We start from the raw sequence: 63276 nt of genomic DNA on the forward strand, positions 1-63276 counted from the left end.
AGAGAGAGAGAGAGAGAGGGGGGGGGGGAGAGAGAGAGAGGGGGAGAGAGAGAGGGGAGGGGCAGAGAGAGAGAGGGAGAAAGAGACACAAGTATTTCTCATGCACCTTACATCTAGCCTAGTGACAATGACCCCAAAATGTTGAGATACCCCTACCGGAGGTAGAACAAAACACAACCATGTTTTACTCATCTCTAAGGTCTCCCATATATGAAATGGATTCTTGTATAAAAATATTTTACTGCAAAACTTGTTAAATTGATAGATATTGTTATACACCCCCAAAGGAAAAAACAACCAAAATATAGCCTGGCCGTATGGGAGTTGAGACATATAAACTCATGTAGATTAATAATACAAGCTCCAAGAGCTTTCAAACTTGACATGCTAGCAGTCAGACAGTTGCTTAACCTAATAGAAAAACCTGGATGTGAATATCTTTATGCATGTAGGAAATATCTACCTATGTACACATACTTAAAATAAGCGGAAATGTAAAAAATGTATATCTATGCAGAATGTTCTCATTTACTTTGTAGTAGCTCTGCCATGGATTGTCATAGAAACACAGATGAGGGCTTTCTCGGAAAGGTGTGGTTGTGCTGAATCCTGCAATACCACATGTGTAAATATAGCATGCATGGTCAGGGAGTTACATCAGTAAATGTATGAGGTGTCCTAAATTAAATAAAATGAAACATTGACATAATGAAGTCTTCAGTCCAAAGCCCATTATCAGTGGTGAGAAGCATGTTGACAAATTCAATGTTACTGCAAAGTAAAGTCACTTGAGGTAATGTTCTGGTCTATAATGTTAATATATTTATGATATATTACATGACATTTTATGATACTTCATATGGAAACAAAGATCCAATTGAATCAGGTTGAAATTGAAATAGAACACCTTTATTTCAATCTACTGCATTCTGAGCCCCCTACTGTATTCACTGTACACACATGACTGTGTGGCGAGGTTCAGCTCCAACTCCATAGTGAAGTTTGCGGACGACACGGTGGTGGGGCTGATCTCTAACAATGACGAGAAGGCCTATCGGGAGGAGGTTGATGAACTGGCACGCTGGTGCCGGGATAACAGTCCTGAACATTGGTAAAACCAAAGAGCTGATCGTGGATTTGAGGAGAATACAGCAGGTGACACACACGCCACTGCGGATAAATGGGGCTATCATGGACAGGGTGAGCAGTTTCAAGTACCTGGGAGTCCACATCACAGAGGACCTGACATGGTCAACACACACAGATTCTGTGGTGAAAAGGGCAAAAACAGCGCCTCTATCACCTGAGACAGTTAAGGAAGTTCAGAGTATCAGGGAAGATACTCCACTCCTTCTATTCTGGGGCTGTAGAGAACATTCTGACTGGAAACATCACTGCCTGGTTTGGAAACGGCACAGGACAGGAAGGCCCTCCAGAGAGTGGTGCGCTCAGCAGAGCGTACTATGGGTATTGCACTACCACCCCTGCAGGACTTATATAACAGGAGGTGCAAATCCAGAGCCTGCAGAATAATGAAAGACCCCCACCACCCCAACAACAGCCTGTTCAAGCTGCTGCGGTCAGGCAAGCGCCTATGTACACACGCTACGAGCACAGAGAGACTCAGACTAATCTTCTTCCCCCAGGCCATCAGAACACTGAACACTGAACTCTCCACTCACAAGTACACATAAACACACACACACACACACACACACACACACACACACACACACACACACACACACACACACACACATGCTGCAACCGCTTTAAACAATCACTTTAAAGAAAATGTCACTTTAAACAAAATTGAAAAATCACTTTAAAGGAATGAAGAGTATAAAAGTCACTTTAAGGAAAGAACAGATGTGCGACAGTGGGCGACAGTGGCTCGGGAGGTAGAGCAGTCGTCTGGAAATCCGGAGGTTCCCGGTTTGATTCCCGCTCCTCCCGGGAAGCGTGTCGATGTGTCCTTGAGCAAGACACTTAACCCCTAATTGCTCCCGATGAGCAGGTTGGCACCGTGCATGGTTGCCTCCGCCGTCAGTGTGTGAATGTGTGAGTGAATGGGTAAAATGTGAGTAACATATTGTAAAGCGCTATATAAAAAAGCAGCCATTTACCATTTACCAGATGTGGTTCTTGTATAGTATAGTTTAGATATAGTAAGTAAAACATAATGACGGAGTTAAAATTGTATATTGTATAGTAGTGTACATAGGAACCAGTGCTTGAACTATGACCTCTGCCAGTGGGTCTTGGACTTCCTGACGGGCAGACCCCAGGTGGTAAGAGCAGGCAACTGCACCTCCTCATCCATCACGCTCAACATAGGGGCCCCCCAGGGCTGTGTTCTGAGCCCCCTCCTCTACTCCCTGTACACACATGACTGCGTGGCACAGCGGAACAACAACACAATCATCAAATTTGCTGATGACACAGTAGTGGTGGGCCTGATCTCTGCCAACGACGAGAGGGCCTACCTGGAAGAGGTAGAGAACCGGTCACAGTGGTGTCAGGAGAACTGCCTCTCCCTGAACGTCAGCAAAACAAAAGAGATGATTGTGGACTTCAGGAGTGTTACGTCTGGTACTCTAGCGAGTGCCAGCACTTTAACTAGTGTTCTAACTATTGCGACAGTGTCGTGTTATTCTGTTGAGTTTCACGTTACGGCATATGGCCGAACGTGACGTTGACGTTGATGTTCTGGTGTACGTGACAATGCATGTGTCTTGAGTTCAGTAAACACCGACATGCTGAAACTACGTGTTGTCTGATTCTTCCAACATAACATTGGCGACGAGAGATGGCTGAATTATCTATCCCACCCCCTCCACCCTTCCTACCGCTGCCCGGTGAGCCGCCCGTCCCGTGGGCGCGTTGGATTTCCTCGTTCGAGACGTATATCCTGGCTACCGGTTTGGACTTGTCCGCGGTGAGAAAACGTGCATTACTACAGCACTGTTTAGGCGTGGAGGGACAGCGTGTGTGTGAAACGCTCGGCACATTAGACAGTGACACATATACGTCGGTGGTGGCGCTCCTAAAGGGACATTTCGCCACTCCACAGACTGCACTCCTCCGTCGAGTTGTGTTCCGACGGAGACATCAACGTACTGGCGAGTCAATAACGCAGTACGTCGCGGACCTACGGGGCTTGGCTAGCTCATGCAAATTCGGGGCATTACAGGATGAAATGGTGAGAGACCAACTCATATTGAACACTGACAGTGATAAAATCAGGGAAAGACTACTGTTGGAAAATGACGAGCTGACATTAGCAGTAGCTATTAGACTAGCAGTGCAGGTGGAATCTGCTATGAACTGTGCAGCTAGTTTGTCTACCTCCCCCAGCCCCAACACACACATGCCAGTAGAGGCTGCGAGCACGCTCAGCTCAAGGGTGTCCCTCCTCAATGTGAGTGCAGACGACGGCGGGGACAATATACTGCTAGCCTCCCAGTCACGTGACCGCTCACGCCAGCCGTGCGGGAATTGTGGCTTCCTTTCACACAACTCCAGAGCCCAGACCTGCCCTGCCCGTGGCAAAGCCTGCTCCAACTGCGGGAGGCTAAACCACTTCCAAAAGGTCTGCAGGTCAGCCCCAGCTAGCGCTTCCAAGCCACCGACCACTATCATCCATAATGTCAGCTCAGGACGAGTGCCATTCAAAACATGCTCATTGGTGGTTGGTGACATCACACTGCCCCTCCTCCTCGACACTGGAGCCACAGTGTCTCTATTGAATTGGGCGACATACTCTCAATTCTTCTCCCACAAACCACTGGGCCCGCCCACCACCACCCTGCGAGGCTACGCCGACTCCAAGATTGACATCGTTGGCTCCCTCCAGCTGCCGGTGAGGTACGGAGAAAGGACACTGCCTGCTTTCAATTTCAACATCGCACGCCGAGGGACCAACCTCCTCGGCCTCGACCTCTTCAGTGGCCTCGGTTTCTCTCTGCTGGACACCACAGGCTCAGAGATCCACACCGTCACCGCTGTCTCCTGGCAGCAACAGTGGCCGGCACTGTTCAACGGCGTGGGCTGCCTCCAGGGTTTCGCTCACCAGCCCCTGCTAGACCAAAAAGTGACTCCGGTCATCCAGCCCCTTCGTTGCTCCCCCCTGGCTCTCCGTGAGGGCATCGCCACCGAGTTACAGAAGATGCTGGACGACGACATCATCGAACAGGTGAACGCGTCACCCTGGATCTCCAACTTGGTGGTAGCAAAGAAGAAGACAGGGGACCTGCGACTCTGCGTGGACATGAGAGCGGTAAACAAGGCCATCGTCCCTGATAAATACCCCCTGCCAACCACAGAGGAGCTCACCGCCCAGTTCCACGGGTCCAAGGTGTTCTCTAAGCTGGACCTTCGTCAGGGGTACCTCCAGGTGCCACTACACCCAGAGAGCCGCAACCTCACCGCGTTCATCACCCACAGGGGGGTCTTCCGTTACAAACGCATGGCTTTTGGCTTAAGCTCCGCCCCCAGCTGCTTCCAAAAGATCATGGCCTCCGTCTTCGCCGGGATCCCCGGGGTGGCCATCTACCTCGATGACATCGTGGTGCACGGGGCCAACGCCGAGAGTCACGACGCGAGCCTCCACAGTGTCTTAAGTGCGATGGCGAAGCACCACCTCACACTCAACGGCGAGAAGTGTGTCTTTGCCACCACGACCATTGACTTTGTTGGGTTCCGCCTCTCGGCTGACGGCATGTATCCGCTCCAGTCAAACACAGAGGCCATACACAGTGTCCCAGAGCTCACCTCAGCGGCCCAGGTGGCCTCTTTCCTGGGCATGACGGCGTACTACCTCCGCTTCCTGCCACACTACTCCGACACAACGGCACCGCTGCGGAAGCTGTTGAAGCAGGACGAGCCCTGGCTCTGGACGCCTGCCTGCTCGAAGGCTGTGCGCCTCCTCAAGTCCCAGCTCACCTCATCACCAGTCCTGGCGTTTTTCGACCTAGACAGCACCACCCTCGTCACGTGTGACGCCTCCGCCGCAGCCGTGGGCGCGGTACTGTCACAGCTGCACGGGGGTGTGGAGAGGCCGGTCGCTTTCGCTTCACGGGCCCTTAGCCCCACAGAACAGAGGTACTCAGTGGGGGAGCGAGAGGCCCTGGCCTGCATCTGGGCATGTGAGCGCTGGCATATGTACCTCTACGGCCGCTCATTCACGCTTAGGACGGACCACCAGGCTCTCACTACCCTCCTCGCCACGTCAGGCACTGGCCACAAACCGCTCCGCCTCCACCGCTGGGCTGACCGCCTGCAGCAGTACAACTTCGGTTTGCAATTCACGCCGGGCCGGGACAACGTAGTAGCTGACCTACTGTCACGCGCCATCCCCAGTTCCCCCACGGCCCCGCCCTCGACCCCCGATCGGGATCAGGCTGAGCATGACCTGGTCCAGCTCCTCCACACTCCCCTCCAAGAGACAGTGTCGCTGCAGGAGCTCCAGGACGCCTCGTCTGCTGACCCTGTCCTCTCTGCGCTCTCAACCTACATCAGGCAGGGTTGGCCGGCGAGGACACCTGACGAGCTGCTTCCCTATAGCAGACTCCGGGACGAGTTGTCATGCTGGAACGACTCCTGCGTCGCTCGTGGGCTCTGTACTGTCGTCCCGAGTGTCCTTCGGGCGCGTGTCCTTGCTATGGCGCACGAGGGCCACTTGGGCATAGTCAGGCTCAAACAGCGGTGTCGTGACTTGGTGTGGTGGCCAGGCATCGACAGGGAAATCGAGACCCTGGTCAAGGACTGTACTGCCTGTCTTCTGAGCGGGAAGACCAGGGCCCCAGCCCCGCCCCCACCCATGCAGCCATTGGACTGGCCGTCCCAACCCTGGGAGCACCTGCAGCTCGACGTCTGTGGTGAACTGCACGGGGTACCGCATCACCAGCGTTTCCTCGTTGTGATCTACGACCTCCACTCCAAGTGGCCTGAGGTGGCGCCCGTGGGCTCGGTCACAGCCGGGGTGCTGATTGAGATTCTCGAGTCCCTGTTCACACGCTGGGGCCTGCCCAAGAGGATCACGACAGACAATGGGCCCCAAATGATCTCCCACGAACTGGCCTCCTACCTGGGGGGTAAGGGGATACGTCATATCCGCACGTCGTTCTACAACCCGGCTGCGAACGGGGGGGTGGAACGGCTGAACCAATCCCTGAAGAATGGCATCAGGGCCCACCTGGCACAAGGGTGCACATTCATCAACGGTCTCCAACAGACGCTCCTGCACTACAGGGCCACTCAACACGCCACCACAGGCGTCTCCCCAGCCTCCCTCATGCTAGGGCGCGAGTTTCAGCTGCCCCTGGACAGGCTGCGCCCTACTCTGGCTCAGGCTCCAGCCCACCCGCTTCAAGCCACAGTCAACGCACGCCAGCGCCGGATGAAGGACCGTTTCGACAGGACCCGACATGCGAGACCACCTACCATCGCCGTCTCAGACTGGGTCAGGATTCGGCGACCCCACCGGGACAACAAGCTCCGGTCATTCTGGTCTGACCCGGTCCAGGTCAGACAGCAGCTTGGCCCGGCCTCATTCAGGCTGGCTGATGGGACGCGTTGGCATGCTGGCCGACTGCGCAGGGTGCAGGCTCCCGCTGCCCCGGGACAGGGTGTGCCCGCGGCTGTAGCTCTGCAGGACAGACGATTCAATGACGTTGCAGCCCCAGCACCCGCGGCTATAGCTCTGCAGGACAGACAATTTGATGATGTTGCAGCCCCAGCACCCGCGGCTCAGCCTGAGGCTGCGGGACCTCCGCCGTTGGCTGTTGCAGTGCCCGGGCCCCGCCCACTCCGAGCGCGCAACAGGCCTGCACACCTGAATGACTTTGAGACTGAGTATCACTCCTAGGTTGAGTGAAGGGGGGGGAAATGTTACGTCTGGTACTCTAGCGAGTGCCAGCACTTTAACTAGTGTTCTAACTATTGCGACAGTGTCGTGTTATTCTGTTGAGTTTCACGTTACGGCATATGGCCGAACGTGACGTTGACGTTGATGTTCTGGTGTACGTGACAATGCATGTGTCTTGAGTTCAGTAAACACCGACATGCTGAAACTACGTGTTGTCTGATTCTTCCAACATAACAAGGAGGTCGGGGGTCAAGGACTACAGCCCCCTCAGCATCGACGGGGCACCGGTTGAGAGAGTGAACAGTTTCAAGTACCTCAGAGCCCACATATCCGAGGACTTGACATGGACCACACACATTGACAGTGTTGTGAAGAAGGCACGACAACGCCTCTACTTCCTCAGGCGCCTAAGGAAGTTCCAAGTCAGTCAGAAGATCCTTAGGAACTTCTACTCATGTACAATAGAGAGCATCCTGACTGGCAACATCACCTCCTGGTTTGGGAATAGCACTGCACAAGACCGTAGCAGACTACAAAGAGTGACACGTTCAGCCGAACGCACAATTGGAGGGGGGCTTCCCACCCTCCAGAACATTTACAACAAGCGGTGCAGGGGGAAGGCGAAGAGAATCATCAAGGACTCCAGCCACCCGAACAACTGCCTCTTTGAACTGCTGCGGTCAGGCAAGCGATACCGGAGTCTTAAGGCGAGCACAGAAAGACTCAGAAGAAGCTTCTATCCCCAGGCCATCAGGCTGCTCAACGAACAATAAACACTATGCAACAACCATCAAATGCACATAGCACACACACCCCCACACGCACACACTCACTTAAACAAACAACACACGGCAGCACCCACTCTCCACACTTTAGATCACACAAACACACTTTATATTTATTGATAAAGGATTTGCACTACAACTCGTACACCTACTGTAAATTGTACCTAAATTGTACCTCATCCCATTTCTGCTTTGCACTATATAGTATTGTATATTAGTACACTGCATAGTATATTGTTATATGGTAACTCAGTTACGTCTATTATGCATCGAACATTGTACATATGTCTATACTGAACACTGTGACCTAATTTTTTTTTTTTTTTTTTTTATTATTGCAAAACAAAAATTATTAAAAGTCAGTACTCAACACACAATGCATAATGATACTTTCAGTAAAGGTGGTTAAAATATATGCAAGTACAGAAACAAGATAAAACAAAATTAGTCTATAATAACATTTTAACCGTATACAGTGTATATCCAGCGAAATTACAATTATATAAATGTTAGTATATAATATACCCCTAATACCTATTTTCTAAAACCCTACACACATATGCTCCAGCTCGAACCCCCCCCTCCCGGACCCCCTCTTGGATAGTACCTCCATTATCCCTCACTCCTAACCAGACACTACCATTATAAGCTAGCTTTTATTCTCTCCACCACTTCTAACCACATTGACATTTTGGATTCATTGAGACCCAGAATTCTTGCTGTAGATATTTCTTGATATATCACATCGAGATATGTAAGAAACCACACTTTTCGGCAAATTTTTTCCGGTTGAAACCAACGTGATGCGATCAGTTTTTTAGCTACTGTGATACCCGATAAAACCAATCTCTTTAGTTGTGGATTCACTGCAAACTCAAAAACATCATTCAATAGTAATACCGAGGGGTGTACAGGTATATTCCAAGATACGAGTATTGATAATTGTTGGGACACATCTTTCCAGAATGCCTTAACTGGTGGGCAGTCCCAATACATGTGCATAAATGTTCCTTCGTCCCCATTTGTACATTGGGAGCATTTGGAGTCTTGTTTAAGCCCCATTTTGCACAGCCTTATAGGAGTCAAGTATGTCCTGTGAATATAGTTCAGATTGATTTGTTGATGATCCGGGTTCCTTGATGTAAGTCGGACATTTGCCCAGGCTCCTTGCCAATCAAAGTCATTTTCCAGGTCTGGTATATCCCTCCTCCAGACAGTGTCTAGTTGAAGGGTTTCATACGAGGACGTTAGTAATTGATAATAAAAACCTGATACAAAACCTCCCAATGTTTCTCTTTCATAGAAAAATTTGTGGTATCTGTGGTGTTCAATTGGTATGAGTAATGGAACACCGTGAGACCTCAGACAAAGTCGTAACTGTATGTAAAAAAGCCATGTGGACTCGGTGAGGTTAAACTTTGTGCATATTTCGACATAACTACAGAGGCCCTTGTTATTAAAAATATCCCCTAATGAGTGTATGCCTTGCTCTTCCCATATAGGGAATCTTATAGGGCGTTTTCGCATTAAGAGTGCATTATTATTGAATATGGGAGTGTGATTATGCCATTCTTGAGGGTTAGGATATTTCTTTTGTGTTTCCCGCCATGTTCTGATTGCATGGGTAATTATTGGGCCAAATTCTCGCTCACAATGCTTGATTGAAAGTTTAGTGTGTGCTATGTCTTTTAGTCTCTGTGGGGCTACTATGTTTTCTTCTAAATCTCTCCAAGATACCAAAGCCTGGGGGTCAAACCATATCTTCAGTGGTCTTAATGTGAAGGCCTTAAAATATTGTAAAAAATCTGGAACTGCCATGCCACCGTCTGCTTTATTTCTCTGTGCGGTGGATCTTTTTATGCGAGGTGGTTTGTTATTCCAAATAAATTTGTATGTGGAGGTTTGTAATCTTTTCCAGTAGCCCTCTGGAGGAGGTAACGGAAGCATTGAGCTGAAGAAATTGATTCTTGGTAATACATCCATCTTAACTATTGATACCCTTGCCTGTACTGAGTTTTTAAGTTTTGCCCACCTGTCCAGGTCGTCTTTGATTTTGTTCTGTATTTTTGTGTAATTGTGCTTCACCGTTTGTCTTATGGTGGGAAATATTTCCACTCCCAAGCATCTAAAATGTTTGACCATGGGTATCGCACCTGGGAGGGTTGTGTCTTTTTTTGCACTGATGTTAAGAGGAAGAAAAGCCGACTTAGGCCAATTTATTTTAAATCCCGATAAATCACCAAAGTTCTCTATCAACTTGAGTATATGCGGCAATGTGTTGTTGGGGTTTTGCATGAACAATATTACGTCGTCCGCATATAAACTAATTTTATGTTGTGTGCCCTTGATTACTATTGGTTCTATGTGTTGGGATTGTCTTATAAATTGTGCTAAAGGTTCTAATGATAGATCGAATAGTCCGGGACTAAGAGGGCAACCCTGTCTGGCTGAGCGTGATACCGGAAAGATATCGGAGATGAATGTGCCTGTTGTAATCCTGGCCGATGGGTCCTTGTATAGTACTTTAATCATATCAATGAATCCTTTTCCTAACCCCATCCTTTCTAATACTGCCCATAGAAACGACCATTCCAACCTGTCAAATGCTTTCATAGCATCCAGGGATAGCATCGCCTTAGGTGTGGTGTCCTCTTTGTCTGCGTCTAGTACGTGCAGTATTCGCCTTATGTTATCATTGATCAGGCGGCCTTTTATGAAGCCTGTTTGGTCCGGGTGAACTAAAGACGTCATATGCTTTTGCAATCTGATGGCTAATATCTTGACATCGGTTCCGAGGAGGCTTAAAGGTCGGTAACTACCGCACTCAGTGGGGTCTTTGTCTTTTTTGTGAAGAACTGAAATGAGTGCGATATTTTGGTGTTTATGGAAGCTTCCCTCTTTGACTGAGTATAAGATCATATTTAGTAATAAGGGTCCAAATATGTCCCAGCAAGAAATGTACATTTCTGATGGGATACCGTCAATTCCGGGAGCCTTGCCGTTTTTCATTCCGGATATGGCCTTCTTGAGTTCTTCTAATGTGATCGGTGCTTCTAACTGTTTAGCGTCGTCCTCCGAAAGTTTAGGGAGAGTAATTTGATTAAGATATGTGTCTAATTTGTCTTGATCAAAGGTCGTCTCTGAATTATACAAATCGGAGTAGAATTCTTTGAATGTATCGTTTATTATTCCGGGTTCTGTTACTAGAGCTTGTTGTTTCCTAATGGCAGTTATATCTGCAAATTTTGCATTAACTCTTAGTCGCATGGCTAATAGGTGACTAGGTTTAGATCCTTGGAAGTACTGCTGTTGTCTTGTGCTGCGTATTTGCAGTTCCGATTTTTGTCTGTATATTGCTTTGATCTCTGTCTTTAGAATGTTAACTTGGTTTTCTAGTCTAGTAGAGTTGTTGTATTTTAAAGAATTAAAAAGAGTTGAGTAAAGCGTTTCCATTTCAGACAGTTTTGTGCATTGATTTTTGCGCAATATGGAGGAAAATCTATCCGTGAAATCCTTGATCATACTCTTTACCGACATCCATAATATTCTGGGATCTTGCACCGAGTTTGCATTATCCCGTAGGAATATTGTGAGAGCTTCTTTAATTTGTGTAATGAATTCCTTGTTGTTAAGCAGCATAGAATTAAAACGCCATCTTGGGGCCCGGGAAGATAGTGTACCAAATGTTGCTTTCAGGATTAAGTAGCAGTGATCTGATAACGCATTGGGTGTCATTTCCACTTCATATTTATCAAATATTCTCGGGGATGCAAAGGCGTAATCAATTCTGGATAGTGTGTTGTGTCTCGCCGAACGACAGGAGTACTTGCGGGTCATGGGATTAAGTGAACGCCATAAATCAATTACCCCTGTTGATTTTGACCAATCTTTTAATGCTTTAGATGAATTTTTTTGTTCGCTGGAAAAGGAAAGGTAAGTTTTGTCCATCCTTGGGTTCCAAATGGCATTAAAATCCGCACCTATTATATATGAGTACTCGGGATGGTTTAACATTTCTCCGGTTAGTGAAGTAAAGAAACCCACTTCGTACAAATTTGGGGCATATACCGCTGCCAACGCAATTTTCCTGTTATTGTGTATAATCCTAGCTATAGTTATGCGCCCCTCAGCATCCGACCATACCCCTTTCAATTCGATATTTAATTTGCGTCTGACGACTATGGCTACCCCTCTAGTTCTCGTAACAAAAGATGAGTGACTAATATTATGGTATATGTTATCCGCTAACGTATTTATGTCTTCCTCTAAAATGTGCGTTTCGCTTAATAGAGCCACGTCCACATGTTCTTTTTTCATCAGTGTGAGCACGCTTTTGCGTTTGTGTTGTTTGTTTATCCCACCGGTGTTCCATACCATTATATTCAAACTAGCCATAATCTATGCATGTTTTTGTGTAGTTTTTGGTAATGCTTCTGGAGTGCGAAGCTACAATAGATGTACATCCAATTAGTGAGGTCCCGTTGAGAGCTGAGCTTAAAAACATATATATATACAAGTAAAAATCCCCTATTTTCCCCTCACCCAGAAAGTCGTACAGGCCTGTGTTCCAAAAACACATCCTCCGCTATTGACTTTCTCCCATAGTCCGCCGGATTGCCCAAAATGAGCATTGTAATCTTAATCTTCCTATGCTAATTGCCATAGGATCTAACATTTCCATTCTATTGCAATAGAATGTCGCTTTTGGTCTTGCACCTTCCCTTACTGTAATGAAGTATTGTGATAAATGACAAAATAAAAATGTGACCTAATTTTTTACTTCTAATTTACATGCTATACTATGTTATTTTATTTCATACTTATCTTGTCTTGCACAGTCTCTGGAGCGTAACAGTAAGAAGCATTTTGTATAAAAGTATTCTGTACTTCTGTATGACAACTATTAAAGAAACTTGAAACTTGAACTTGAAACTTCTCAGGAATTTAGCATGTCTATTTTTATCATGCACATCTTATGTCTTACCTGTTTTTTTTTCTATGTCTATTTTATTATTGTATTATTGCACAATCGATGCGGGCATGACCACCCGCATTTCACTGTATGCCCTGGTATGTATGTGACAAATAAACCTCTTGATTCTTGATTCTAGCAACACATCACCGTCACTCATCCACATTATCATCAGTTACAAAATGGACCATATTTGGGCAGTCAGGGAAAGAGCAAGAGCAAAACTCAGTGCAAGTCAAGCCCACTGAAAGACATTGGCATTTGCTGGCATCATTGATCGATGGATCTTTCCTTTGGGCCATGTCCAGAGTGCATGAACACTGTTGAGGATCCAAACATCCCTTTGCTTGAATAGTACACAAGCAAAACCAGTACATCTGTATCATCACATTTGACAATGAGACGAGAATGTGACTGTGCAAGGTGTATTGCATGTAACACCAATCTTGTGTCAGCCTCCTCCTGGTCACTATAAAGATCTGTCAAGCAGTCAACGCCTGACTTGCTAATCGTCTTAACCTCCTCACCATTTTCAAAGCCACCTGCCAAGATGACTGTGTTCTCTGAAGAGATTCTCTGTGGCCCTTTCAGACATGATCTGGGTGAGTGTGTCTGGAAAAGGATCGCAACGTTAATGGGAAAGGAAGGCATCAACTGCGTTGTTATAGTGTTCGACAGATATGACCATCAACACTCAATCAAAGACCTTGAAAGGCAAAGAAGAGGCACCATCCAAACCAGCAGACCAACACATATTATCACAGGACAATCAAGTGTTCCTAACTACAGGAAATACCTGAGGATCAGTGGGAACAAGGCTGCTCTATGTAGCTTTGTCAGCAACTACATAACCAATACAGGGCCACAGAGAATATATTCAGAGAACACAGTATGCCCTCCTCCTGTATGGCCAAAAGAAAATGGAGAATGGACGTCCTTGCACCAACCCGGATGAGCTGAGGTACACACTAGCATCTACCACAGATTCATCAACTGCAAATCTACCCCCAACAGAAGATGCCTTCCTGTGTGGAGAGCCTTGTACCAAACAGCAGTGTGGCGTCACAGCCATCTGGCCAAGCCTCTTCTCTGGAACCCTGCAGTTGGTAGAGGGTGGAGGCTCAGAGAATATGGGTCCATTGAACCTGTTATGTTCCAGAAAGCACCGGCACCTAAGGAAGTTCGAGACATCACCCACCTGTACTGTAAAGATGGAAACTGCAATGATGCCAGCAAATGCCAATGTCTTTCAGTGGGCTTGACTTGCACTGAGTTTTGCTCTTGCTCTTGCTCTTTCCCTGACTGCCCAAATATGATCCATTTTGTCACTGATGATAATGTGGATGAGTGACGGTGATGTGTTGCTAGAATCAAGAATCAAGAGGTTTATTTGTCACATACATACCAGGGCATACAGTGAAATGTGGGTGGTCATGCCTGCATCGATTGTGCAATAATACAATAATAAAATACACATAGAAAAAAAACAGGTAAGACATAAGATGTGCATGATAAAAATAGACATGCTAAATTCCTGAGAAGGCACTGGTTCCTATGTACACTACTATAATGTACAATTTTAACTCCGTCATTATGTTTTACTTACTATATCTAAACTATACTATACGAGAACCACATCTGTTATTTCCTTTTGTGGTGTGTGTGTGTGTGTGTGTGTGTGTGTGTGTGTGTGTGTGTGTGTGTGTGTGTGTGTGTGTGCTCATGTGTACTTGTGGAGAGTTCAGTGTTCAGTGTTCTGATGGCCTGGGGGAAGAAGCTGAGCCGTAGTCTCTCTGTTCTTGTCGCGTATGTACGTAGGCGCTTGCCTGAACACTTGAAGCTTGAACAGGCTGTTGTTGGGGTGGTGGGGGTCTTTCATTATTCTGCAGGCTCTGGATTTGCACCTCCTGTTATATAAGTCCTGCAGGGGTGGTAGTGCAATACCCGTGGCTGCTGAGCGCACCACTCTCTGGAGGGCCTTCCTGTTCTGTGCCGTGCTGTTTCCAAACCAGGCAGTGATGTTTCCAGTCAGAATGCTCTCTACAGCCCCGGAATAGAAGGAGTGAAGTATCTTCCCCGATACTCTGAACTTAATTGTCTCAGGTGACTGTTTCGCTTTTTTCACCACAGAATCTGACCATGTCAGGTCCTCTGTGATGTGGACTCCCAGGTACATGAAACTGCTCACCCTGTCCACAATAGCCCCATTTATCCGCAGTGACGTGTGTGTCCCCTGCTGTATTCTCCTCAAATCCACGATCAGCTCTTTGGTTTTACCAATGTTCAGGAGTAGGCTGTTATCCAAGCACCAGCGTGCCAGTTCATCAACCTCCTCCCGATAGGCCTTCTCGTCATTGTTAGAGATCAGCCCCACCACCGTGTCGTCCGCAAACTTCACTATGGAGTTGGAGCTAAACCTCGCCACACAGTCATGTGCGTACAGTGAATACAGTAGGGGGTTCAGAACGCAGTAGATTGAAATGAAGGTGTTCCATTTTTATTTCAACCTGATTCAATTGGATCTTTGTTTCCATATGAAGTATCATAAAATGTATCATAATGAAATGTATAATTTATTAAATGTATTATAAATATATTAAAGGGGAACTATCTTATAAATGGCCTTTTTGAGTGTTTAGCATTGTTTCCTAGCTATGTGAACTTATATTAATATGATCTATGTCTCAAAATTCTCATATTGGCGCATTCTTCCAATTCTCCTCTCACAATATTCACCCTCACTGAACTGAGTCATTTGAAAATGTGCCCTATATGTGATGTCAGAGAGATACCGCTGCATGTTAATGTTCAGGCGGGGCCGACGCTGCACAGTGGTTTAGGAGCCCAGGCTCAAAACAGCTCGAGATCTTGAGGTAGAAAAATGCTGTTTTTGAGGACTTGATTAGAAATACAAAACAATGAATAAAAAAATATATATATATTACAGAGGTGTTCCATAGACTCACAGAAATTGTGTAAAAGTGCCCAAATAGTGAAAGAAATAGTAAAATAGTTCCCCTTTAACATTATAGACCAATACCTCAAGTGACTTTACTTTGCAGTAACATTGAATTTGTCAACATGCTTCTCACCACTGATAATGGGCTTTGGACTGAAGACTTCATTATGTCAATGTTTCATTTTCTTTCATTTAGGACACCTCATACATTTACTGATGTAACTTCCTGACCATGCATGCTATATTTACACATGTGGTATTGCTGGATTCAGCACAACCACACCTTTCCGAGAAAGCCCTCATCTGTGTTTCTATGACAATCCATGGCAGAGCTACTACAAAGTAAATGAGAACATTCTGCATAGATATACATTTTTTACATTTCCGCTTATTTTAAGTATGTGTACATAGGTAGATATTTCCTACATGCATAAATATATTCACATCCAGGTTTTTCTATTAGGTTAAGCAACTGTCTGACATCTAGCATGTCAAGTTTGAAAGCTCTTGGAGCTTGTATTATTAATCTACATGAGTTTATATGTCTCAACTCCCATACGGCCAGGCTATATTTTGGTTGTTTTTTCCTTTGGGAGTGTATAACAATATCTATCAATTTAACAAGTTTTGCAGTAAAATATAAAAATAAAAAAAATCCAAGAATCCATTTCATATATGGGAGACCTTAGAGATGAGGAAAAACATGGTTGTGTTTTGTTCTACCTCCGGTAGGGGTATCTCAAAAACTAAAGCCCTTTTTGACAGTTTGTCACGCGTCTATACAAATAGTAGCTCTAGTTCTGCAGACCCCTCTCTGATTGGTTGAGCTCCATTTCTGCAGCCCCCTCTCTGATTGGTTGAGCTCCATTTCTGCAGCCCCCTCTCTGATTGGTTGAGCGAAGCCCCTCGCGCGTAAGGTTATCGAGGTGCTTTGAGGTGCTTATCGCGGAATCCGCCATGATTTTCATTCAGCGCTTCAGCTCACCTGGCAGAGCAGCAGTCCTGCGGTCCTGCGGTCCGTTGTTGACGAGTTAGAATCCCATCAAATTTTTTTTTTAACGTGATTTTTTTTTTAACGTGTATTCTTTCGCCGGTTAAGGTTAGGCATGGTTAAGGTTAAGGTTAAGGTTAGGCATTGTTTCGGAGTTGGTTAAGGTTAGAACGGTTAAGTTTAGGCGCTGTTAAGGAGCTGGTTAAGGTTAGAGTTTGTCTTAGAGAATGGCAATATTCTTTCTATGGTTAAGGTTAGGCATGGTTAAGGTTAAGGTTAAGGTTAGGCATTGTTTCGGAGTTGGTTAAGGTTAGAACGGTTAAGTTTAGGCGCTGTTAAGGAGCTGGTTAAGGTTAGAGTTTGTCTTAGAGAATGGCAATAGACAGCCTATTTCCGCGCGACAGCTCCCAGCAGAGGGGCTGCAGAAATGGAGCTCAACCAATCAGAGAGGGGTCTGCAGAACTAGAGCTACTATTTGTATAGACGCGTTTGTCACAGCACTAATCTACCCAGCCACGCCCACTTCCGGCTAGCTCTGCCGCTCCGCTCTGCGGTTGCCGCGCCTGCCGCGGGGCGTGTCGCAGCCAATCAGGGAAAACGCGGAAGCATTCGGCGCACTCCTTCGCTGTTAATAAGCAATAGGCACCCGCCGCTGGCGTGCTATGCTCATCCTCCCTCGTTTCATTCGAAAGTGTAGCACACATGCGCTCTGCAGCTTGAGAGTCGAGATCGTTTTTTTTTTTTTTTTTTTACAATATATTTATTGGGTTTTAGTTTGCAAATTACAACATGTATATCAGCAGAGCAGTATTCAGCAAACATTTTCACCCCGTTCTCTCTCCCCTAACCCCACCCCACACAAAATAATAATTAACTTCAAAAACAGGTTCACATAGGAAGGATAAAGATTTCCCTTGTGCTGTCCTAACGATGAGGGAGCTCACTGGGCTTAGGGAGAGGAAAAGATACATCATGTTTAAAGCCATATCATTTTAACTGTTTACTATTTTTAAAACATTTTTTTACCCATGTTTAACATTCATAGCCTATTCTCAAGATATCTGTAAAAAATTACACATATTTTCGAATTTTAACCACTTAAATTAGTGTTTGTTTGATACCACGTCAGTTTTTATTGAAAAAATATGTCTTTTCATCTAAAAAGACGGATACTTGTTTGTTTTGACCATATTTCTAATATTTATTTTTGATAAAGACCAATTAGGAATATCTCGACGAATTACCTCTGAATATGAATCAAAATAAATATTAAAGATTCGCTCATTAGTTCGACCACAAACGCAGTTGAGGCGAAACTTTACCAAGTGGGCAACTGCGAATTGCGTTTCAAAAGAAACGACTACATGTTGTTTTTGACCATATTTCTAATATTTATTTTTGATAAATACCAATTAGGAATATCTCGACGAATTACCCCTGAATACGAATCAAAAAAAATATTAAAGATTCGCTCATTAGTTCGACCACAAACGGCGTTGATGCGAAGGTTCTGTCTTGAAAATTCACTCGCTTCCCGAGTCACCCCCCCCCCCCCACCACAACAGAGTTTTTCATCGAAAAAGACGGATGAATGTTTGTTTTGACCATATTTCTAATATTTATTTTTGATAAAGACCAATTAGGAATATCTCGACGAATTACCTCTGAATATGAATCAAAAAAAATATTAAAGATTCGCTCATTAGTTCGACCACAAACGCAGTTGAGGCGAAACTTTACCAAGTGGGCAACTGCGAATTGCGTTTCAAAAGAAACGACTACATGTTGTTTTTGACCATATTTCTAATATTTATTTTTGATAAATACCAATTAGGAATATCTCGACGAATTACCCCTGAATACGAATCAAAAAAAATATTAAAGATTCGCTCATTAGTTCGACCACAAACGCAGTTGAGGCGAACGTTACGAAGCGCTCAGCGGTTCGAAATGTTGTTTGACCATATTTCTAATATTTATTTTTGATAAATACCAATTAGGAATATCTCGACGAATTACCTCTGAATATGAATCAAAAAAAATATTAAAGATTCGCTCATTAGTTCGACCACAAACGCAGTTGAGGCGAAACTTTACCAAGTGGGCCACTGACCTGCATTATCCTCCGGGCGCTCGATGTACTGCCCCGGCCAGAATATTCGGCTCGGCTCGCTGGTGAAACAAGGACCAGAGGTGATCCGCGCAGTACACTTCCTCGTTGGCGCGTGCCGCCTATGGGGGTCCTGTTTTTTCGGCGTGTGGCGCGCTGCAGACTGCGCGGTCCGGTCGCCTCTGGTTCTGTCTTGAAAATCCACTCGCCGCCCCCCCCCCCCCCCCCCCCCCACAAAACCTGTGTGCCGAGTTTCAAGCACTATCAGCCCGCCACAGTCTATTCACCTCCCCTGACTTGTGGCAAAGTTATCTGTGGAGCAATGACGCCACCATGAGTTTTACATCGGTAACAGCACACCCCAGCAATGGCAGGGTCCTTGTCTCGTGGAATATTCAAAGCATGGCAAGATATATAGAGAATTGAACGAATAAGAGCAGATTTAAAAATGCTTAAAAATGCCGTTTTAACGTTGGAGTGGATGGGAGTAGAAATAGTAACTAGGGGTGAAGAAGGCACTAAATCTGTCTCTCCTATTTCTAGAGTGTTTCATGTTCTAAGCTTTTCACACAATGAACATATATGTAAAATTAAGATATTTACCCAATTTCATGAAATAATAATAAACACAGACACCGCTGTGCTCACACACACACTCAAAATATTTCAAAAAAGTAGAAAAAGCGACTAGGACAGCACAAGGGTAATAAAAAATAAACATAAATAAATAATAATACAACCAAAATGTTTTACACATTAAGTAAAGGGTGTTTCTTGTCGTTTTTACACAATAATAAGAGTTGTCCCACAGTACTCCCCCTAATCCTGTTCTTGTTGAAGCAAGTTCCCAACATTCGTATTATGCTTTAAGAAGTACACAAACGGTCCCCAGGCATTATCAAAAAAAAATTTTTTTTACGTCTAACAATATACGTCGAGATAGTTATTAGTGTGAATTTAGTTTGGAGATGGCAATGCCACCAGCACTTCAATCGCTTGGCTTCCACTGCTCATCGTGGGGGCTCTCTGGACCGGCATCCGGTTCCTCGCTGGCGTGTCGGGCCTAGCAACCTCGACGCCGCGAGATGCAACTGGAGGAAGAGAGGCGGCAGTCCAGAGAACGTTGTTCTCTCTTCCCTAGATGGACTCAGAGAGAAGCAAGGAAGCGCTTGGTGCACAGAGTTTTCTTCAGACCCGACGAGAGAGTTCCTCCGGCTGAAGAGCGAGCCGTGCGGCCCTCAGGTGAGGCCAGTGGCGTGGTGGCACCGGCGTTTTTAGGCTGTCACTGTCGCCCGTCACAACGTTTAATCGGAAGCGTGAGGTCTTGGTGATGCGTTGGGCTATTTTCACTACCCTCTGCAGTGATTTGCGGTCCTTAACAGTGCAGTTGCCGTACCAGACTGAGATGCAGGTGGTGAGGATGCTCTCAATTGAACAGCGATAAAAGTTCGCTAGCACGGGAGGGGGTAGGTGGAGTTTGGCCAACTTCCGCAGGAAAAAGAGGCGCTTGTGGGCCTTCTTGACCAGGGTCGAGGTGTTGGTGGTCCAGGACAGGTCCTCAGAGATGTGACTGGACTCCCAGGAATTTGAAACTACAGACACGCTCAACCTCCTCTCCATTGATGTGGATGGGGCTGTGCGTGCCTGTTTTATTTTTAAAGTCCACCACTATCTCCTTAGTTTTTTGGTGTTGAGGGCCAGGTTATTATTAGCACACCACAGAGCCAGGTACTGGACCTCCTCTCTGTACGCCGACTCGTCATTGTTGGTGTCGTCTGCAAACTTGACAATGGTATTCTTTCGCCGGTTAAGGTTAGGCATGGTTAAGGTTAAGGTTAGGCATTGTTTCGGAGTTGGTTAAGGTTAGAACGGTTAAGTTTAGGCGCTGTTAAGGAGCTGGTTAAGGTTAGAGTTTGTCTTAGAGAATGGCAATATTCTTTCTATGGTTAAGGTTAGGCATGGTTAAGGTTAAGGTTAAGGTTAGGCATTGTTTCGGAGTTGGTTAAGGTTAGAACGGTTAAGTTTAGGCGCTGTTAAGGAGCTGGTTAAGGTTAGAGTTTGTCTTAGAGAATGGCAATAGACAGCCTATTTCCGCGCGACAGCTCCCAGCAGAGGGGCTGCAGAAATGGAGCTCAACCAATCAGAGAGGGGTCTGCAGAACTAGAGCTACTATTTGTATAGACGCGTTTGTCACAGCACTAATCTACCCAGCCACGCCCACTTCCGGCTAGCTCTGCCGCTCCGCTCTGCGGTTGCCGCGCCTGCCGCGGGGCGTGTCGCAGCCAATCAGGGAAAACGCGGAAGCATTCGGCGCACTCCTTCGCTGTTAATAAGCAATAGGCACCCGCCGCTGGCGTGCTGTGCTCATCCTCCCTCGTTTCATTCGAAAGTGTAGCACACATGCGCTCTGCAGCTTGAGAGTCGAGATCGTTTTTTTTTTTTTTTTTTACAATATATTTATTGGGTTTTAGTTTGCAAATTACAACATGTATATCAGCAGAGCAGTATTCAGCAAACATTTTCACCCCGTTCTCCCTCCCCTAACCCCACCCCACACAAAATAATAATTAACTTCAAAAACAGGTTCACATAGGAAGGATAAAGATTTAAATAATAAAAAATAAACATAAATAAATAATAATACAACCAAAATGTTTTACACATTAAGTAAAGGGTGTTTCTTGTCGTTTTTACACAATAATAAGAGTTGTCCCACAGTACTCCCCCTAATCCTGTTCTTGTTGAAGCAAGTTCCCAACATTCGTATTATGCTTTAAGAAGTACACAAACGGTCCCCAGGCATTATCAAAAAAAAATGTTTTTTACGTCTAACAATATACGTCGAGATAGTTATTAGTGTGAATTTAGTTTGGAGATGGCAATGCCACCAGCACTTCAATCGCTTGGCTTCCACTGCTCATCGTGGGGGCTCTCTGGACCGGCATCCGGTTCCTCGCTGGCGTGTCGGGCCTAGCAACCTCGACGCCGCGAGATGCAACTGGAGGAAGAGAGGCAGCAGTCCAGAGAACGTTGTTCTCTCTTCCCTAGATGGACTCAGAGAGAAGCAAGGAAGCGCTTGGTGCACAGAGTTTTCTTCAGACCCGACGAGAGAGTTCCTCCGGCTGAAGAGCGAGCCGTGCGGCCCTCAGGTGAGGCCAGTGGCGTGGTGGCACCGGCGTTTTTAGGCTGTCACTGTCGCCCGTCACAACGTTTAATCGGAAGCGTGAGGTCTTGGTGATGCGTTGGGCTATTTTCACTACCCTCTGCAGTGATTTGCGGTCCTTAACAGTGCAGTTGCCGTACCAGACTGAGATGCAGGTGGTGAGGATGCTCTCAATTGAACAGCGATAAAAGTTCGCTAGCACGGGAGGGGGTAGGTGGAGTTTGGCCAACTTCCGCAGGAAAAAGAGGCGCTTGTGGGCCTTCTTGACCAGGGTCGAGGTGTTGGTGGTCCAGGACAGGTCCTCAGAGATGTGACTGGACTCCCAGGAATTTGAAACTACAGACACGCTCAACCTCCTCTCCATTGATGTGGATGGGGCTGTGCGTGCCTGTTTTATTTTTAAAGTCCACCACTATCTCCTTAGTTTTTTGGTGTTGAGGGCCAGGTTATTATTAGCACACCACAGAGCCAGGTACTGGACCTCCTCTCTGTACGCCGACTCGTCATTGTTGGTGTCGTCTGCAAACTTGACAATGGTATTCTTTCGCCGGTTAAGGTTAGGCATGGTTAAGGTTAAGGTTAGGCATTGTTTCGGAGTTGGTTAAGGTTAGAACGGTTAAGTTTAGGCGCTGTTAAGGAGCTGGTTAAGGTTAGAGTTTGTCTTAGAGAATGGCAATATTCTTTCTATGGTTAAGGTTAGGCATGGTTAAGGTTAAGGTTAAGGTTAGGCATTGTTTCGGAGTTGGTTAAGGTTAGAACGGTTAAGTTTAGGCGCTGTTAAGGAGCTGGTTAAGGTTAGAGTTTGTCTTAGAGAATGGCAATAGACAGCCTATTTCCGCACGACAGCTCCCAGCAGAGGGGCTGCAGAAATGGAGCTCAACCAATCAGAGAGGGGTCTGCAGAACTAGAGCTACTATTTGTATAGACGCGTTTGTCACAGCACTAATCTACCCAGCCACGCCCACTTCCGGCTAGCTCTGCCGCTCCGCTCTGCGGTTGCCGCGCCTGCCGCGGGGCGTGTCGCAGCCAATCAGGGAAAACGCGGAAGCATTCGGCGCACTCCTTCGCTGTTAATAAGCAATAGGCACCCGCCGCTGGCGTGCTGTGCTCATCCTCCCTCGTTTCATTCGAAAGTGTAGCACACATGCGCTCTGCAGCTTGAGAGTCGAGATCGTTTTTTTTTTTTTTTTTTACAATATATTTATTGGGTTTTAGTTTGCAAATTACAACATGTATATCAGCAGAGCAGTATTCAGCAAACATTTTCACCCCGTTCTCCCTCCCCTAACCCCACCCCACACAAAATAATAATTAACTTCAAAAACAGGTTCACATAGGAAGGATAAAGATTTAAATAATAAAAAATAAACATAAATAAATAATAATACAACCAAAATGTTTTACACATTAAGTAAAGGGTGTTTCTTGTCGTTTTTACACAATAATAAGAGTTGTCCCACAGTACTCCCCCTAATCCTGTTCTTGTTGAAGCAAGTTCCCAACATTCGTATTATGCTTTAAGAAGTACACAAACGGTCCCCAGGCATTATCAAAAAAAAATGTTTTTTACGTCTAACAATATACGTCGAGATAGTTATTAGTGTGAATTTAGTTTGGAGATGGCAATGCCACCAGCACTTCAATCGCTTGGCTTCCACTGCTCATCGTGGGGGCTCTCTGGACCGGCATCCGGTTCCTCGCTGGCGTGTCGGGCCTAGCAACCTCGACGCCGCGAGATGCAACTGGAGGAAGAGAGGCGGCAGTCCAGAGAACGTTGTTCTCTCTTCCCTAGATGGACTCAGAGAGAAGCAAGGAAGCGCTTGGTGCACAGAGTTTTCTTCAGACCCGACGAGAGAGTTCCTCCGGCTGAAGAGCGAGCCGTGCGGCCCTCAGGTGAGGCCAGTGGCGTGGTGGCACCGGCGTTTTTAGGCTGTCACTGTCGCCCGTCACAACGTTTAATCGGAAGCGTGAGGTCTTGGTGATGCGTTGGGCTATTTTCACTACCCTCTGCAGTGATTTGCGGTCCTTAACAGTGCAGTTGCCGTACCAGACTGAGATGCAGGTGGTGAGGATGCTCTCAATTGAACAGCGATAAAAGTTCGCTAGCACGGGAGGGGGTAGGTGGAGTTTGGCCAACTTCCGCAGGAAAAAGAGGCGCTTGTGGGCCTTCTTGACCAGGGTCGAGGTGTTGGTGGTCCAGGACAGGTCCTCAGAGATGTGACTGGACTCCCAGGAATTTGAAACTACAGACACGCTCAACCTCCTCTCCATTGATGTGGATGGGGCTGTGCGTGCCTGTTTTATTTTTAAAGTCCACCACTATCTCCTTAGTTTTTTGGTGTTGAGGGCCAGGTTATTATTAGCACACCACAGAGCCAGGTACTGGACCTCCTCTCTGTACGCCGACTCGTCATTGTTGGTGTCGTCTGCAAACTTGACAATGGTGTTTGAGCCATGCACCGGTTAGCAGTCGTGGGTGAAGAGGGAGTAGAGAAGAGGGCTCAGCACTCAGTCGTGCAGTACACCAGTGTTCAGGATGAGAGTGGAGGACTTGAGGCTGTCCAGTCTGACATGCTGAGGTCTGTTGGTCAGGAAGTCCAGTATCCAGTTGTAGAGGGAGGGGTCGATGCCAAGGTCATGGAGCTTGGTGATCAGCTTGGAGGGGATGATGGTGTTAAACACCGAGCTTAAATCAATGAACAGAAGTCGCACATACGTGTCCTTCTGGTCCAGATGGAGGAGGGCAGGATGTAGTGCTGCGGAGATGGCGTCGTCCGTACTCCTGTTCTGGCGGTAGGCAAACTGGTAGGGGTCAAGTGAGGGTGGTAGGCAGGATTTAAGGTGAGCCAGGACTAGCCTCTCGAAGCACTTCATGATGGTGGAGGTGAGTGCTCCGGGTCGGTAGTCATTGAGGCTCTCTGGGGAGGCGTGTTTAGGGACAGGAATGATGGAGGTGACTTTGAAGCATGTGGGAACTTTTGCCTGGACCAGGGACAGATTGAAAATCTCAGTCAGGACCCCCGTCAGCTGCACAGCACAGACACAGAGTACCCGCCCGGGGATCCCATCGGTCCGGCAGCTTTTCGTGCATTGGTTTTGCACAGTTCCGCAAACACGTCAGTGGGGGAGTGTGAGGGTCAGGTGGTTGGCAGGGGTGGGGGTCTTGATGGCCCTCGTGGTTGTCCCTGTCAAAACGGGCATGTTGTCTCTTATTCGGATTTTCTGTCACTACATTATGTTCCTTTTCAGTTGCTGCCACCAATGAAAATCAGCTCACTATGCATGCTCAGACTGTTGTTCTATGGTATTTGAGATATCAATTATCGCCACCTACTGGTCCGGCATGAAATTTATATGTTTCTCCATTTACGTCTGGATGGAGGTATTTTTAAAAACTCTGCCGTGTGGACAAGGATCTTTTTGGAAACTGAGTGGGAAAATATCACTTTAGAAAAATATCAAGCATATTACTGTTCCACTGTGACTTGTTTATAAGATTCAGTAATAAAACACCAATTTATAAAAAAAAATTATTTATGTAGTATTTCTCATCAACCCATATTAACAGTTTTTTTAAAACATGGAAGAAAAATGGGCATTCTAAATGTTCCGTTAAAGGCCTCTATTATTCGTCAAATCAGAGAAAAACATTGACCATGGACAGATTCAGTGAACACAGCCTGGCAGTAAAATGTGTTTACTCTGCTCCCAATGAGGTGGAGACAGCGCTACACTTCCTGCTGCACACACAAGCTTTTCAAAATAATTCTGTCAGAAAAACCGTAGTGGAATGTTAATGTCAGGAATGTTTGTTTTTTTAAGCATCAGATGTACAATTTGATTTGTTATAACTGTGTTAGTGCACCCTCTCCGAACATAACCAACTCTCAGTATGTTGAGGGGTGTGACCCTCTGTTCATTGAAAGGAGATGTCAAGGTAGTATCATAATAAATTAAGCTTTCAAATGTAAACAAATTCATGGGATCAGTGTAATCGGTTGCTATGAGAGATTAACGTTGCATGGCTAACCTGTGCTAGCAGGTGATAAATAGTCAGTTGCTGTCGATGATTTTGAGCCACTCAAATTAAATAAATTGTAGCAAACTAGTTTCTTTACTTGTTTACGGAGTACTGACTGACGAGCCAATCAGGTTAACCCGAGTAGATTATGCAATATTTTAGGAAAGCAGATTGTATATCTCAAATGGTTTGATCCAGGGGGATCAAAGGGCTTTAGTCGTCATTTTCACAACAAGTTATAACATTTTGCCTTGTTAAAAAACGCAATGAGATTGAAAAACACTATTTTCATTGTACTGAATCTTTAAGTTTACCCTAACAGTTTAATCCTGCTTCCTGGAATATCCACCAGGACTCAAAAGACAACAAGAAGAGAGGCCTTGAACAGAATGTTTGTGTAGTTATCCCTCTATAATGATCTGAGAATGAGCCAGTCTGATGCAGCCTCACTAGAGTTATTTTTATTAATATGCACTCTTATCAATACATCATCATAGTCACTATTTGCACTTTATACACTGAAGTCAAGGCATTTGGCTTAAAAAGAAAACGTTGAGGGGAAATAGGAACAGGTTAATTTTTTTTTTATTTTCATAAAAAGTGTCTGGTCATTTAAATAAAACAGCCTGTACATTAACGATCTGCCCTCTTCGACAGAGGGATAAAGAGAGAGAGATGAAGAGAGGAGGACAGAACGCTCATCTAAAGCAGTGAGGTCCAACACTTCTGGGGGGTGGGGTTCAGTTGATTAAGTCACTTCATTAGCGGGCTTTCATAACCAGCACAACACCCTTCATAACCCTGATATCACACACCCGTGTCTTTCTCACATTATTCACGGTCGTTTGAGCCCCGCCTGCAGTCCCAAAATGGGGCTTAGACCTTAAAAAAAAAAAAAAAAAATGTATTCAATTGGCCCTCCTTGCATTGATCAACCATTAATAAGAAAACTGAAAAAGATTTGAAAATACTGACTAAGGCCATGCATAGAAGTGTCCCGACTGACCGCCTGGTAAATAAACCAGGTTTAAATGGCTTTGTGAGGTGAAACAGCATCGACTGATCTCACAACCTTTTCACAAGTCGTCCTTTCAAACAGTGTAAGTCATATAGACGTTTATGAAGGTTATGCAACGGGAAAGACCCCTTCAGTCGACTCCTAATGCCTTCATTATACAAAGGGGTTGGACCACAGAAAGTGTCTTTGTATCATGTCACAGTTCTTGTTAGAGTAGTACCCATTTGGCAAATTAATCTCTCCCAAAGCAAAAGGACAAAACTAGTAAGGTCAAACTAAAAGAAAAGATGAAGGACAGGTTAACAGTTGGTTGATAAATGCTCCCTCTTCCATATAAAGAAAGGACATGAGAGATGGTGGTGGGTGGGGGGGAGGGGTGATAAGTGAACAAAAACAAATCAAAAATTCTAAAACAAAAAAAGGAAAAAAGAGAAAACTAGTTTGCAGAATCAAACCATTAAATAATAATAATATCCATTTTCCATTAAATGCATGATCTGTTAGTCTAAAAATAACAACAACAGCCGCAGTCTGCCGCTCTCGCACTATACAAAGTGGGGATTTTCCGATAAATTATCCTTTTCATTAGGGTAGGATTCACAACAGGATGTCATCGTTCTCTACTGGTAGAGAAACGGCTTTAGTCAAAGTGAGTCCATTTTTCTAGGCTTGGGGAATAAACAGACAATTTAAATAATTACAGTTATTCATTATCTGTGTGGGTCCCGAACCGTCCAAAAAAAGGAAAAGAAAAAGAATGTCTCTTGGACAGATCACAACCATCCTCTTAAATCGGTTGTTTTTCCAACAACCCCTCTTTTAGTCTCGGTCCAGCTTATTTAGCACTCCTCCCTCTTCCTCCCCCCAAGTTCCTCCTCTCTGCTTCTTTAGGCAAAGAAGACGACGAAGACTATGAAGAAGACGATGAGGACGAGGAAGATCTTGATCATGAGCCAGCGGTTGGAGGAGACCGACTGGAAGTACTTGAGGATCTCAGAGTGGGCCATCTCCACGTTGAGCTGCGTGTCCTCCACGTTGCCGTCGATCCTGTGAAGGCAGAGAGGGGGGGGGGGGCAGGTCAAATGGTGTGTTCAGTCAAATGGAACCATTTGAAATTGATTGACTCCACCTCAGCCAGTCCTTCATGCCAGTAGCCAACAGGCTCCACAACTGTGGGCATGGACTGCTGCCAATAGTTGGAGAACTTGTCTGACTCTTAATACTAAACACAGCACAGACTTTATAGATCGATAGATACCAATGTGCAATGTCTATCATGTCTTTCAGACAGAGAAGACCAGCCAAACTTATGATATAAGATACAGTGATGAGTACCATACTATGAGTTTAACATAATTACTACCATAGGCACTGATAGTAATAAACCTAACGGCGGAGTGATATACTGACTCCAAAGACTTGAGATTAGAGACCGTGGTTAGCAGTGCTAGTGGATGTCAATGAGGCATGAAGCATCTCTTTGAAAATCACATGTAGCATCTTTCCAGACTAGTTTCTTAACTCATAGCTTTATTGGTCTCCTTGGGGAGATTTGTGGTGGACATGCGAGTGTTGCCGCTACTCTCCTGCATCAGTATCCAAACGCACAATAAAACTGTCACATAAAACATTTCATTTCATAATAACACTTTAAGATACATGCCTTGTGTCCCAATGACATCCAGTAGCATTGCTAACAAATTATCATGTTGAATGAATGAATGAATGAATGAATGAATGAATGAAAACTTTATTTAACAGATTGCAGAATGGGTACAATACAGTACGGCTCAATACACACAATTGTTAAGAGGATGCAGACCAGAGAAAGACGTTTGCCTTGTTTACATCAGGGTCCCCCATTTTCAATTCAGTGACATTTATGACATACACAACATACATGACATTTATGGCATAGGGACATACATGACATACAGGTATTTAGTACCGTTACATTTGTGACATATAAGATATGCAAATATACAGTACTGTTACCCATAGATCCTAACAGAGTATATACATATGGGAGGGGACTGTACATTAGGAGGGGGTGGGTGGGTGGGAGAGAAATATACATACGGTGGGGAGAGAATATATACATACGGTGGGGAGGAGACTGTACATTAGGAGGGGGTGGGTGGGTGGGAGAGAAATATACATACGGTGGGGAGAGTATATATACATACGGTGGGGAGGAGACTGTCTATTAGGAGGGGGTGGGGGGGTTTGGACATTTACAGTGGCCAGTTTCGAAATGCAGCCTCCCGTAGGTGCTCTTTAAGAGCGGTTTTGAATGTGGGTAGGGATTCACATTCCTTTACAGCTTTGGGTAGGGCGTTCCACATTGATGTGGCATAATTGCGAAACGTGTTTAGTCCCTTGTTTGAGCCTAATCTGGGTTTAACATGATTTGTTGAGCTTCCTCTGGTGTTGTGGTCGTGGTATTCACTGACCTTTGGAAAGTATTTTGACATGTACATGGGTATCTTAGTCGTATAGTGTATCTTGTAGACCAGGCCCATTGCAAGTTGCTGTACTCTGTCGTCTACTCTAAGCCATCCTAGGTTGTCAAAGTGGGCAGGGGTGAGGTGGGTTCTAGGGGTAAGGTCAAGTAGAAGTCTGACCAGTTTGTTTTGTGATGTTTGTAATCTTGTTTTTAGCGCCTTTGAGGTGCTTTGGTACCACGAGGTGCAAGCATAGTAGTAGTACCCTTGAATGAGTGCTCCTGCCAGAGTCTTCAGGGTATTCTTGTTTACCAGAGAGGAGATCCGGTACAAGAATCGAGTTCGTTGGTTGACTTTTTTTATTACCTTGGATGCCATTTTGTCACAGGAAAGATTTGCCTCTAGGATGGAACCTAGGTATGTAATTTCATCTTTCCTTGTGACAATATTGTCACCCAATGTAACTGAGAAGCCGTCGGTCTTGCTGAGTTTGTTATTTGATCAGAAGAAAATGGACTGTTTTACCCAGGTGTAATGATAGTTTGTTATCAGCAAGCCAGGTGCAGATTCTGCCGAGTTCAGAGCTGAGGGTTTTTTCAACCTGTAACTTGTTCTTGTCAGAGACCAGCAGGGCTGAGTCGTCCGCGAACAAGAACAAGTTGCAGTCACAGGCTGACGACATGTCATTTGCATAAATTAGGAACAGTAGCGGTCCTAGTATGCTTCCTTGTGGAACACCACAGCTCACTGTGAGAGGGGGGGATAGAGTACCGTTTACCTCCACCATCTGTTCTCTCCCCTCAAGGTAGGATTGCATCCAGCTCACTGATAAACTATCAAAACCAATTGCTTTTAGCTTGTCAATCAGAATGGAGTGATTGACCGCGTCGAAGGCCTTTTGTAGGTCCAGCATGACCATGCCGCAGTATTTGCCCGCGTCCACCTCTTGTTTGATGTGGTCGTTCAAATAGAGAAGGCATGTGTCAGTGGAGTGGGATGTTCTGAAGTCAGATTGGAATTCGTAGATTAGATTTTTTTCTGCCAGGTACTTTTCGACCTGTTTGAATCCTGCTTCAATTATCTATCCAAACAAAAAACACTGGTGCAGGTGCTTTTTAGATGGACAGATGCGATCACATTTCAACCACTGTTGTGCTCAATACAATCACATTTCTATTATTATCTTCCTATTTCTGTTCTCTTTTTTCCTGCCTGTCTATTATTATCTTTTTTCCCTGCATGTACCTCCCCTCCCCCATGCTGCTATGACACCTGAATTTCCCCAAGGGAATTAATAAAGGAACACTTGACTTGACTGGTAACATTCAAGGGGCAGTTCACCCAGAATTCAAAAAGCATGTTTTTCCTATTTCCAGAAATCATGACCTGTTTATTCAAATTAATCCACAGACCTTAATCTGAACAGTTTCATGTATGAACAATTTTCTACTGAAGTACATCTGCCATACTTTATTATGGTGGGTGTACTTCGGTAGAAAATAGTTCCTAGGCTACATGAAACAACGACATGGTCTGTGGATTATCTTTAGTAACTGGGTCATGATTTCTTGAAAGAGACATTGCTTAATTGAGATATCTCTTAAAGTAGGCGAATCACAACTAAAGTTATTTTTATTTTGTGTGAACTGCCCCTTTAATGCTACATGAGGACAAAGCCTTGAATGACTTTGCTCTCTCAAATCGGCTGCTTGAGGCCATTTTGGAAATGTGTGGCTGGGCTGAAGAGATATGTGGCACCCAAAGAGGTTAAAGGTCACATACGGTATTCTACTTTTCAGCAAGTTATATGTTTCTGTGAGCCACTTTTATCGTAGACCTTATTAAAAAAAAGATCCTTCAAAATTAAATAAAGATTGAAGGAATGAATTGTACAAATATGATCATTATTGTACATCTGGCCCATCAAATGTATGTAAGCACTGAAAAGGTGAGTTTTTCATAATATGTGAGCATAGAGTGTGTAGAAGAAGACCATCTAATTCACATAGGCTCATGAGATATTTAAGCGCCTTTGGTCTCCTGAAAGGCGCTATATAAATTTAAGATATTATTATCTCTATGCCATCACTCTATACATGTCTATGATGGTGCTCTCACCTTTGTACAGTCTCTTCCTGTTCCTTGACCATGTGTGCCAGCTGTTGGAATATAGAGCCCAGCTCCACTATGGTGCTCTCGATGTTCTGCATGGTGTCCGCACGGCTCTGGATGTACGAGTCCTGCAGCGACACACGGAAAGAGGGGAATTGACAAACGGCCGTCACCACGGCACGAGAACACAACACACAGACGCACTCGCATGCTCCTGGATCCATTCTGGGGCGCACTCACACTCTCTCTCTCTCTCTCGCTCGCTCTCTCTCTCTCTCTCTCTCTCTCTCTCTCTCTCACACACACACACACACACACACACACACACAGTGTCTACCTGCTCGTCAATAAGCTGGAGCTGCAGGGGGTTGTTGCCAGCGTTGGAGTCCATGTCGATGGCCACCGCGCCTCCCAGGCTCCTGGACTCGTCCTGCATTAACACTGAACTCTCTGGGGCAGAGGAGGAGAGAGAACGGAGAACAGACGCACACAGACGAGACACAAGATCAGACATAAGCGTTCCCGTAGTGGACGGAGAAAGCAGATGGAACAGTCGGGGTACAGACACACTAGCTGAGCAGGTACCCCGCTGGGAGAGTCAAACATTCCAGGGGAAAATACCTTTTAAATTTGAGGTGGTATAGCCCTGGTAGTCATTGCGCGGCACGCGAGCTGCATGCGGGTCCTGGGCCCCTTTTTTGCGGCTCCCTAAAATATTTTAATTTTTAGCATTTTAGGTTACCAGATACAATAAGAGGCACTCACAAGGATTTTTTTTGTTTCGTTTTTCGAGCAGTCCGTATCTATGGCAACAGCTGATTGTTTTTCCGAGAAAATAAAAAAAGGACAGACACTGCACAGAATCAATCCCCACAAGACAGTGATAGGGTCTCTGCATTCATTCCTGCGCGTGTTGCCTCTAAAGCCAAAAGCGTGATTAAGCGGGGGCCAGTGTTTTCGTATATCGCCTCGTAAAGCTAAATTAAGGAAGATAATGAACTAAGCTTATGACATTGCGGTGTCATTAGGTGTGTGTGTGTGTCCCCCCCTCTTGAGTGATGAGGCTGCGGAGCGGGAGGCGAAGTGAGCGTGACTTACTGAAGTTGTTGGCCATGAGAGGAGAGGAGGAGACGGGAGGCTGAGAGAAGTGCTCTCTCCTGCTGCGCTGCTGCTTCAGGTTCTAAAGAGACAGACAGGAGGCTAGGGTTAAAACTAAATCTAAGTAGACATTAGGGCTGTCAATGAATATTCTATGTTAAAATGTATAAATCGACTTTAATAATCGTTATTAAATTAAATTCTCGCGTGGGCCTGAATGTGCTGCATGAAGGACAAGAGACACGCAACGTCACTTTCTGAAGAATTTATTAAAAACAACAACAACCGCATGGTGTGATGGCAGAGATTTCAGAACCCAACTCTGTCGCGAATACAGTGATTTGCACTCTGAGCAATCTAAGAGCCCTGTTTGGAACCTCGAGACAAAGTTGTATGCAAGCTATGTAAACTACAGCTGGCCTACCTTCTTTTTTTATGCTAACGCTATTTTGGGAGTTCTAGCGTCCAGAATGTAAGTAGCCTACTTTTCTGTTTTTAGCACTTAGCACTTTATTGTAAATAATCCCTCAGGATAAAAATGTATAGATATTGAATAATGAAATTGAGACAGAAGCATCATGCAGGTCCCCAATGGTTTAATTACTATTTCCCACATCATTCTATATACTGCAAACGAGGGGTTCCCAATACATTTTCTGCCTGGTCCACTTTCTAGGATTCAATTTACTTGGCGGGCCAACCCCCTCACCCCTCCCTCATTCAAAATGCAGACATAGGCTATGTGAGAAGAACAGAGTTAAATTGAACAGTTTGTCAGTTCAGTTGCATGAAATGCAAGTCCAAATGTAACATTCAATAACCATTTTATATGAAGTTATTAGTTATATGAAGGAGCATCAAATTTGCGCAATTATAGCCTACTGCTGGAAACACTTTAACGCAGGCCTAGACTTTCATGAAATAAAAATTTGTATCGTCTATTCTCGGCTTCCGTAGAGAAGCGCAACACTCTAAAAACAGGCTATTAACCAAATGGAAACTAGATACTCAGGACCTCTTCGAACATAACAATTAGCATACATTTCAAACACCCTTGAAAACATCAAAACAAGTCTAACAACCAAAATACTTTAGCTTTTATGGTCCTAGTAGGGGTGGAACAGTTCACAAAATCGAAGGTTCGGTTCGTATCACGGTTTTGTGCTAACGGTTTTCGGTTCGGTTCGATATATGTTGTTTTTTTATATTAAAAAAAAATGTAAAAAAAAAGAAAAAAAAAGTTTACAGTGGCGATCAGGACTTGGATTCATCTTTTTGCAGACCATCTGATCTGAGGTAAGGAATCTATGTTACCAGTTTTGTGCGTGTGTGTGTGTATCAGCCGGAAAATGACAACGTGTTTTGTGTATTCCAGTAAATGGCTATTATCGCGGAATCTTTTTTTCTTTCTAGAAATCTCCAAAACTATACTCGTATTCAAAACGGTATAAAACGGAAATGTACTGATGAGGGAAATGTACTGATGAAAAAACCATCAGTTTCGTACATGTTGACTGCAAGCAAGTCATTGATAAGCGACAGGTGTATTAGACACATAGCCATAATTTAAGATATAGTTTAATCGCTCGCTAATGTGCTCGTCCTCCCATTGATTAACGTGCTGGCATCCAAGCGATAAATCGTCATATCGTCATATCATCGTCATAGCACACAATGTGTTAATGGAAAGATTAGTTTTCCGCTTGAAATTAAAGTGCAGTATTTGAAATACAATGAAAGGAATATAGCTGAATTTCTTATCAAAGGGAAAAGTGTCAGTTATTTAAAATAAATAAATAAACAAACAAATTAGAAGGCCATCAATATAAAATGCAGCATACATCAAACTAACACACACACACTGTACTGTTTCAAAACAACACTGCTCTGTTCATTCTATTTTTAAAATACGTACATTATCTGTCTACATTTATTTAGACTAACATTATTTAAATATTGAGTGGAACTGTGGTGGATTAACGTAATTCGGTGAGTTGGAACTATCTATGGGTTGGGGGACCACACGGACAATTTAGCGTGTGGTACCACTCAGGGTTTCCGTTAGAAAAAATTGTTGCCGGTCTCCGTGACCTGCAAGATTTCAATCTACCGGACAAATGAGATTAATTCCGGTCATAGTTTGAGCTTTAAAACAATTGATAGGCAGGCTATATAAAGAATGTCATCCTCAAGGCATGTAGATTTATAATATTATTACTTAAAACTAGTCTACTTTTGCGTATACAGTCATTAATTAATATATTCCAAATAAAATAAGTCCCTCGATACTCCGTGCTGCTGCTGACTTGAAATAAAATAGACCGCGTATATGTGGGCAGTCGGTCCGACACTAAACAGCAGTCTGTTATAATCACATTTTTATGAGCTAACGAATTCCGTTATATTGGACATTTGTATTAATTATATCAAGCGAAGAACTGAGAAAGCAGAGAGACGGCAACATTATCGTGGTTTGCGTGACGACTCTCTCCACCTCGCAACGACTTATTTGCAAAGAGTATGGCGCTGCAGAGAAGCTGATTTAGCTGTTATTGGCTCTTTTCTGGGAACCGCACAGCAGCGCCCCCCACCCAACATTGGCTGAAAATGGCTGAATTGGAGTACTGCTGGAATACTGCATTGTGCTGATAGTGCTCTGGCTCTGCAGCTTCTCACAAGTTCGCACACCCAGCACTAAGCTCCCGTCTGACAACGTCGTTGTCATTATTAGAAGCAACGAGGAAACAAATGTAATGATCGTTTCGTTCATCGCATAGGCTATTTAATTTGAGACTATTTTAATACAATTCAAATAATCAAATTGTGCTTAGACTCAGGGAATTATTTTCACCGGACATTAAGACCGGAGAGATGAAATATGTCGGACTTCAACAGATTTTGCCGGTCAAATACCGGTAATTACCGGCTAACGGAAACGATGGTACCACTACCTTCAGACCTTCTCGACTCTAACGTTACCGGAGTTGATAACATGCAGTGGAAAAGCGGCAATAGTCCCGGTTGGAGTTAGTAAACACAGTTGTATGTTAGCCTTCTTGGATGTTGAATAAACGCCTATCATTGTCTATCAACACCCCGCCTCTCAGACTCCCATTTTCTCCTCTGCTAGCTAGTAGCTACGGTAACATTTCATTGGCTGCATTAGAGCTGGCGGCTACCATAGTTAAACGTGCGCTTTGTTGTACAAAACGCGCTAACGTTGATTGATTGATTTTATTTTATTTAGTACATACAATTTATACAAAAGTATAAAAACAAGCGGTACAAGGATAACATGTGAAAGTCTGTCGACTTGTTTCCAACATGGTCCCATGGTTAACGTTATGGCAAGATGTGTGTAGGCCTATGTAATATTAATGGCTATGTTTTTAAAGTCGTAATGAAGATCGATTTATATTGCGCTTGCCATTTACACAAACTGACTAGCCCCTGCAGTGCTGCTGCTGCTGCTGCCTGCAGCCAGCGCTCACCTCTCCCGGCTCCGTGCCAAATGACGTTTTTTTTTTGCGCATCCCCTGAACCGAACAATACATACACGCCCCGAACCGTGGAGGTCGTGCCGAATGGTGTACGGTTCGAATGCATACCGTTCCACCCCTAGGTCCTAGCCTTTGGAACAGCCTACCGGAAGATCTACGGGTTTCTGAATCTGTGGAGATTTTTTTAAGAAATCTTAAGACACACCTTTTTAGCATTGCTTTTACCTAGGTTTTTTGCATTGTGTTTATTTATTTTGATTATTCTTTTTTTGTTTCATGCCTTTTTCATTATTTTAATTCTTTGCAATTATTTTCTGTGAAGCACATTGAGTTGCACTTATTGTATGAAATGTGCTATACAAATAAAGTTTGATTGAGTCATAAAATGAAAGATCTTTATTATGGAGTATATGTCATACTCTGGAGAGGCTATGACAATTACAGAGTATTTTGAAATCCCATTCATTCTCCCCATTGACTTCTCCCATAAATTAGGTGTTTACAGCCAATGTGTCAATTATGGTGCGTTTCAAATACATTGGTGCTGTAAACATGTGGGTTGTCTATATCAGTATCTCTAGTATGCATTGTAGGAATGACTGATGTCTCTTACCTCTGTTCTGACTTCCAGGACCGATTTGAAGTCGTTGGACATTGAGGCCAGTTTGGACTGTAAACACACAGGACGTAATCAGGAGAAGCAAAGCTCGGCTTAATTCAATGTCATACAACATGTTGCAGTGTGTTGTTGTATAGTTGTTGTGTAGAGTGTAATGCAATGTGTTGTGTAATTCAATTAGATTAGATTAAATGTATTGTCATTATACAGCACAAGTACAGTACAACAAAAACAAGTTCTAACCAGAGTGCAAATGTAACAGTAAAAGTGCAATAGCAATATACAATGTACAAGTGATTAAACTGGAGTATATAAATGAGAATTACAGAGTAATAATGCTAATCAGATGTATGTGTACAGTGTTATAGTATTATTATGTACAGTGACAGGCATAAAGACTATGGTAGTAAGTCATACTGGCCAGTGGTATAACTAGTAAGAGTATGTAAGGAATATGTATGGATATAGATATAGTATATACAGTTATGTAAAAAGGATGATATACAGGTATATACAGACAGATGTGGATAAATATATATTATTATACAGCATTATTGTACATTTCTAGCGAATCTTGGAACACAGAGCCATCCCAAAGAAACTGCATGCAGGAAATGGGCATCCTTAGTCAGTAATGAATGTGTGTTGTCCATAAAGTCTCAAATCATCATGACCTTCTGGTCTTGTGTTATGACTGACACAGGGCTTGACCCTACCTGTAGTGAAACCACGATGGTGTTTGAGTGAGTCTGGATGTGTCGGCCTCCCGGGCTGCTGCGGGATCGGATCAGGTCCTGCAGCTGAGCTATCTGTTTATTCAGGCTGTTGATGTCCTGCATGCACACACACACACACACCATGAAATTCACTTCCTAGAACATGTCTTTATCGTTTCATCTCACTGGATTTTAAATATAATCTCAAAATTAAATGGGAATCATTACTGGAATACTTGAAGTAAGTACATGTCTGAAATATGAAGTGGTACCATGTAGCACACAGCAGTACCATGTAGTGCCCTGTAGTACCCTGGCCTGTAATACCCTGTAGTACCACGTAGCACACATTAGACATTAGTAATCTGTAGTACCCTATAGTACCATATAGTACCCAGTTGTACCATGTAATACTGTGTAGTAGCCTGTAGTATTATGTAGTACACGGCAATACCCTGTAGTACCTACCCTGTAACACTCTAGTATCCTGGGTGGACTACTGTATACATTTAAAACAAGTACTTGGATGGGAAATTGTTTTGGGGTGGAATATACCTTTAGTTCAAGTTTCTTTATTAGTTGTCATACAGAATACTTTGCATGAAATGTTTCTTTCTGTGTGCTCCTGAGAGTGTGCTAGATAATAACAAGATAGTATAAAATACGTATAATAAGTATAAAATAGAAAGTCAAGAAGTCAAGTACGTAAACAAGTGTAAACAACAAAATTATTTCGTGTATCTATATATACAGTATGTACAGCTGGTACACAATTATGAGGTATAGCTTAGCTTGTGGTGCCACCTTGTAGTGGTGAGGTGCAATAGGGAGGTACAATAAGGAATGAGAATGATGTGCAATTTCCTTACCAATAATATAATATAAATATAAAGTGTAAAGTGTGTCTAAAGTGGTAAAGTGGGTGCTACAGTGTGTTGTTTATTTAAGTGCATGTATGTGCGCTGTGGGTGCGTTGATGGTTGTTCATTGTTCATTGAGCATCCTGATGGCCTGGGGATAGAAGCTGCGTCCGAGTCTCTCTGTGCTTGCCATGAGACTCCGGTATCGCTTGCCTGACCGCAGTAGTTCAGAGAGGCAGTTGTTTGGGTGGCTGGAGTCTTTGATTATTCTCTTAGCCTTGCCCATGCACCGCTTGTTGTAAATGCCTTGGAGAGTGGGAAGCTCCCCTCCAATTGTGCGTTCGGCTGAACAGGCCACTCTCTGTAGTCTGCTGCAGTCTTGTGCAGTGCTATTCCCAAACCAGGAGGTGATATTGCCAGTCAGGATGCTCTCTATTGTGCATGAGTAGAAGTTCTTGAGGATCTTCTGACTCACGTTGAACTTCCTTAAGCGCCTAAGGAAGTAGAGGCGTTGTCGTGCCTTCTTGATAACACGGTCAATGTGTGTGGTCCATGTCAAGTCCTCGGATATGTGGACTCCGAGGTACTTAAAACTGTTCACTCTCTCAACCGGTGCCCCGTCGATGCTGATGGGGCCGTTGTCCCTGACCCCCGACCTCCTAAAGTCCACAATCATCTCCTTTGTTTTGCTGACATTCAGGGAGAGGCTGTTCTCTTGACACCATCCCGCTAGAACCTTAACGTCCTCTAGGTAGGCCCTCTCGTCGTTTGCAGAGATCAGGCCCACCACTACTGTGTCGTCAGCAAATTTGATGATTGTGTTGTTGTTCCTCTGTGCCACACAGCCATGTGTGTAGAGGAGGGGACTCAGGACACAGCCCTGGGGGGCCCTTATGTTGAGTTATGGATGAGGAGGTGCAGTTGCCTGCTCTCACCACCTGGGGTCTGCCCGTCAGGAAGTCCAAGACCCACTGGCAGAGGTCATAGTTCAAGCCCAGGTCCCTGAGCTTGGCTATGAGTTTGGAGGAGACTATGGTATTGAATGCTGAGCTGTAGTCGATGAACAGCATTCTCACATAGTTCCCCTGCCTCTTGTCCAGGTGTGATGCTGCTGTGTGCAGCACATGGGCTATGGCGTCCTCCGTGGACCTGTTGGGGCGATATGCAAATTGCAGGGGGTCTAGGTTGATGGGGAGGGAGGAACAGATGTAGCCCTTCACTAGCTTCTCAAAGCACTTCATGGCTATGGAGGTGAGAGCTACAGGGCGGTAGTGGTTGAGGCAAGCAGGCTTGGATTTTTTGGGTACAGGGATAATGGTGGACTTCTTCAGACAGGTGGGGATGACAGCCTGTTCTAAGGACAGGTTCAATATGTCAGTGAATACCGGGGCCAGTTGGTCGACACAGACTTTTAGGACGCGGCCGGGGATACCGTCCGGCCCTGCTGCCTTCCTGATATTCACTTTCTTAAAGGTCCTCCTCACCTCATGTTCTGTTATCCTGAACACTGAGTCTCCATCAGCAGTGCCCCCCCCCCCCCTCTATTGCAGTGGTTTGTAGGCTGGTGCTGTTATTCCCAGCCTCAAACTTCGCATAGAAGGTATTGAGATCATTTGCTAAGGAGATGTCACTGTTCAGCTTGAGGGAGGTGCCTTTGTAATCTGTCATCGTTCTGAGGCCCTGCCACATAGCTCTAGAGTCAGCCTGTTCATATTGAAGTTCAATTTTATCCCTGTAGCGCCTTTTTGCTTCTATTACTGCCCTCCTAACATTGTATCTCGCCACCTTGTGGTCATTCATGTTGCCTGCCACAAGCCCGGCGTTGTAGGCTGAGGTGCGCGCCTTCAGAGCTTCGCAGACGGATTTGTCTACCCAGGGCTTTTGGTTTGGGTAAACTCTAATTGTGGTAGTGGGGATTGTTTCTTCTACCAAAGTACAAACAAAGTCCAGCACTGTTTCCGTGTAGTCATTAATGTTATCCGTGTTGTCGCGGAACACACCCCAGTCTTTACATTCAAGTGCAGCTTGGAGCGTCTCCTCTGATTCTACAGACCAACGCTTCCCCTCTCGCGATACTACAGGAATGCGCTTGAGACTTCGTTTATATTGTGGTACAAGAAAGATTTAGATTAGTCTGAATTGAAAGAGCATCTTCCACAGTGTAAGGAAAATTAGCTCACTTGTTTGATGATGTACGTTAGCTCCTCAATCTCCACTGCCTTGTCGTCAAATAGGGATTTTCTTTTTGCCACTGAAACGTCAGAACAAAAGCACACAGTATGAACAGCAGGCATCCTCTCACTCAAGACATACTCCAAGACTTTTTCAAGATTTTCTATGTTGAAACAACCGATGACTTACAGATAGTGAGTTTCTCCAGTTTGGCGAATGTGTTGCTCAGGTCTTTCCCAATTCTCCTGCAAAAAGAGATGACAGGATGACACCGTTAAAGGACCATACCCAAGTTAGGTGTGGTGATGAACCTACTGTTAAATGTATATCCTGGTTAAGGTTAGGCAGTGGTTCTCAACTGGTCTAGCCTCGGGACCCAACATTTTCCTTAGTCATTAAGTCGCGACCCAAAATGTTTAACCACCATGATTTATGTAAAAAAAAAATGCAGTAATACGCAATCTTTCAAAACATGAAATAAACAAAAAAGTGCAACAAAAGTGCAACTATTGCTAGTAAAAACCCAATGAAATTAAAATAATAATAAATAATATATGCTTCTTAGCAGATTTCTTAGCTTAACATAACAGACCTAAGTTTGGGGGAACTAATGGGATAACTGGGGTTGCAACAAAAGTGCAACTAAGGGCTAAAAACACAATGAAATAAAATAATAATAATAAATAATATATCCTTCTTAGCAGACTTCTTAGCTTAACATCCCAGGGAACTAATGGGATAACTGGGGATGTTGTTTGCTCCTGACAAGAGTCTCAAAGTCTGGGGTGATGGTAGACAAAGCAACTCCGAGGTCATGCTCAATGTCCAATCTGTTCCTCCGCTTTGTCTTCAGCTGGACCAGAGCTGAGAAGCCACTTTCACAAAGATAGGTAGTGCAAAAAAAAAGTAAAAAAAAAAAAAAAAAAAGTATAATTTTTTTTTTAATTTTTTCTTTTTTTACACACACATCCGCGACCCACTCAAAATGGACCCGCGACCCACTTTTGGGTCGCGACCCACCAGTTGAGAGACCGTACCGGTGTGGTGATGAACCTACTGTTAAATGTATATCCTGGTTAGGTTAAAGGACCATACCGGTGTGGTGATGAACCTACCGTTAAATCAATGTATGCATTGGACCAGAAAGGTGCTACGGAAAGCAGTGAGTTCATGAATGTGAACCAAGGAAAATATAAAAGGAAGGGTCATCACGTTACTGTGTAGTGTGTGAACGCACATTAGTGCCAAGTGCTGGAAAATTTCAGTTTGGCCAACATTGAGTTGAATGGGATCAGCCATCTCCTCGTTTAAAACCCGTAATTTAAACAGGTTATTACCTCAGATGTCAGAATAATTGGCAATTTGCTGCATCCTTAACTAGCTAACGTTTGATATATTGGTTGATGTATATTTCCTCGGATAGCTTGTATTATTTAGATATATTTAATACAGGTTCCAATAGAACTGGCACCAAGCAGAGCATAGAACGCTGGCATTCTGACGTGATGACCCTTCCTTCTTTTATAGTTTCCTTGATGTGAACAAGGAAGTACACGCAGAGAGAAAGAAACACAGGACCAGCAGATCATTTTTTTTTTTTTATACTTACATTTTTATTTCCAGTTTTTTGCTTTACAAACAAAACATCCACATACAATAATACAATTGGCGGTCAAAATTATAAACGACAGTACAATCGAATTCGATAGATAAGAACTAAAAGATATAGCTGATATTAGAAAAATTAATATCAAAATCGAATGACAAGTTGACCTAAAATAAATTCACTAAAGGGGAAAAGGAAAAAACAGCTAAACAAAAACAAAGAAAAGAGAGAAACAATAAATAAATACAAAAAAATACAAAAAAAGTGACATGGGTTCTTTGGTACCTTCATAGTTTATTTTCGTTTCGTTTTTTCTTCTTGTCTCCTTTTCACTCTCCTGTGATGTCGTTTCTTTTTTTCCTATACTCTTCCCACTTCTCCCATTTTGATTCAAACGTCTCGTCTTGTAGCCTCAGCCTATATGTGATTCTCTCCATTTCCTGTATCCCACCCACTATCTCTGTCCATTGTTCCCTCGTCGGTGCTTCTACTCTATACCACATTTTCGTCAGTGCTTTCTTGGCTGCTACTAGTAATATCTTAATCAAGTATATATCTTTCCCCTGCATTCCTTCCTGTGTTAAGTTCCCTAAATACAATACTTGTCCTGTCTGGGGTATTTCATATCCTACTATTTCATTTATTATCCCTCCTATCTCTTCCCAATAGTTCTTTATTATCTGACATCCCCAGAATATGTGTGTGTGGTTTGCTATTTCCTGTCCACATTTTCTCCAGCATGGTTTCTGTGTTGGAGTATAGTTGCCCTGTATTTCTGGTGTTATAAAAAATCGAATTATGTTTTTCCACCCAAACTCCCTCCATATCCTTGACCCTGTGGTTGTGTGTTGTATCTTACATATGTTATACCATTCTTCTTCTGTTATCTCCGTTTCTAATTCCTTCTCCCACTTTTCCTTTATATATTTGGTTGTGATGTCCTTGCTGTCCATTATTGCCCGATATAGTGCTGATATCCCCCCCCCCCTTCCTTCCTTAGTATGCTTTTACCATTATCTTAATTATCCCATTCTGATCTTTGTCTTTGTCTAGTTTTATTTCCTTGTTGTAGTAGTCCCTAATCTGTAAATATCTAAAGTGGTCGCTATTCTCTAGTCCGAATCTTTCTTTCAATTTTTGTAGAGTCTGGATCTCCCCTCCTTCTGTTATTGTACATATTGCTGTTATGCCCCCCCTCTCCCATCTTTTGAACCCATGATCTTCTTTCCCTGGTTTAAATTTGTTGTCGTGCGTTATCCATCTCAGTATCTTGGTTTCTTTTTCTAGCTTGTATTTCTTTACTATCTTGTTCCATATATTTATAGTGAATTTGGTAATTGGGTCTATTAGTTGTTCCTTTCTTCTGTATAGCTCCCTGTCTCCTATTAGTGCCTGCACTTTGAGTCCCTCCTTTTTTGTTTCTATATCTTTCCATTTGGCTTCATATTTCTCGTTGCACCAACATGTTACTATTATCAGCTGTGCTGCGTAGTAGTAATCTTCTAAACTAGGTATTGCCATTCCTCCTTTCTCTTTTTGTAATTGTAGAGTCACATATCTTATCCTTGGCCTTTTCCCCCCCCATATGAATCTTGATATCTGTTTATTCCATTCCCTGAACTGGCTTTGTGGTATTAATATAGGTAGAGCCTGAAATAGGTATAGTAACCTTGGTAATATATTCATCTTTATAATTTCGATCCTTGAGCTAAAGTCTAGAGGCATTACTGTCCATCTTTCTAGGTCTTGTTTGATTTTCTGATTAATCTGTGTATAGTTTGCATCGTATAGTCCCTCCACCTCTCTTGTAATATTCACTCCTAGGTATCTGCTCCTGTCCATATCCCATTTAATCTTGTATTTGTCTTTGATCTCTGTCGTTGGGGTGTAGTCAGGGAGCGAAATTAACTGTTTGACTCACCGGCCAGTGGCGGGTAGATGGGAAGAGTCTACCCGCCAAGCATATTTCTTACCTGCCAAATTTTTTTTGATTAAAAAAAAATATATATATATTTTATATAATTTTTATTTTTTAAATAAAATATATATTATATAATCATACTTGTAGTTGTATTATCTGCGAGACATCGCCACCACGCAATAAGTCAAAATGCTTGCTATCTGCAAACAGCTCCACTGTCTGTGTGTATACTTGAGTAGCCTCCAGCTCCAGCAAGGATTCTCCGGCCCTGCAGCTAGACCCTATATTCAGCTAGACCCTACATTCAGCATGCAAGGATTCTCCGGCGATGCAGCTGGACCCTATTTATAACGTTACCGTTCTTTTGTCAAATCACATTCAACATGCCCTCAGCTAGAATACGCATTCAATCAATGTTATAAGACATTGATATCAGGAGCTATCTGTAGCTACTGCTAGCCCGGTAGATAACGTTAAGACAATTTAGTTTACTGGGACAGATGGATCAACGTGAGCTAGCTAAGCTAGCTAACGAGGGAACGGAGGTATTATGCACTCGAGTAGACTATTGCTGGAGCATTTGTTGATATCAGCAGCTATCAGTAGCTAGCCAGCTAGATACCGTTAGACAATGCCTCGTCATGTATTAAACTAAAAGTGAATAGTTGACTGGGTCATTGTTTAAACAGTAACGTTAGCTCTTGGAGGTCCGATATAGACTAGAGCAGACGGAAGTAAACAAGCCAAATGATAGCTTCCGATTGGTCATTTGCTTTTTTTTCTCATGAAACCAGTCACGTCACTCTACTGTGATTGGACCGTTGACTTGAGTGCGATGTGGGACTTGTAGTTTTTTAACGATCTCGCGGCGGAGAAAAAAAAGACGAGCGGCTATAATCTGTACTCGCACAAGAGTATCGTTATGAACTACACGTCTACACGCCACATGGCGGGCAGCCCTCTAAGTGTCATGCGCCAAAGGTAAAAACAGACCGCCCCTGGCGGGCGGCAGGCTTTAGTTTCGGTCCCTGGGTGTAGTTCAATGTTAAGGTCTGTGTCTTTGTTACGTTAAGTCTATATCCTGAGTAATATCCATATTCTGTCAGTAAATCCATCAGTGTCGGGAAGCTTGTGTCTGGTTGTCTCATATATACTATCACATCATCTGCGAACAGTCCTAATTTATGTTCTGTTCCCCTTATCTCCACCCCTTTGATGTCCTCGGTCTGTCTAATTAGTTGAGCCAGTGGTTCGATGAATATATCGAAGAGCGTCGGCGAAAGACAACAGCCCTGTCTTGTAGCCCTCTCTAGTTTGATCCGGTCCGTCAGGTTGCCATTTACTTTAATCCTTGCCGTTGGTTCTTGATATAATGCCCTAATTGTTTTCATCGCGTTTTTGTCTAGTCCAAATTTCTCTAATACTTTATATAGGAATATCCAGCTTACACTGTCGAATGCTTTTTCTGCATCCAGGCTAACTAGTACTGCACTTCCTCCTTCTTTTTGTATCTCCTCTACTATCTGCACTGTCTTTCTTATGTTGTCCTGTGTTTTTCTTCCTTTAATGAATCCGGTCTGGTCTTCGTCTATAATATCTGGCATAAATGTCTCAAATCTTTTGGCTATTATCGATGTATACATCTTGTAATCTACATTAAGTATGGACACTGGTCTGAAGCTACTACATAGTTCCTTATCCTTCCCTTCCTTTGGAATCGTAGTAATTATGGCTTCTTTCCATGAGGGTGGCATTGTTCCTTTTTTCATTGTGTGTCTAAATGCTGCCTCTAATATGGGCCTCAGTTCCTGTCTAAATGTTTTGTAAAATTCCGAAGGGAATCCGTCGCTACCTGGTGACTTATTGTTCTTTGCTTTACTGATCGCATTTCCCACTTCCTGTTCGGTTATCTCTGCATTTAATATTTTGTTCTGTTCCTCTCCTATCGATGGTAAATCAAATTTTTCTAAGAATGTCTCTATCTCTTCTTCTCCTGCCGCTTTCGGTTGTGTGTATAGTGTCTTATAGTATTCTACAAAAGTCTTCTCTATTTCAGCTGGTTCTCTTAGTAACCTGTTTGTGTTTGTGTCTCTTATTGTGTGTATTGTATTTAGTTTGTTGTATTCTGATTCGTCTAGCTAAGAGTCTGGTCGCTCTCGTTCCTCCTTCATAGTATGTCTGTTTCACATATCTAGCCTTTTTCTCAATTTCTGTCAGTAATTCTTTGTTTATCTTTTCTCTAACGTCTTTTACTTCCCTAAGTGTCTCTTGGTTCTTTGAGTTTTGGTGTTTTTTCTCTAATTCTTTCAGTTTCTTTACTAAGTTCTGGTATGTCTCTATTCTGGCCCTCTTGAGTAGTGCTGCCTTTGCTATCAATTTTCCTCGTATTACTACCTTCATTGCATCCCATAGAATGTTTGGATCTACCTCTCCGTTATCATTTTCCTCTCTGTATCTTATTATGTCTTCTTTTACTTCTTCTACTAAGCCTTTGTTATTCAATAGCCCTACGTTCAGTCTCCAGACTGTTTCTCAGTCTACTTTTCAGATTTACTGTCAGATATGTTGCGCTGTGATCCGATATGTCTGTTACCCCTATTCTACAATCTTCTACTCTGTATCTGTCCCCTGTTGTCATGAGGAAGTAATCTATCCTTGAATATGTTGCGTGTGGATGTGAATAATGTGTGTATTCCCTGTCTAGTGTGTGTGTTTCTCTCCATATATCCGTGATTCCTAATTCTGTCATTTGTATTTTCATATATTTGCTAATGTGTGTTCTCCATCTCTTTGTGCTTGTCGTGTCCATGTCGTAATTCAATACTACGTTGAAGTCTCCTGTACAGATTAAAACGCCTTACCCTTCCATTGCTAAAATATCAAAGATTGTTTCAAATAGGTATTTCTCACTGTCTGGGGGTGCATATATATTCATTAATGTTACCATTTGGCCTTCCATTTTCCCCTTGGCCATTACATATCTCCCCTCTTTATCTCTCACTTCTTTAATCAATTCAAACTTCACTGCATTCTTAATCACTATAGCTACTCCTCTCCTAAGGTTCTGTTTAAAAGAACTATAAAACATATTCTCGTATCCGAATCTCTTCAGTTTTTCATGTTCTTGTTGTATTAGATGAGTTTCTTGTAGAAAAATAACATGTGCCTCCTCTTTTCTAAGCTTCGTCATCACCTTACTCCTTTTGATTGGATTATTCATTCCATTAACATTCAGCGACATCATCTTAATACTTTTAATTTGTGTCATCTTTCCATTCGAAATGATCTCCCGTTCTACCCATGTCACATAAAATAATATTTGTAGTTGTAGCCACTGCTAACTCTACTCGACTTACATTCAAAGAACTATAATAAACATTTACAACATTAACAAAGTTTGACAATTCCATGGTGTCAGAGGTATTTATTTTCTTTCCTCTATCCCCTGCTGGGGGGTGGGGAGAAAAGGCTCTCCTATTGAGAGGGCTCCCCCTAGTGGCTAAAAAAGAAAGCTCACCAGGTTAATGGCAGGAGCACTCATTCAAGGGTACTACGACTATGCGTGCACCTCATGGTACCAAAGCACCTCAAAGGCTCTTAAAACAAAATTACAAACATCACAAAACAAACTGGTCAGACTACTACTTGACCTGAACCCCAGAACCCACCTCACCCCTGCCCACTTTGACAACCTAGGATGGCTTAGAGTAGACGACAGAGTACAGCAACTTGCAATGGGCCTGGTCTACAAGATACACTATACGACCGGGGTACCCATGTACATGTCAAAATACTTCCCAAAGGTCAGTGAATACCACAACCACTACACCAGAGGAAGCTCAACAAATCATGTAAAACCCAGATTCGGCTCAAACAAGGGACTAAACACGTTTCGCAATTATGCCACAACAATGTGGAACGCCCTACCCAAAGCTGTAAAGGAATGTGAATCACTACCCACATTCAAAACCGCTCTTAAAGAGCACCTACGGGAAGCTGCAATTCGAAACTGGCCACCGTAAATGCCCAAAACCCCCACCACCTCCTAATAGACAGTCTCCTCCCCACCGCATGTATATATTCCCTCCCCGCCGTATGTATATTTCTCTCCCACCCACCCACCCCCTCCTAATGTACAGTCCCCTCCCCATCATATATACTCTGTCAGGATCTAGGGGTAACAGTACTGTATATTTGAATACCGTTTATGTCACAAATGTATCAGTACTAAATACCTATATGTCCCTATGCCATAAATGTCATGTATGTTGTGTATGTCATAAATGTCTATATGAATTGAAATGTGGGACCCTGATGGAAACAAGACAAACGTCTTTCTCAGGTCTACATCCCCTTAACAATTGTATGTATTGAGCCGTACTGTATTGTACCCATTCTGCAATCTGTTAAATAAAGTTTTCATTCATTCATTCATACACACCATGTAAGTCCAGCATTGTCTGTGTGCTGCCCTGTCCTTGAGCTCCCGGTAATGTTTTTTTTTAATTAATATATATATATATATATATATATATATATACATACACATATACAATCTGTCCAACGTGTGTTTTTCTCTCTGTCAGTCATTTTCAGAGACATAGAATCAGTCATTTTTATGTCCACATTAATTTGTACTGTGTATCACATGCCTTCTCCGTTTAAGTTTTATCTTTTTTTTTTATGTTTACAATTACTCTTATTCTATGTTGTGTGTATTTCTATGCATCTTTCACATTTAGTCATGGTCTTAGTCAAATGTTTTTGTTTTGTTTTGTACTTATCTTTCCTTTTGAAGTATCGTGGTTCCTCGCGCTCTTCCTGTGCTTCTCTCCGATGTCCCTCTGTCACTCTCCTCAGCTGCTCTGTCTCGAATCATCTCCAATCCCCATCTTTCATCCGTCCTCCTCTTCTCGACTCTGTTCCACCTGTGCATCTTCTCCAGTCTCTCCATCGGGGTGGGTGTATATGTGGGTTTTCCCCCCTCTCTTCGTCCCGGCGTCCTCTCTCCATCCCGATATATGTCCCTCGCTGCCTCTTGTACGTTGCTGTAGGTTTTGGTGCCTTCCTGCCAGTATACTTTCAGAGCGGTCATCGGTGATTGGAACCGAATCCCTTTTTCTTTTAGAATCTTTTTTATTTCCGTGTAACTTCGGCGTTTTGCAGCCACTTCCGCTGCATAGTCGTGGTCAAAGGATATTCTCTGTCCTTCCACATCGATCTTCGTCTGCCAGGCTCTCTTAAGAATGTTCTCCTTGACTTCAAACCTCAGGAAGTTAATTATGACTGCTCTCGGTGGTCCATTCGTCTGAGGTCTCGGTGCTTGTATCCTATGTGCCCTCTGTATTCCCATATCGATGTGTTCTGACAGTGACATGTCCAGTTTCTCTCGTATTAGGCTTTCCATATATTTGGACATCGAGGCTCCTTCTAGCCCTTCTTTCAGACCCCACACTCTTATATTGTTTCTTCTTGATCTCCCCTCCAAGTCAGTTAGCTTCTCTCTCATCTTCCCTTGTTCCTCGAGAGTCTCCATTAGAATCTTTTGTACTTCTGTACTCCATTCTTCAGTCTCGGCCGTTCTCTCTTCCAACGCCACCGTGTCTTTCTCCTGTTTCAGCAACTTTGTCAATTGACTCAAGTCTCTTATTTATTTCTTCTTTGAGTTCGTCTTGTCCTTTCTTTACTTCTTCTCTGAGTCTGTCTATACTCGTCTGTATGCTTTGCGTGTTCGCTTCGTTTACCTTCACGCTAGTTTGCATGCTTGCCTGTATGTCCCGAATACTGGCTCCGAGTTCCACAGCCCAGCTGGGGATCTCCGTGTTGACTTGTTGTAGCTGCGCCATTTCTTCACGTCGTCTCGTTATTTCTTCACGTCGCCTCGTTATTTCCTTTTCTTCTTTTTGGGTCTTTTTTGTTTTCTCATATGTCCACTTGTTCTTCCTCGCTTTTGTCATTGAATGCTTACTTTTTTCGTTTTCAGATCATGTTATTCCACGTTTGTTTTGAATTGCGACCGGGAGCTTTTTTCAAAGGCTGCTCACTCAGACATTTCAAACCGGAAGTCCAGGTAGGTTTATTCTATAAATCAGGGGTTCCCAAACTTTTTTATACCACAACCCCATTTTATTTAGGAGTTTTTTTGGCGACCCCACACTTAATGTATCGCGTAATTTCAACGTGGAAATAAGGGATATCAAAATAAAAGCAAGTCAAGTCAAGTCAAGAGTTTTATTTGTCACGGCATACGAGTATACAATGAAATGCGGGTGGTCTTGCCCGCAACGATGTGCAATACAGTGGTACAACATATAATAGAATCCAATACAAAAAACATTGTGCAATAACAGGTAACAGGTAACATGGTGTGACATCTCGGTATTTGTACATAGTTATTTACAGAGCATATAGGACATGCTAGGTAGCTTTGGTAGTGCAATACACTGTTACTGTTGCTAATACTAATTTAAAGTGGCCTTTCCTTTTGGCAATAAGTGTGGGTGTGTGCGGCATGAGTGTGTGCCCGCTCATGTTAAAGTGTTAAAGTGGCTGCTAGTGTGTGAGCGTGCACAGCGTGCGTGTCGTGTGTGTGCTCATGTGTGCTTATGTGTGGATAGTTCAGTGTTCTTCTGTGGTACTCAATGTTCATTGTTCAAGACTCTGATGGCCTGGGGGAAGAAGCTGAGCCTAAGCCTCTCTGTCCTAGTAGCTGGGGTTCGCAGGCGTCTGCCTGACCTCAGCAGCTGAAACAGGCTGTTATTGGGGTGGTGGGGGTCTTTCATTATTCTGCAGGCTCTGGATTTGCACCTCTTGTTGTATAGAACCTGCAGGGGAGGTAGTGCAATACCCGTGGTACGCTCGGCTGAGCGCACCACTCTCTGTAGGGCCTTCTTGTCCTGTGCCGTGCTGTTTCCATACCAGGCAGTGATGTTTCCGGTCAAGATGCTCTCTACAGCTCCTGAGTAGAAGAACTGGAGTATCTTCCCCGATACTCTGAACTTCCTTAACTGTCTCAGGTGGTAGAGGCGCTGTTTCGCCTTCTTTACTACTGTGTCTATGTGTGTTGACCATGTCAGATCCTCTGAGATGTGGACCCCCAGGTACTTAAAGCTGCTCACCCTGTCCACGGTAGCCCTGTTAATCATCAGTGGTGTGTGTGTCTCCTGCTGTCCTCTCCTATAATCCACAATCAGCTCCTTGGTTTTACCAATGTTCAGAAGCAGGCTGTTGTCCTGGCACCAGCGTTCCAGTACCTCAACCTCCTCCCGGTAGGCCTTCTCGTCGTTGTCCGAGATCAGCCCCACCACCACTGTGTCGTCTGCGAACTTCACTATGGAGTTGGAGCTGAACTTGGCCACACAATCGTGTGTGTAGAGTGAGTACAGCAGGGGGCTCAGAACACAGCCCTGGGGGGACCTGATGCTCAGGGTGATGGTGTTGGAGGTCTGACACCCCACCCTGACCGCCTGGGGTCTTTCACTCAGAAAGTCCAGTACCCAGGCGCTCAGGGCGGAGCTCAGACCCAGCTCGATCAGCTTGTCCACCAGTCTGGTGGGGACTATGGTGTTGAACGCTGAGCTGTAGTCAATGAACAACAGTCTCACATAGCCCCCCTTCTGACGGTCAAGGTGGGAGAGGGTGCTGTGCAATACCTGGGAGACCGCGTCGTCAGTGGACCTGTTTGTCCTGTATGCAAATTGCATAGGGTCCATATCACTGGGGAGGGAGGCACAAATGTGGTCCTTGACCAGCCTCTCGAAACATTTCATGACCACAGAGGTGAGTGCCACCGGTCTGTAGTCATTTGGACATGTTGGGGAGGGTTTCTTCGGTACAGGGATGATGGTAGACATCTTGAAGCAGGCAGGGACCACTGACTCCGCCAGGGATTGATTAAATATGGCGGCAAGCAAACGTTGAACTTGATCATGCATATTTATTAAGACAATTAAATTACAGCACAATGTTATCAATGAAATTAATTAAGGTAAACAAATAAAAAATAATTGTACCGGAAAAAGTAAGCTACACCCAGGAAAACAGGGCTAATGTAAAATATGTGTGCTGAGATTAGTAAACGGGCTAAAACTCATATTTAGCTCTCTGGCAGACAATAAAACACAGGAGCCATTCCAGTCCAGGTGAAAGAAGCTTGTATTTCACATGCATCAAGGAAACCGGACAAGGTCATTATACTGTGGGAATGTAAATAACACGACCGGAATGCCATGATACACAAAAAACACTGATAAAGGAGTAGTACTATCATTATGCAACAGACAACAAATAGGCTGGAGAAACCATCTGCTTTGGATTCAAGAGACAGAAATTAAAAGGTGCTTTAACTAAGATTTGTCTGATGATTTTTATTTTTCACTATTGATGAGAAAATCACAAATGAAAACAGTAGTAGGCTTATTAGCTGAGCCAACATTCCTTCGCCAGCTGTGAAGTTGATTAAATAGGATATGATTTTGAAGAAGGTTTGGCAGCACCAACCTACTAATAGAATTTATAAGAAGCCATAGTGGCAGTAAACCTCTGAACCAATGTCATCTACAATAACCAGAAAAGTGTTATGATCTCAATTGCAACATCCTCCTCAAAGTAGGCATACTGTCTTCAACAGCGCTAAAGCAGCCATTACGCACAGATACAAATTTGCTCTAATTACAGCAACAGTAGTTCCACACATGCAGGACTTGATTGATTATAAGGAAACAGGTCAGAAACGTAATCACTCTTATTTCAGGTTTATCTTTTGTTGTTTAAATGTTATTTTAAAAACCACATCAAACATCAGGCTTCATTGTGATAAGCCTATTGCAATAGTTATACTAGCAGACAGTGGAAACAGACCATATAGCAGGGTACTTGTCTCATCTTTTTTATTTGTTCATTATATCCTGACAGTCATGGATACAATTAACTCTCTGCATAAGGATATCTATATGCAGATTATATCAAACAGTCAGGGGTTAAAAACACCTGAGACTTGTTGTCCCTTTCAGTTGTATTCCTTACTGGTTGATTTATGTTTAATTTAAAAACAGATATCAAATATCAAGAAGTTCCCTATGTCAAATCATGGCACAATGAAGTGTTATATAACACCATTTCCAAACTGTATTTGAACACGATTTGTTTGAAAGGAAATTCTAAATGAGGTCAACGTATGCCTACAGTGAAGTAAACATACAAGGCATCGTCTATCCTACAATTTCTACATTAGTCTACCTACCTTTACCATTCACATTGTTATTTCCCAATCCCTCCAAACTCTGCGTATGCATGGTGTAAAGTCTCTGTGGCGGGAAGCACCTTCTTTTTTATTTATTTATATATATAAATCACAACTTCTGCTTAGAAAATCTTCCCCTTTTTGTGCCATGCAATGGTTCTAAAGGAGGGCCCTGGCCCGTATTCTCTTTGAATGGGGAGCCATCCGTATCTGCCATATTTATCATAGTTTTCTTTCATATTTTAAGTCACTGGTAAATTACAGAGAATACAGAAAGGTCAGATTTGTCATAACGGACAATTTTGTGACAGAAAAAGACCCTTTTCCCCACTTAGACCAGCCTCTACACATGTACCATCCAGTGGTTTCTGCCAGAGTCCTTAGTTACCATGGCAACAAATCATTGCACAATTCCGACTTTTAGCAGAGATCGTTGTTCATTTTAAAACACCTTTAAAGCTCACATTTCTACCCAAAATGCAGTATTACTCAACATAAAATTGGATAATATTTAATTATTTTCTCTGAATATGTTTGTTTTGTAGCAAGTAGTTTCGTTGTTGCCACCATCTTTAGTATTAAGAAATATTATCTGCTTATTCAACGTAACCATAGGTGGTTGACTGTACACAGAAATTATTGAAAATTGTAGTTAGTGCATTTTTTAAAGTAGCCACCAGCTAAATGCAGGAACATTTAAGCTGTGGCTGGTAATTCTGTCAATTTGGGGGGGCGACAGTGGCTCGGGAGGTAGAGCAGTCGTCTGGTAATCCGGAGGTTCCCAGTTTGATTCCCGCTCCCCCTGGGCAGTGTGTCAAAGTGTCCTTGAGCAAGCCACTTAACCCCTAACTTCTCCCGATGAGCAGTTCGGCACCTTGCATGGCTGCCTCCATGCGAGTGAATGTGTAAAATGTGAGGAACAAATTGTAAAGCACTATATAAATGCACCATTTACCAGGTGCAGGTAGCAAAGTTATCTAAGATTTGTCTTTTCTAATAACTACTTGATTCATAAGAGGCCATGGACACTCATCTGAAAAGATATCTGTTGTTCCAAATGATGTAGTCCAGAATTCCATAACTGTCTATACCGTAGGAAATAACAGAGGAGAGTGTGAAACCTATGATCAGAATAGTCACTCTTTATATTGTGTGTAGTCGCTCTCAACTGTAATAACTTCTAGTGGAAGAGAATGTGAAATTAATCTATTACCCGTTTTGCTCAGGGACCCCGTGGCACGCGCTCAAGGACCCCTGGCGGTCCCCAGACCCCACTATACAGCAGGTATTAAACTTGGGTCAGAGAATCAGGGTCTCTGAACAGTCCCTGACAAATGAGTCGCATAACATCTAGGATTTTTCACTACTGGTATCATTATCAACAAGTGCTAAGTGTTGCTGGGAGTGGTCCCTGAAACTAAAACAACACAATTCACCAGCCCCACAAAAGACAAAAAAACAACAGTCTGCTGGTCACCGGAAAACAAAGTCATAAAAACGTGGTTCTGCAGGACTTACTTGGCCATGACTGTGAAGTCGCTGCGTTGTTTGAGAGCGCTGAGCACTGGTTTACTGGGCTGGATGCCATTCTGCCATGGAAGCAAAAAGAAGAAATGTTGAGAGGGAGGCCGTTTAAATGTGAAAGGGAAAATAACAAAGACTGACGTTGTTGTGTAACTCCTCCCTTTATTTTGATCTCAGTTTGTGAAGCACTTTGTTACACAAGTGTATTGAAAGGTGCTTGTATGAATAAATGTTTACTTCTGCTCCTTCTTACCTGATTAACTGGTCCGGTTGGTCTTAGTTGACCATGTGTTTGTTAGTCAGTTAATCTTTATGTTTTATTCCATCTTGAATGAGTTATTAAAAAGTAAAAGCATATGGTTACCAGTAACACTCGATTTAATGAGGTCCTGCTGTTCAAAATGCAGTCTATAACAGCTGTTTGCATGAGGCTTTTCCTCAAACTGAGCTGGGGGACCCTGATGTAAACAAGACGAAAGTCTTTCGCTGGTCTGCATCCCCTTAACAATTGTGTGTATTGTTTGTACTGTACCAATTCTGCAATCTGTTAATTAAAGTTTTCAATCAATCAATCAGCTACGCAATCCAGTTGCGTAGCTGCAGTTGACTGGCCATGCAAAAATGAAGTGACCATAGGAACCATAGTGACCATAGTAAAATCCATAGGAACTCTCATTTTGGCATGGCAGGTCACCTGTAGGCTCAGTTTGAGGAAAATATTATAAAGATTAAACTGTACAAACGATCAACGATCGATATTGTAACTTTGCACCATTCACGTGACCACGGTAGTGTATTAAAAAATGGCAAACAATGTAATGTCATGTCTTTACATTATGTTGCGCCCCAATTGGTGAGTATTTGTATAATAGATGTTGGGTATAGTTAGTAGTCGATCCTATGGCTACTTAAATTTCTTTAGTCAATGACAGCCCTACTTGCTACTAGGGAGAGCTTTTTTAATTAAACATTTTATTTTGCGTAAAGGCCTTTCACAGATACATGTATGAATACGTACTACTACAATCGTGTTCCGAATCAGACGAGACAGCAAAACAATGTGTTGGTGATACAATCACAGTTCATCACACAGGGTCACAGTTCATCACACAGGATCACACCCCCCCCCCCCCAGGCAGAACATTTACCTGGCTGCCCTGCAGAGATTTGCAAGCCGACTGGAACTCGGTGGTCCGGTCACGGCACGTCATCTTGAGACCGGTGTGTCACCTCTGCCCGCAAGCGAACACTAACTTGTGGGTCGATGTGAAGAAGAGGATGAAGTGAAGGGTCCTTCTTTCTCCGGTCTGATCGTTAGCTCGGCAGCCCCTCCTCACATACAAGGTGGCGATTCGTGCATGCACATGCTTTTATTCATCCCTGTGGTAGAACGGACATATTTACATTATTTAGAGATTAAGTGGGTGGTTCTGGTTTAGCAGATTTAAAAACGGCCTCCACAGGCAATAAATAAGTAGTCATCATTCCGAGTGGTGTTGTTGAGAAGAGTAGCAACAAGCCGGCTGATGGCCACCGATTTGTGCCAAAAACAAGGCAAAGCCAATTTAACTGAAATCGCGACAACAACCCGAAAATATATGGCCACCGTAACACAAACATCACCACTAACAAGCTAGTTACTAACTAGCATCGTTAACGAGCGTTAAGATGAAGTGGCTGGGGGCCGACAACCACCACGACGCCCAGCTGATTGTGGCCTGACAGCCAGAGATACAAAGTACAAACAAGAAGCTCGACTGGCTAATGTTAGCTAGCGACTAGCTAACCTTCTTGTCTCATCTATTTTAACTTGGTAAACATCGATCAAAACTAGAACCACTATAATCTGGTATATAGCTACACTTATAAGATATAATTGACTGATTTCAACTTACTTGAATCAATATTACACAAATATTTGAGCCTTTCGACGTTTCCAGCAGCGACCAGCAAATCCTTGAGTTAAAGTTCCAATCCGGGTCGTTTCCGGTAAACGACGTCATTGCCACGTCTACTAGAGTAGTACAGCATTATCTGCATGCACAGGATAAAACCACCAGATGTCGCCATATCTCTTGTTAACCAAAGGCTGCATCCCAAACTTGACTTCTGCTAATTTCCTCCCCTCCCCTCATAAATAAGGAGTGGAGGAGATATAACAATTGAGAAAGCAATAGGCTGTTATTATAATAGCTGGGTTAAAAAGCTGGGTAGCATGAATGATGGTATAATTAAGCAATCAATCAAAACTAAATTAACAAATGAATGGTTCATGTTGCCTCGTCCCATAAGGTAAAATATGGCCTACAATCTGTGAAGTGTTCATTCAGATACCCTGATGAAGACAGTTCACTGGTGAAACGTTGGTGATTAAAGGTGCTGTAACTTTAACTTTGTTAAAATAAGTGGTATATATGTTAAAATGATAGCTCTACATTCCGACAGCCATCACTGCTATAGTGTTTTCGTCAGTAAATAAGTCTCCCAGTCCCTCCGCTCTGCAATAAACAGACAATTAATTAGCTGGTATCCCGTTCCCACTTTATCCAGTCAGGAGAGAGAACTCCACACTGCAAAAATGCTCTGACAAAAATAAGGATACAAACTAGTTTTAAGCAAATAATTATGTGCTTGGAACAAGTCAAATAATCTGCCAGCAAATTTGGCTTGGCAAGATTTCTTGAAATAAGTAAAAAAATATCTAGGGTTCTCTCTCCAGATTGGATAAAGTGGGAACGAGATACCAGAAAATAGATTTTCTGTTTACTGCAGAGTGGAGGGACTGGGAGACCCATGTTACTGACTAGACACTATATTAGCGATGACTGTTGGAATGTATACTATTTAACACTTGTTTTAACAAACAAAAAATACCACGTATAGCACCTTTAAAGAATCTATATGGATTTACAATAACATTTACATTTAGTCATTTAGCTGACGCTTTTATCCAAAGCGACTTACAAGTTCTGTACGACAAGCCATCAGGAAGGGCACAACTCTATCAGCTGAGCAACAATGTTCATCAAAGTGTTGAGTGTTACAGTGTAGGTTAGTTTATTAGGACAAGTGCATGACAGTACGGTTAGTAGGGTTAGATTTATTTATATATATTTTTTATTCAGATAATGGTTGAAGAAGTGCGTCTTTAGTCGACGGCGAAAGATTGGACGTGTTTCGGCTGTCCTAACTGGGGTGGGTAGTTAATTCCACCATTGTGGGGCAAGGACTGAGAATAGGCGACTTCTCTTTGATGACCCTCCCAGAGCTTGGATAGGAGTAGGTCTGAGGCGGCCAGAAGATGCAGAGCGTAGGGGTCTTGAGGGTGTGTAGTTGGAGACCATTGACCGGAGGTAGGCGGGAGCGGTTCCCTTTGCCGCACGGTATGCTAGGTCGAGGGCCTTGAAGCGGATTTTCGTGCAGCAATGGGGAGCCAGTGCAGGTCCCTAAGAAGTGGGGTGACATGGGCCGACTTCGGTAGGTTTGAGATCAGGCGGGCCGCTGCGTTCTGAATGAGTTGAAGAGGCTTAGTGGCAGTGGCCGGGAGGTATTGGTGGTATTTATCCAGTATCGTCAGCTAAAGGACTAAATGTAAATGTCCAGCACCTCATAAAGACTTTGATCCGCATCTGCCTATTCTTTCATTCATGTTCTTTCAGCCCATGAGGTAAAATAGTGCCTAAACTCTGGGTCATGTTCCCTCTACTGTAAGTGAATGGGTGAATGAGAGGCATAAGTTGTATATACTGTACATATTTTTTCAAAAAGCAGGTTGGGTCTGTAGATGATCTGTAGATCACAGATCATAAATCTCTCTTCTCACCTCAGCATGTCTTTGAACATACAGTATACACACATTTTGCTATATGATGATATTTCTATTACGCTTTCAGTGGACATGTGCTATTTTGTTACATTCACACTGAAAATTGTAACTATTGAGGGCAGATCACCAATGGGTGGCAGTCTAGGGCAAGTTTATAGGGCACCTTGTAGAGAGCCTGTATCCTGTATGCTCTGCGGAAGGTGTCAAGATGTCTCTGCGGACACAAGTGCTGAATGCCTTTTTCCATCTTAAGTCACATTGTCAGGCGTCCTTCCTGGGTGAAAACACTATTTATGGGATGTTGAGACGTGTTTTAAGCACATTCTCTCCTTTGGTATTGGGTGAGCAGGCAGTTACAGATGTTTGGGAGTAAAACATGTGACTTTTGAGGGATACCAAGAGTGGAAAGTAACTAAATACAGTTGAACCCTTGCACTGAAGAACCATATAAGTCTGTTTTTGGAATAATTTTTGGAAATATTTTCGACAGCCTATGTATTTGCAGTTGTAAAATCAATCCAAATCACTTGGGAGTGTGAATGTGAGACAGTATATCACAAGAAAGTACTCAACCTCGGTCTTTAACTATGAATGAACACAGCACTCTAACTTACCATCTTTAGATAATAAAAACATTGTTTCTCTGAAAATGTCAAACAGAGTTGTATGTTCTTAGTCTGAAGTACTTCTACTTTACTTGAGTTTTATAAGGAAATATCCTGCTTTGTCGGCTACTCCACTACATGTATCTGGGCCACGCAGTTACAAATGACTTTGTCAAGAAAAGGTTTTGCATACAAAACATGATAAGTTGGTGAAAAATATGTTCTTTCTAAGTTGGATTCCATACTCCTCCACCTAGGCCCACTATGACCCGTGTACCAGCAGGCCTATTGTTGTCCCCTCTCTAGAACCTCTAGAGAGAGAGAGAGAGAGAGAGAGAGAGAGAGAGAGAGAGAGAGAGAGAGAGAGAGAGAGAGAGAGAGAGAGAGAGAGAGAGAGAGAGAGAGAGAGAGAGAGAGAGAGAGAGAGAGAGAGAGAGAGATGATAGGCGACTGCCTCCGATGAATAGGCTTATAGGTATGGCAAGAGATAACATCCAGAATGCACTCTGATCTCCCCTTACTCCTACTGGTACCCACATCCTCAGCCTGACAAGAGCTGGCACGCTCCAACCGCAAGTATGCCCTCTGTCTTCCAGCCTATATCTAACCCCTCCCACTCACACACATCACCTCTGTTTTCCAGCCTATTACTAACCCCTCCCACACATGAATCTGAGGGCAGAGTGATATACAGAGTCCAAGGATTTAAGGGTTGAGGCTGCAGAATGCCTATAAATTACATCACAATAGTCCAGGACTGATCCAGAAAATGGCTTCAACAACTCTCCTACTAATCAAAGGAAAGCTGGTTCTGTTTCTGTATAGGAAGCCAATTTTCTTTCACAACTTGGAGACATGGAATTGAAATGTAATGACTCTCAATGCTAGAACCACTTATGGTAGATATGTGTAAGCCATCATATTCAATGTTTCTGGCTACATTTATTTTTACTAGGATAATTAGCATTAACTCATTCCTCGCCAATAACGAGTATACTCATATACTCGTTATTAGATTGTTTGATATTTTTCCTTTGATCCCTGCTCTACAGACCCGGCCGGAGCTCTCTGAATCACTGTGGCACAGCCACATACGCTGGAATTGCAATGCCGATCGAATCTCACCAAAAGATCGTCGATCTTTTGAACTTGGATAGAAAGGCAGCAGTATTGTCAATGAATGCACAGAGGCATCGAGGCTCGCTCTGTGGGGGAGGAGCTCTTCCAATACAAAGCAATTGCTAGCAGATCCGATCGCCTCAAAACCTATAGTGTCCCGTAAACACTTGTAATAATTACATATAAAACTTGTAATCGCGATCGCCGATGGGATCATTGGAATTATTCTTTTTGGATTACCTTCTGGCTAAGGTAAGGACCCTATGTCTATTTTACCAAATGTGAAACATGTTTATGTAACGATCACAGTGGCTTACTGTACCGGTCATAAACAAGGCTTTTTCTAACGATAGGATCCCCCCCCCCTTGATGATTTTGTGAAGGTACACATGTTATATACCTTTGATTTGGGAGTATTTTGGGGTTCAGGGAATCAACCAGAACGATTCGGGCTTATTGCACATAACGTGTCCTATCTCGCGATCTATGGGAAAAGACTGGATTCTTTCGGAAATGGGCGATGTTCAGCGTGTAATAAACTACATTTACATTTACATTTAGTCATTTAGCTGACAATTTTATGACCAATCACATGCATTTCTATCCAAACCAATAGTAGCTAATCTTTTTTTTTTTTGGCGTTTTATCGCTTTATTTCTACTGGGCAGTCCAGTAGATAGAGATAGAGGAGGAATGGGAGACAGAGTGGGGGGAAGACATTCGGCAAATAACGACGGGTTCAGGAATCGAACCCGGGTCGGCCGTGTCGCGGCTGAGCGCGCTATGTGGTTCGCCACTGGGGCGCCCCAGTAGCTAATCTTTTTAAGAGTAAATGGTATAAGGCGGCCGGGTAGCGCAGCGGACTAAGCGTCTGTCTACCACCACAGAGACAGTGGGATCGAATCCAGCTGTGGTGCTTCCGGGTTGGCCGACCGTCCATACTAACACAATTGGCAGTGTTAGCGGGTGGGAAACCCGGCGAGGGTGGGTCCTGGTCGTTGTAAACAGCGACTCCTACAGTTCGGTCGGGGCGCCTGCACAGCAAGGGAAGGATCTAGGAGAGGTAGTGTGACCTTCCACACGTTACACTCTCCCAGTGAGAGTCTGCGCTGCCAGGTGAAAAGAAGCGGTGGGCTGGGTACACATGTGTCGGAGGAAGCATGTGATAGTCTCCGCCCTCCCGGACCGACGGTAGGGGGTAGAGTGCGCAACGACCAGGAAGGGGATTGGGAATTGGCATAACGACTAACATTGGGATGGGAGAAAAAGGAGGAAAAAGGAGGAAAAAAATAAAAATAAAATAAAAAAGAGTAAATGGTGATCGACTGTATCAAAAGCTTTTGACAGATCAATAAAGAGGGCAGCACAGTGTTTCTTCTCGTCTAAAGCTGATATTACTGTACGTCATTAGTAACTAAAGAGATGGCTGATAATGTGCTATGATTGGCTCTGAACCAGGATTGGTGTGGGCTTAGTACAGAGTGATTTGAGAGAAAGGATGTTGACAGAATCTGGCTATGGGGCGACAATAATGTGGTCAAGAGGCATGGTTTCTATCTTTAGCCTTTGGCGTGGTTTATTATTATTCACATGGTAATGCAGCAGCACATGAGTTCTCCTCTCAGTGAGAGGCAGGTGGGAAAGAGGTAGAGGGGGAGGAGACATCTCTTTATATACTCGCCACCTGGTGGTAGCATGAGTGGCTCCGCCTAGAGCGCCCTCTAGTGGAAAGTTATATATGCAGTTAGACAGTTACTTGCAATCCTACATAGAACCTCTAACTTTAACAAAGGACTTAAAGGTGACATGCATTATAAATGTCATTTTCAGTCTCTAGCATTGTATTATAGTAATAGGAGTTAGTATCAATGTATTTTGTGTCTAAATACCATATTGGCGGATTGCTCTGATTCAGCTCATACCATTTCCTTCTCCAGTAAATTAGGCCATCCTGATTTGAGCCATGTCGTGACGTCACTCGGGCTCTGGGTAGTGGACAGTGATGTGATTGGCTCTGTGGTTGTAGCTAATGCCCGCCCACAATCTACCTAGACTGACTACACAGCGAGTGGAAACCACTTCCTCATACTGCGGCAGAGTGAAACCCACCTCTGCATGCACTCTGGAGGGAGAGAGAGAGAGAGATAGAGAGGGAGAGAGAGAGGGAGGGAGAGAGAGAGGGAGAGATGGAGAGAGAGAGGGAGAGAGAGAGAGAGACCACTGTGCAAACACTCCGCGCGCAGGTCCCCCCCCCCCTCTCATATTTGCGAATGCATAAACTATATCTTAAATTATGGCTATGTGTCTAATATGGCCGTCGCTTATCAATGACTTGTTTGCAGTCAACATTGTCAAAACGGATTGTTTTTTTAATCGGTTCATTTTTACGGATTGTTTTTTATGAATCACAGGACAATAACAGAAATAACAATAATGACAGTCCAGTAATTAAATCAGAATGAAAGTAGACTAAATGACATAAAAATAATAAATACAATACATGGGCTCGCGCTCGCTCTTCCCCCCCAACCCCATGTCAGAGACAAAGCCTCTCGACGTCTCCATTGTCATAAAAGAATTTGTGAAACCTGTGGTGCTCAAGTGGAACATCTAATGGGACTCCGTGAGCCTTCAAAGCTGCTCTTATTTGTAAATAGAAGAAAAAGTGGAACTGGTGAGGTCAAATTTGTTGTATATATCTCGAAGACTGCGGAGACCATAGTCATCGAAGATATCCCCCAATGTGTGTATGCCTTTCAAATGTTAAATGTTAAATGATTAAATGATACACACTGAAATCTACGCTCTCTCATCCTGCTTTCCGCAACTCCTATACTTCCTGAGTAACTTGCCCAACACGGCTTAATGGTTGTTGACTGCAAACAAGTCATTGATAAGCGACGGCCATATTAGACACATAGCCATACTTTAAGATATAGTTTATGCATTCGCAAATATGAGAGCTCTGTCAACAAGACGGCAGTCGTTCCGCTGTTCACTCATAGCAAGGGGCGTCACTCATAGCG

The 63276-nt window shown here is 43.6% G+C and overlaps 1 protein-coding gene across 2 annotated transcripts; it reads right to left on the reverse strand.

The window, feature by feature from the left end:
• Positions 1–26437: 26437 nt before the first annotated feature.
• stx5a (syntaxin 5A) lies at positions 26438–56685 on the reverse strand. Of its 2 annotated transcripts, XM_084331780.1 has the most exons (12): positions 56596–56685; positions 55849–56080; positions 54695–54765; positions 40598–40653; positions 40417–40487; positions 37377–37493; positions 36655–36711; positions 32542–32623; positions 32065–32151; positions 31781–31893; positions 31450–31571; positions 26438–27934 (listed from the first exon to the last, which is right to left on the reverse strand). In XM_084331780.1, exons 2-12 carry the CDS (start codon positions 55909–55911, stop codon positions 27775–27777), a joined length of 999 nt encoding a protein of 332 aa, XP_084187906.1. In that variant the 5' UTR covers positions 55912–56080; positions 56596–56685; the 3' UTR covers positions 26438–27774. The 2 variants fall into 2 exon arrangements, with proteins under 2 accessions (XP_084187906.1, XP_084187907.1); XM_084331781.1 differs by lacking the exon at positions 32065–32151.
• Positions 56686–63276: the final 6591 nt, after the last annotated feature.

Source organism: Notolepis coatsorum (assembly GCF_963971535.1).
Source record: "Notolepis coatsorum genome assembly, chromosome: 16".
Lineage (NCBI taxonomy): Eukaryota > Metazoa > Chordata > Actinopteri > Aulopiformes > Paralepididae > Notolepis > Notolepis coatsorum.

Excerpts from the sequence above, each read along its gene's own strand:
- stx5a (XM_084331780.1), bottom strand. The coding sequence starts at position 55,911 with ATGACGTGCCGTGACCGGACCACCGAGTTCCAGTCGGCTTGCAAATCT. Across the intron at positions 32,152-32,541 it reads TCTCATGGCCAACAACTTCA|GGAGCCGCAAAAAAGGGGCC; the intron begins GTAAGTCACGCT and ends AAAATATTTTAG. Across the intron at positions 27,935-31,449 it reads CAGGAAGAGACTGTACAAAG|GATCGACGGCAACGTGGAGG; the intron begins GTGAGAGCACCA and ends CTGCCTTCACAG.